Below are 69,752 nucleotides of genomic sequence, written 5' to 3'. Positions count from 1 at the left end.
AAAACCAAGTCACAATTACAAACATCATTAAATGTCTTCACTTGAAAGGTAGATCCATCAGTTGTAGAGGCATAAGCCACCCATTTATAGTATTCTTTTCCATGGCAAACAACTAGGATTTTGTCTTTGTCATTCTTTTTAAATCTCAAATGCTTATGTCTTCTTATTCTATATTCCTTGACAATTTTTTTAAACTTATCTGTTGTTGACAATAGCATTCCCATAGCAAATGATGGATCTGTTACATCAATTTCACTACTAAACTAAGATCATTAAATATGTCTTGACTTCCCATTCATACCATCTCCATCCAAATCAATGTCACAATCACTGTTAAGCTTATCATCATCAACACAGTCACTCTTCACATAGTTAGTGGCTTTTGCATGTTTGTTATCCACCTCAATACCAAGTTCATCGAAATCAACATATCAAAAAACAATCAATATCATTAAACTACTCATAATCTATTTTCTTAGAATCTTTATCATCATTGCTAATTCTCCTATCATTTTCAACTTCAGCTTCAAGCTATGCAGTTTCATGTGTGTTCAGGCTGTACAATTTAATGTTCAAGTTTTAAAGGTTGTTGGATTGCAGGTTGTGTATGCCATTGTGTTTGAGCCTGTACTTAAGGCTTTGTTTCAAGCTGTGCATTAGGTTGTATTTCAAAAGGAAATTCTTCAAGTCCAAAGGTGTAGCTATCCATACCTTAATCATCATCACTTAAAGCAGTATCCTGTGCTACACGCTCAACAATAGACCTAGACCTTGATACCTTCTTACCCCCTCATACCACCTCACCCTCCAAATTTCTTCTATTTGCAAGAAATTTGTAATAAATGCTTTTGCCCTAATATCTGTAGCTTAACAAATATCAATTCCATACAAAACAAAATAGTATATGAATTTTCAATTAGACGTACCTTTTCAATGCCAAGGCCTATGAAATGTTGATTATACACTTGATAATGGTGTATGTGACACTTATATGGTAATTAATAGCCAACTTTGGACCGAATCAAGCTTATGGAGCATTGTTGCCGAAAACCTATAAATTCATGATGTATGGATGATCAATGTTTAATTTAGAATCCAATTTGAAAATCCCCTACACTTCGGCAGAAGCCCCCTTTTATTATTTTATACTTGGTTCCTTTTCTTTGGTAATAGGGTATGAAGTCTCATTTTCTATAATAGAGTTATCAAATGCAATTTATATCTATTCATCCAAAAAAAAAAATTTGAGCCATTTATATCAAGGACACATAAATTTTTAGCTAGTTTTTTATATTGACTTAAATATATATTACATATCACATATGGTGGATATAACAAATTGCGAGTCATGTATTTATCATTATTTAACTAAAATAGTACAAGATTGTATTGAAAAAAGATATTCTTGTTTTTCTTTTTTTCAATTCCTAACCTTAATATAACTTAAATGATTAAAGAATTTAATAGCTTTGCTAGTAAAATTGCATACATGATAAATATTATAACTACCAAAATGTCATCAAATCATTATGAATAAACATAACCGGAAATTGAATAAACAAAGCACCAAGAAAAAAAAAAAAGTTCTAAGATAAATTAAAAAATTTGGTAAAACTAATCTAGACCCAAACAAATAACAAATCTATAAAATACAGAAAAATATAACAAATTATATAACCACAAATGAAATTTAAAAAAATATTTAAGGGCTAAAACAAAAAAAAAACAAAAAAACTTAAAATTTCTTCAAATAAATAATCAATAATAGCATAATATAGATAGAAAAATATTTAAAAGTTATATAAAAGAGAGAAACAACATATATTTAAAAATGATAAATAAATAATTTATAATTAGCCAGAAATTAAACTCGTTAGTATTTTTATAAACATATATTTTCTTTATTTTATTAACATCTAGGATTATAATATGGACCGTTAGATTTTACTAATGGCCAAGATCTAATTGGGTTTTAAAATATCATGTGAGTTTTTTTTTTTTTTCCTACCTTTCACTCCACCTTAGCCCTTTCCATCTTTTTTTTTTCCTCTTCCAGCGACCACGTAAAAAATTTTAAACACTCTAAACAGACTATTAGAAAAAGAAAAAAAAAAAAGATCAAAAATCAAATAAAATACGTATCTTAAATAGCGATGGGAAGATAGAGAAATTTATGTTCGTGCAAAATAGGAAAAACAGAAAATTCAGTTTTAGATTTTGTTTACAACCCAAATCTATGGAGTTTTAATTGAAGAAGGAAGCCATCTGATATTTTCATGCGGAAGCAAGAAGAGGAAAAAGAAAAGATGAGAAGGAGAAAGCCACATGATATTTTCATGCTGGTGCGAGAAGAGGAAAAAGAAAGATAGAAAGGGTTAAGGTGGAGTGAGAGGAAGGAAAAGAAAAAAACTCACGAGATATTTTAAAGTCCAATTAGATCTTGACCGTTGGTAAGATCTAATGGTCAATATTATAATTTTAGACGTTAGTGAAACCAGGAATCCTTGATAAAAGCCTCTCTATGTTGTTCTTAATTTTTTTTTTTTTTTAAAGATTGTAGAATATATAGGTTGATACAATTGAGGACCATATATATTTTAGTCTTTGTTTCAGATTTAATAAACTTTTCATGCACCTGTTTTAAAATTTCTAAAAATAGTCTTTACCTTTTAAAATACCCATAGATTTTTTATTATTAATTATTTATTTATAAGATTTTAAAAGTGCTTTTTTAGTTTTTAATTTCAGTTCTATATTTTTAATCGATAAATACAAATCTTTATGGAAAGCTTTAAATCCTCATCGACAAGACCATCACTCTGAGACAAAAGTTTTGAGAGAGAGAGTGAGAGACCCATCCTCCATTGATCAAATCTATGGCAGATGCCTTTGTGAGTAGGAGGGTAAGTAGGGTCAACTATCAACTGTCAAATAAGCGACCATTTAAAAATAGACCATGGTTAAACTCCATATGGTTTATGTTTTTACCTTTTTATTTTCTCTCCTAATAGTTTAGGGTTTTTTTTTTTTTGAAAGAAATTTAAATTGCAAGTTTCAAGCATTTAAAAGTTTTTTCTACCTAAATATGCTAAGCATATAGAGTAATTTTTTTATTGTCCATCTTCTTGTAATTTTTTTAATTTGATAATTTCATGAAAAGTAACCAAGAAAAATAATCAAATAACATATAAATAAAGATGAAAAGGATGGAGTTGAGGGATAATTGGACAAGACTGATTTCTCAAAAAATTGATAAGCCAAGGACATTTTGGCCATTAGTTACAGAAATAGGCCATTGGTACCATACAGAATATAAATCTTACCAACCGCTCACAATGACTCAAAAGAGATGAATGCAACGACAGCATGCAGCGGAAAGGAGACTAACAGAAGAAGCAATAGCTCATGAGAAAGCCATCGAAAAAGGTCTAGTGACAAAACTAACTTAGCCCAAAATTAAGAAAAAAGACAATATAATGAAGGAATTGAAGTCACATGTCTACACCACAGGAGGAAGACCAGAAAACTTGAAGAAGTTGGTCGAAACCACTAAAAAAAAGTGATCATCTCATCTGGAGCTAGCGCTTTTGAGGTGAAGAAATCTACAAAGAGATGAGTTAAAAAGCAAAATGTTAAAGTTTGATCGCACTTAAATGACATGGACAATAATTTGGTGGAGAAACACATGATTGTCTCTTTAAGCAGCAAGTCTTCAATGGTCAAATTTGGAACTATAGAGGAAGTAATGGTTAACATGGTTTTCGTACTGCCTTTATCATTTGGGTCCCCACCTGGTCAAGAGCACACGATAGAAAAAGATTGTCATTCAGTGGGGGTCACGACCTCAAAAGATGCTTAAAACTGTTGCGAAACTTCGGATCAGTTGTTGGAGCTAAGGGGCACAACCCTGCACATAAAACATCAACAAGTTAATAACATCAGGCCAAAATTTACACAATCATTCATTCAATATAATTTGAGCTGGCTAATTAGGCTATTTTTCAATGTCAAGTCTAAAGAATTCAGGCCTAGGTCGAAAGCAGGCTGATCTTTACAGCCTTTGTTAGATAAAAAGGTTGAACCCATCACCGTTTACATTATTTGTAGGATGCAGTTTGAGCCATTAACATAGTATAAAAAGCTAAAGTAAAAGATGAATCCCCATAAAAGAATTAGTATCAAGGAAGATTTTATTGGTAGATCCATGTTGTCAGAATAGGATAAAATACTCCAAGGAACTCATCGGGCACACCAAATACATTTACCACTTAAAATAAGTCGATCAATGATGTAACATCTAGAAATTCGTGGTGAGACTAGGAAGTGCAAGGCAACACCAAAGGTGTATCTGTGGTAATAATCTTGATTATGGAATAAAGTCCTTATCACCTACATCAAAGACGTAAAAAGTATACCTACAAAACTACAAAAATACAAGATGTTCTCGAATGGAAGTAGTTGATCTTTGTCTTAGATCTTCAAGAAATCTGGCAAGAGACTGTCATGACAAGATAAATCCCCAAATGTCTTCAAAGGCCATCCAAATAGTCCAACTATGAAATTTAATCCAAAAGTGCCATGCTGATGCCATGATGGTAAACTAACAAAGTCTCATTTTTTGGAAATTCGACCTAGGAAAATTTGTGTCATCCATGGTGGAGCTAAATACCTACATTAAACAAAAAAGAAACTGGAATTGTATTTTCAGATCGCTTCGAAGTGTCAATAAGGATCCATCCATGAACTTCAATCCGATGGCTTGAATGACCATGACTTGAAAGAAAAGTTGATGGCATGTGAGCAAACGATAAAGGGGTAGATGGCGAACTTTATTAGTCTCGTACTTTAACTTTGGCAAGCTTATTTGTGCATTATCAATTAGGAGGGAGATGTTACCATATAACCATTGCAAGTAATTAAATAAAGCTATTTTGATGCTTTGATGCCTTATATATATTAGTCTAAAAGCCAAGTAAGTGCTTTCATGCTTTGATGCTTTATATATATATATATGAAACCGAGAGCATGGTTGAGTGGTTGGATAAAAGACACGTGAGCTTCTTTGATGCTATATATATATATATAAGTATGAAACTGTAACACCCCGTCCCGAATCGCACCGGAATCCGTGCACGTTGACCGAGGTTGACCGTTGACCGTTGATCGAAGGGGTCAAAAGTTGACTTTTTGACTCGGTGAGAATTTTGCATTGACTAGGGTACCATGGTGAAGTGCATGACGCCCTGAGTTCGTAGACTAGTAGCACGTCAAAAACGGAGCTACGGTTTGAAAGTTATGGGCGAAACAAGTTGCAGTCCAAACTGTCCAGGGGTATCGGAGTTGACTTTTTGTTTATGGGGAATTGAGCTTTGACTCATGCATGGTTGTGAAGTGCTCGTCGATACGAGTTCACAGACTAGCGGCACGCTCAAAATGGACATCCGGTTAAAAAGTTATGGACGTTTGAAGTTTACCGGATACCGTATTATTTTAATGTTTTTGGGTCGGTGAACAGTGAAATGCCACGTGTCAGCTTCTGATTGGTCCACGTGGCATGAACAGTATCATGCAGGGTTTTTATTTGTTAAAACACTCGGGGAAGAGAGAGAAAGAGAGAGAAGAGAGAGAAAGAGAGAGAGGAGAGAGAAAGAGAGAGGAGAGAGAGAGAGAGTCACCGGCCGCCGGCCATTTTCACGTTTTCCGGCCTAGTTACTGTACACACGCTAGCCAGCCAGATTGCCCACCTCATTTCCGGCAAAACCTCCAAATTTCACGGCGAACGGCCGCCGGACGCGCCCGGATCGGACGTCCGAAGTTTGGCGGCGATTTTTCCCCCTCCACCGCCGGCCACCGCGAATCGGCACTGTTCCGGCCATTTTCCGGCCACACGCGCCTGACAGCCTTGATCCTCTCCTCAAGTCCGGCCTACCCACCAAAAATCACGGCCATCGGACCACCGACGCGCCGGGATCGGAGCGTTTTCCGGCGAGGGGTCGGAAATCTTCAAACGGTGATTTCTCCGCCGTCTGACCTCCGTTTTGCTCACCGTCGGTCCCGTTGGATTGCTCTCCTCACGATCTACAAGTCTGCAAAATTTCACAGCCAACGGCCACCGCACGCACGCGCCGCCGGCGACGGTTGCCGGTGACCGCGGCGGCCCACCGGAAAATACTGTTCCGGCGAGTACCCGAAATTTCGGCCAGCTCCAGTCCGCAGTGTTCGACCTCCTGAACCCAAATCCGACTTCCGTTTCCGCCAATTCGTGACGGTTTGGGAGAATTGCGGAGCCGAAACTCGAAAAGCTTTCCGGCGAGATTCCGACCCCGTCGGGTCCGATCACCGGAAAGTAAGACCGAATCCGTGATCCTCATCACGCGAGCTTCGATTCGGTATATAACTCATAAATTCTAGATAACGTTTGTGTTTTACCCCCGGGTACCGGGTATTATTTACCCGATTAAAATATTAATTTATTTGACTGTCTGTGAATTTTGTTCTAGGAGCACCGGTGAGTCGTAGAATTGATCTCGTAGTGGATCATGGGTTAATTGCGTGCTCCAGGTGAGTGACCCACCTTCAATTTTATTTTGGGGAATTTAATTGGTGAATATATTATGTGTGATTTAAATATTTGGAATTTAATTCTTATGTGCCAAATATTTATTGGATTTATTGTGGAATTATTTATGAATTTATTGGATTTAAGAAAATGGGCATTTTACAAAATTATGCCATGTGAAATTATTTCATGGTCTTGAGGATTTTGAAATTGGGCACGATTTGATTTTCAAATATTTCAAGGAAAATATTTGGTTATGTTGGTGATTTCAATTTTTATAAAATATGCCCATGAAATATTATGAGATTTGATTATGATATTTCGAGAATTATTTATGCTATTGGAAAAAATGTGGATATTTGAATTGATGGATTTGGGAGTTGGTGGATTTGAAAATCATGGAATTTATGGTATTGATTATAAAGAAATTGTGGAGAATTTCCCGGTTCAAGCGGATGGATTATGCCCGCTATGTTTATGAAAAATGTGAAATTTGTTTTATAATTTAAATTGTGGATTTTATGATTTTAGATGCACCGTGCACGTACTGGTGTTCTGATTATGTGATATGGTATATGTGATATGGTTAGTGTGCACACGGTTGTGATTAGCGCGCAGGTGGGTGTGATTAGCGCGCAGGTGATGTGATTAGCGCGCAGGTGGGTGTGAGTAGCGCGCGGTTGATATTATGAGGGTGTCCTGTGGATGCCATCGGAGAGGGCGGCCACCCCCCTTTGGCCGGGACACCAGGTTAGCAGCGGCGCAGTGGGACGCCACGCGACCGTATGCCGGTTTCTCTCTATAACCTCCTGTCTGGCGGTACCTCGGGACGCTGGGTACTGTTGGCGCCACTGGTATATAGTGGGTGCATCAAATGATTTTCAGAACTGTGTTTTAAAAATAAAATGTTTGGAAACTGTATTGGAAAAATAAAATTAATTATTACTGTTCGGATATTTATTTGATGTCTTGGTTTTCGGGGAATATGAATAAAGGGTTTTGTGAAAATGTTTTAAAAGGGGAACCTTTCCAACTGAGAGAATTGTAAGGGTTTTGAGAGAAATTATTATTTCCAAATAATTATTATTTATACTTATTACGGTGATATTATATGGTATAGTAGTAGGGTCGCTCACTGAGATGATTAGCATCTCACACTCTTAAATTCGGTGTTCATTCGGAGCGGACTTGATCTTCCTCGCTGTTTTACTTCGTGAAGTACCCTGTTCTTCTTTATTGCGGTTGTACTATTTCTTTCATTCTTGTTGTATTTATTTTGCACTGGATTACTGTATTTATATTGAAGTGCTGAAATTTGTGGAAACAATTTGTAGTCTGTGGGAGGAATAAGGGGATGTTGTTAGAAGTGTGTTTTCAGTGCAGGTAATTTGTGGTAAGTAAATCCCTTAGGGGAGGCTCTGCCGGATTTTCCGTTGGAGGGTTCGGTAGAGTTTCCCTGGGATCAGGGCTGTCTAGGGTTCCGGGGAAGGAATTCTGGACGGGTCCTGACAGAAACCATGAGCAAATATGCAAGTTATTAGAAGGTGTGGTGCATGGTTTGAGGTAAGAACAAGTACCCAGTTTTTTTTTTTTTAAATGGAAAAGAAATAAGTAAATAAAGGACCATGGATGTAAAGGAGAAAATTGTGGTCATTGAAACTGTGACAAGGAAGGAGAATTCATCAATGGAAGCTGTTGTCCTATGTGAAGGTGGAATTACCGATCAAGAAGCTGGTGTAGTTTTGTAAAACCTACAGAGAAATATGGGATTTCTTTTGCATGTTAGTGTTGGGGAATGAAAGGTTTATAGTTTAAATTAAGGAAGTAAATAATTTGGGATATTTTTTCCTACAACATGGGTGGCAGACTAAGGAGTTCTGGAAAATTGAAAGTTGAAAATTGGTAAAAGTCTTTAGTCAAAACCTAGAGACATTCTCTACCAAACTTTCATGTTTGGGTAGTTTTGTTTTGGCAATTTTAATTTGGAAATTTTGGCAATTCTTGATTGGCTAAACTAATTGGTAGAATGGAAGTTGACTTTCCAATTGAAAGTGTAATCATTTGAAAAATATCATGGTTGGACATCGGTGGAGTTTATATTTTGATTCTTCACTTGTTAGTAAAGGCATTTATTAGTAGACTTGGAAACTTTTGGAAAAAGTTGTATGGAATGGATTTTTCTTTTTGCATGATAAATGTGCAGTTTTGGTTAGTCATCATACAATAGATTTGGTTGTTGAAATTGGAGAGCATAGGTTTGACAATCTTGACATCAATAATAAAGGCAATGTAAAGCATTTTTATGAAACCTTTAGCATGATCATTTAGCACATGACATGGGCAAGGGAATTAGTATAGGATTGCCGCATGTAATATTTGTGCTAGAAAACATGGTCATGCAATTAATTAGCAAATAAAATGATATAGATAATTTTTGGCAAGTCAATGTGGTTGGTATGAAACTTGCACAAAGTTGCACAAACTTGCATATTGTTTTTCAATTTTTTCATTCTACTACATAATCACAAAGCAAAAAGGACAATGTTTGGATTATAATGTTAATTATCCAAATTAATATTTTAATTTATTGAAATATTATATTTTTAAAGATTAATTAATTGATAATAGTTCCATATTTATTGGAGAGGGTTATATGACTTGGACCTATGTAAATTAAAATTGTAAAATTGAAGTTTATAAAAGTCGCGTATCGGAAACATGTGAAGTATTTGAGCCAACTTTTTTTTTATATAAATTGAAGCTCTATTGGCTTTGAACAGATCTTTAGACACTTCTCTACATGCAACTACAACACTTTAAACTATTCAATATATTTTTATTAGAACTTACTTTCATTAGATTATTGTGTCTATTGTTTTAAGTTGAAATTTTATTTTTAAAGTTTTTTAATTATTAATGCAATTGAACTTTTTAATTATTTTGTTCCCCAATAATCAATACAATTGTACAAGTAGTGATTTTTAATAATCAATATAATTGTCTAAGTAGTTTGATTCAATTGGTAAAGTAGCATGTCCTCGTACACATTTTTTCTTTTTTTCTTTAAACTATTGCAGGTTTGATGTGACACACCTTGATGCATATTTTTCTTCCTATTGCATTTTTTTTGTTGCAAATTTGAAATGACACGTCTTAGCGCACATTTTTTTTTTCTTTTTTGTTGTAGGTTTAAAATGATATGTTCGCATATTCAACAGATAATAGATTGCTGAAGATTTTTCCAATATATTATACCAGGTCTTCTAAAGCCTTTCAAATTGCAGTTGAATAGAAGCCTGTTGGTGGGATGATGGAAGAGTAAAAAGAGCAAAACAAAGACTAGAGGAAGAACGTAGAAGTAGATACTGACCATATATTAGAAAATACAAAAGAAATATGGATAAGAGAAGGTTGAGTAATGGACTGGAAACAATGGTTAGAAGAAACACTATACGTTGCTTGGTTAAGAAAGTAGAGCAGTACAGAGACAGAAAGTAGAGAAAAGTGAAAAATATGTATTTTAACAAATATCTGCCCACGTGGCATTTTTCTGATTACGTAAGTTTTCAACCTTAGACACATTGATAACAGAGTAAAGACAGATTCTGACTGTCCCAAAAAATTAATGGTAAAAGCCAGCTCGCACATGAAATGGAACAGCTGTCAAGAAGCGGAATATAGTAATAAAGCCATAAAATACGCTAATGAAAGAGAGACTCAGAAACTGGCGTCCGCAGCACGGTTATAAGTATAGACTACTACGAATAGTTAGAAAAGTACAGTATCTGATGCAATTGCCTTAAATCCTAAACCATTTTCCCATCGTCGCTATTTGTTATGCATTAACTTTTGTCTAGACTCAATTAATTCATAGCTATTTGTCATTAACAATAATAATAGTAAGCAATATTGGTTAAAAATAAATTGTATCTAATTTGAGAATGATGTGGCTTAAATCTTCCTTATCTTATTTAATGCAGTAGCTATTTAATGTAAACATAAAATTGTTAAGATATTTATCAAATAATTGTAAAATTTTATTGAAAAATTTGTTATCTTTTTTGATAATCAAAATTTTAATAAACAAATAGTAGAATAAAATAATAATCATTTTATTGAAACTTACAGAACTGTAGAATAAAATATGAACAAATTTTTATTTTTTATTTTTTATTTTTAATGTTAGCTATAATAAATGCTTTTTCGAATTGAGAAATAAAAGAGAACTAAAAATAATTTTGAAATTTACCTAAACAAAATTTTTAGTATTATTACAAAAGTTTTATTAAATATTTTTGACAAAAAAAATTAATAAAAAAAACTCTACCGAATAATTTTGACCTGCTAAACTTCTTCCAATTAATAACTGCTCGAATGGTAAAGTTAAAGAAATAGGAATTTACCCCCAACCCCCCCATCCCCCCCAAACCAAAAAAAAAAAAAAAAAAAAAAAACTCGGTGTATAGGATGGGTATTCCGAGTTTTCGGTCTACCAAATAGGCAAATACTGAGTTTATATTTCCTTTTATTTCCCTGTAAAACAGATCATCCAAGAGAAATTCATTTTTATGTTTTAGTCGGCATGTCCGTAGATAAAAGACGATCAGAGAGCGACAGAAAGTGAGATTGTATACGATAGAGGAGAGAGTGAGATTGGGGGTTTAGGGTTTGGGGGAAGCCAGATGGCAACCTCGGCACAGTCTCTCCGCTATGGCGGAACCGTCTCAGCTGGACCTAGTGGTGGCAGCTCCGACGCTCTCAACCGCATCCTCGCCGACCTCTGCACCCGTGGCAATCCCAAGGTATGTGTTCGAGCAAAATTTCTCTTTTCGGAAAATGAAGAATTTTTTCTTGATTGATTTTGTTCGAAAGTGTAAATTTGTTTCTACTTCCCGAGTAGAAGATGCATTTGATGAAGGTGAAATGTGGTGAATTTTTCTTAAACTTTGTGTTTGTGTTTTTATTTTTTTAATTTTTTTAATTTTTTTGGTTGATTTGGTTTCCGGTTACGGTTGTTGAACGAAAGTGGGTTTTGTGTTTGGCCAAGTGCTCTTAAGGAACAGAGTAAGTCTTGTTCTTTGGCTTGGCTGAGTTTTGAAAACTCACTCCAAGGGGAGCTATATTGAATTTTTATCGAAAATTGGCTGGTTTATTAAGTTAGTCATGGAATTTCTTTAAGGAAAGCTACTACATCGTTCTGCAAAATAATATTCGTATGTCGACTCTCTGGTGGTGTTACTGTTTATTGGTGGCTTGGGTTTTTCGCAATGCTATGTCTTGATAATGTTCTTGGGAATCTTTTCAATTTTACCCTAATATTATATTTAGTTTAATAGAATACTCAGTTTGTTGGTTCTTAAAGTAAGAGGTTGTCCTTGCCCCAACAAAATTTCTTTTTATAAGTTGTGGCTACTTTTTCAGAGCAAAAATAAGTCGATAAATTTCTTTGAGTCAAGTGATGCATACGTACTTCTGAAAGGTTTTTATCCTGTCTATATGTATATTTTCAAAACAAAGCTGTTTCTCAAGTGCACTTAAATTGCTAGATAGAGATTTAATATATATAAGCTAGTTTTTTATGGTAACTCTTTATGCTGCTTCATGCAACTTTCTCTGATCTGCTTGTTTATTGGTCCCTTAGGCGTGTTTGGTTGCTTTATCTGGATTTAAACTTTATTATTTCAGGAGGGGGCTTCTCTAGCATTAAAGAAACATCTGGAGGAAGAAGCTCGTGATCTTGCTGGAGAAGCTTTTTCGCGATTCATGGATCAATTGTATGATCGGATTTCTGGTCTTTTAGATAGTAGTGATGTGGCAGAAAATTTAGGGGCTTTAAGAGCCATTGACGAGTTGATAGATGTTGCACTTGGAGAGAATGCCTCTAAGGTTTCAAAGTTTTCCAATTACATGAGGACTGTGTTTGAGTCAAAACGTGATCCTGAAATTTTGGTTCTAGCAAGTAGAGTTTTGGGTCATCTAGCCAGGGCTGGTGGTGCGATGACTGCGGATGAAGTGGAACGGCAGGTTTGTTGCATTTTCTGCTGATGGCAGCTTGGCTATGGACCAGCAAACATCTTACATGCCTTTTTTCCTTAGGTAAAAATTGCACTTGATTGGCTGCGTGGAGATAGAGTAGAGTATCGCCGTTTTGCTGCTGTCTTAATCTTGAAAGTAAGTGGTGTTCTTTTTATCACTTTACACTCTGGTTGATCAGCAGAACATTTATAGGTTACATGGATTTTTTTTTATTTGTTTTTTTTTTTTAATTTTTTCATCTCTATTCCTCTGTCTCTCAATAAGGAAGAGACATAAGTTTTTGGATTCATATTTTTCCATATGCATGTCAGAAGACTAGCTCAGTTGATCTCGTATTATGTCATATGGATTTCAATTTCCCATGGCAATCGTTTAGCATTTATTTTTCTTCTCTGATGTTACATTCGCATTTCAAATTTTTAGGAAATGGCAGAAAATGCGTCAACTGTATTCAATGTTCATGTACCTGAATTTGTTGATGCTATCTGGGTTGCTTTGAGGGATCCAAGATTGGATGTTCGAGAGCGAGCTGTGGAGGCATTGCGTGCTTGCCTTCGTGTTATTGAGAAGCGTGAGACGCGTTGGCGTGTGCAGTGGTTAGTATGTTCTACATAACTATTATTACTAACACACTATAAAGAACTTCAAAAGAAATCTAGAATTGAGCTACAGAATGGAAAACCTTTGCGTTGTGACTTAGTTTTTAGTTAATGTTGCATGTTAGTAATGCCTTTCCTATAGTAATCAATGGATTATGGTCTTCCAGCATTTCAGAATATCAAAGCTGGCTATGTTTGTTATAATATTGAATTTTTTGCTACAATCTTCCTGGTAATATCAAGATTTTCAGTTGTCAATTAATTTTCATAGGGAATACAAGTGTGTGTGTAACACAAATATGGGGATTTTGTATTTATCTAGACCAGCACAGACAGCAAGTGGACACTTTTACACAAGATTCTAAATGTGTACTCAAATATATATTTTTGTGTGTATTTTTTCCACAGACATCTTATTACACAGTTCTACCTATTGCAAGAGTAAAAAGTTTTAAGCTGTCAAAGTGCAGGTTTGCTGGTTTGATTCTTGAGAGTTCCAGTAAACTAAAGGAGAAAAATATTATTCTGAAAAAGGCGGCTACTTTTTTACGCAATATCAATTTTTAAGCATGTGCAGCATGTAGATTGATGCATTCATGTATGATACTTTCATTTATAAATTCTGAATATTATCTATCATGCATCTAGGACTATAGAGTTTTATTTGTTTCAAAAAATATACTTAGATGTAACTATAATGGGTCCAAGTTGGTTTTCACAAAATTTTATTTTGAGCTATCATAATTTAATTTTAGAGGTATTTTCTTTTCTTTTATTATTATTTTTTATTTTTTTATTTTTTTTGTGGACATTTAGAGGTACGGTCAACTTGATCATCCATATCTTAGAGAATATTTTCATTAACTGTTTCAAATGCTAATCATATAATATCTTTGGTTCTCATTCCAAAATCATTGAAGCCAAAATATAATTTAAATTGATATGGTTTCTATATTAGAAATTCAATAAATGTTTTTCAATTTAAAATATAAATACGTGGCATTTCTTTTGAAAAAAGACACCCCGATGTTAATTTGAAATTCATATTAGTGAGTGTGTTCTGCCTTTGCATATTTTCATAGAAATAAAAAATAATTGCAATTGTTGTTGTTATATGTATATATTTGCTTTTTATGCTTAGGTAGTCACAGGTTTGTTCATGCAACACGCTTGTTTATGGCATGTAGACTGCTTTAACGTATTCGACATATCTGAATTGCATTTCAATGGATCATTGAATCATGTACCTTAATGGCAATTAATCTTTTTAATAGCCAATTAGTAATTAAAATTGAGCAAGCATTCCCCTCAATCTGGATTCTCCAAAGTTCATCATGTTATGGGTTCTAGCTGGCATGAGATACTTGGGATTTTTCGATAAACTTTTATGCTTCCATAGTAAATTGAGCTGTACAACCTTCGTTTTTGTGATAGATGAACGCAAATGTTTGAATGGATGTCACAATGCATGGTTGGATCTTTAGGACTAAAATGAAGGCAGGAAGAGTCTGATCCCTTTCTCTAACCGTGCTTAGATTTTTATGAAGTATTTAGTTGAGACTGTCCCACCTAGTTGCCTTTAATGAAATGTACTTGTTAATGTTTTCAGTTTTTAGGTCTGGCCTTTTAGCATTTCTAGAAGTTTCAAAATTATGTTCTTTTATTATTTATGAATCTTATGCAATTAACTAATGAGCGCTCATAATAAAGCTTAGCTTTATGACTTCTGCCATATCAGTGTTAGCTCATAAAATGCTTCAAAAGCCATTAGTGTATGAATATATTGATTGTGTAATTGTCATTCTCTGTGTGTTTTATTTCTAATGATATCATTTTATAGTTTTTTGTTTGTGCCTTTGGATCTCCCTTTGCACAAATTTTGAGCTCCTTGCTGCGATAATTTCCACCAACTTGTGCTTAACATTTGAGTAGTTTGAAATAAAATCTCTGTTTGGCGTTTTTTTTTTTTTTTAATTATTATTATTGTTTTAACCAGGTGATATTTGGGTTGATTTACTTTTGTACTTGAGTACTCTGTTATCAATTATTTTGCCATTTGACATAGTTTGATATGCATGTGATAAATTGGATGCAACCTTTCAAAATTTGTGGTATGCTAGTAAGTAGTAACTTGGTTGAGTAGTCAAAAGCGCTGTTAAATGTTGTGTCCTGGAATAATAGCAGGATATGAAATGGAAATTGATGGTGAGGAAAATATTGACGCTGCCTTCCATGATATTTGGTGGTGGCTTACCTCTCTCTCTCTCTCTCTCTCATTTCCCTTGATAAAAAACATTTTTATTGATTGGACGTAATTATATAGTGTGAAGGGGATGAGAAATCCTCTAAAAGTGAAATGTCCTGTAAAAAAATGTTTAATCAGTCTACATAATATCCTCCAACATAAATTAAGCATGAGAAATGAATAGTTTTTAAAATCTTTAGAAATTCATAATTCTAGTTGTCTTACTTCTATTCCACTCTTTTTCTAAGCTGCTCATTAGTGATAGTAAGCTTTTTTTGAAAATTGTGTTGTTGGCAGGTATTATCGTATGTTCGAGGCTACACAAGATGGACTGGGTAAAAATGCTCCCGTACACAGCATACATGGGTCTTTACTTGCAGTGGGAGAGCTTTTGAGGTTTATAGAGACAGTGATAATAAAATTTTATTTTCTATATTTCATTATTAATATTCATTGTAGCTTCATCATGTTAAATTTGAAGTCAATGTCATTTTTGTAGTGAGTAGTGACAAATATAGTAGCAACTATGAAGTGAACTTTGTTGTTATTGTTATTGGAATTTAAGTATCTGCATAATTTGTATGTGAACGTTCTGTACTGGTGAATTGGAAAATTGTTGTATATGGTATTGAGAGGAAGCATTGTATGTTACTTTTAGGTTTTAGGAACTCCAACAATCGATTCATATATTTTCTTTCAGAACAACTTGGATGTTGCTAATATGTCCTCCCTGCTCCCCCTTTTCTAGAAACTTTATTTCTAAACTTTAAATTAAGCTGTTGAACAGCTTGATATTTTTTGGTTTTTCCCCATGCTCCTTTTGCCATCTAGTTGCCATCTAGTTCATGCTTCTAAAGAGCAAGGAAACTTTTAGCCCATTCAGTTAGACAAATGTTGTGTGGGACTTCAAAATTACAATCTCTTTAAGTGAAGCCATCAAATAAATCCTAGAAAGTCATTCTTCATGCTATTGCTTGGAGTTCATTCCTTCTCTCTTCTACATCTTTATGATTATTATAATTTATATGTAAAAAATGATATGAAGTTCGATCTGATGGTTTGCCTTCAAACTAATCTGAGTTGCCATTAGAATTGCTTTCTAAGAATATTTGCAGTCACAGCATCTGTCTTTGTGACTTGGAACTCTTTTTTCTGTAGAATATGTGGCGGTGGGAATTGAACACATGCTGAAAATGTATTATACATTTATATACGTATATTACATTCTATATCATCTTGTTCTATATGTAGTTCAATTGTATATGGGCAGGAATACGGGTGAATTCATGATGTCAAGGTACAGGGAAGTTGCTGAAATTGTTCTTCGCTATCTAGAGCATCGTGATCGGCTTGTCCGACTGAGCATAACTTCTCTGCTACCTCGGATTGCTCATTTTCTGCGTGATAGATTTGTTACAAACTATTTAACGGTTTGTGTTTGTGTTTGGTTCTTCTTTACTCTATTTTACTACTGTAACCAGTAGGCAAAATGGCCGAGTTTAAATGCTCTTTAGCTTATTTATTGTTTTAATGTTCCAAATATATAAATGGATTGCTTTTTATTGCAGATATGTATGAACCATATCATTGCAGTTCTACGAATACCAGCTGAACGTGCCAGTGGGTTTATTGCCCTTGGGGAGATGGCTGGTGCTCTGGATGGAGAACTGATCAACTATTTGCCGACAATTACAAATCACTTACGTGAAGCGGTTTGTCAAATTGATTTTTGACTGACATTAGTCTACAATAGCTCTTCTTATCATTGAATTGTAGTTTGGAGGTTTTATTGGTTTTTGCTATCAATTTTTTAGCCATTCTATTTCTGACAACAATCATATCTGTTTTTTTGTTCTGCAGATTGCTCCACGTAGGGGCAGACCCTCACTTGAAGCTTTGGCTTGTGTTGGAAACATTGCAAAAGCTATGGGCCCTGCTATGGAACCTCATGTTCGTGGTCTTTTGGATGTTATGTTCTCAGCGGGTCTATCCCCTACGCTTGTTGAGGCCCTTGATCAAATAACCATAAAGTTAGTGTTTGTCATAGATTTTCTTCTTCACCTTTATTCTCCAAGGGGATCTTCTCTGTAACATTGGTTGCTATTCCAGGATTCCATCTTTGCTCCCTACTATTCAAGATCGGCTGCTTGATTGCATTTCGATGGTTCTTTCTAAGTCCCACTATCCTCAAGGGAGACCAGCTGCAGGAGTGAGTAGAGCAAATTCGACGAATGTACCTCAGCAAGTTTCAGATCTTAGTGGTTCAGCCCTTGTGCAACTGGCATTGCAGACTTTAGCTCGTTTTAATTTCAAGGTTTGTATAATATATGTATCAGATGTGAATCCTAATTACATCTGAAATCTTACTCAGAAACTCCATGTTCTGTTAGGGCCATGACCTTCTTGAGTTTGCAAGAGAATCAGTAGTTTTATATTTGGATGATGATGATGGAGCTATACGGAAAGATGCTGCCCTATGCTGTTGCAGATTAGTTGCAAATTCTTTTTCTGGTTTAGCATGTTCTCAATTTGGTTCAAGTAGATCAAATAGAAGCGGGGGAAAACGTCGGCGCCTTATTGAGGAGGTTTGGCTTGCAACAATGACTTTTCATTAATCTATACTTGTTTCTTTTCAATTGTTCGCATTTGATCCCCTCTGACCCTCCATATTGCCATGTTTTCTTTTACTTGTATATCATATGCAACGGCCCACATCCTTGACTTTGTTGCCTGTTTCCAAGCATTATCTTATTTAGTCTGTTTATCGGTTACAAATTATGTAGATTTATGTTACTTAGGTTTTCTTGTGGGGCTGAGTCTCTCTTGTTAATCCTTATAATGCCATTAGGGTTTTGATGGTCCTGGTAGTGTTGTTTTGGGTCATTATTATGTAAACAGTACTCATAACTTTTGTTCACTAATTTCTGGCTTTCTGCAGCTTGTTGAAAAGCTTCTAATTGCAGCTGTTGCAGATGCTGACATGACTGTTCGCCATTCAATCTTTTCCTCTCTGCATGGAAATAGCGGTTTCGATGATTTTTTAGCACAGGCTGATAGTCTTAGTGCAGTTTTTGCTGCTTTAAATGATGAGGTCAGAAATCTAATAATTTCAGATTCATGCTTAGCATGGAGATTTCATATTGATTGTTTAACCTTCCTGGTTGCTGCGACTTGCAAATCATATGCTTCACTGAACTTAACTTGCAAATGATTGGTTTTCCTCTTGTTGGCATAAATGCATCGTAGGTTCCCTATCAATAGGCTAAAACATTTTTGAGCAATATTTTCTGTAAATTTCCTGTGGAGTAAATGTGAATCATTACAATACTGAGTGTAGTAGGCATGAGAGACTGAAGCCTCGAAATCTAGCCGGTTTCTTATTCTATGTAAACAGTTCAGAAAATTTTGGAATATTTTCAGAAAAATAAAAATGTTATTGAGCTTTCAATAGAGAAAAAGGAGGGATGGTACATCCTAATTCCCCATTTTACATTTTCTTTTTGCAAGGGACTGGAATGGTGCTTCAGTTCACTTTTGGTGATTGACCTTTTTAGTAATTTTGATATCAAGTTTGATTTCAGTCGACCTTGTGATGTTGACCATTGCATCACAGATTGTGTATTCGTTTTTGCATTCTTTGGTCACAAGTCTTGTAGAGGTTTTCCTTTTTCTCTTACACGATGATGATTTGCCATGGTACAATGCTGAAAAACAATATGTTGCTGAGTTATAATGTTTGAGCTCCACTTGTTTGTTTAAGTAAATAGTATGATATTTCCGCTACAGGATTTTGATGTTCGGGAATTTGCAATTTCTTTGGCTGGGAGATTATCGGAAAAAAATCCTGCATATGTTCTTCCTGCTCTTCGTCGCCATCTCATTCAGTTGCTCACACTCCTGGAGCAAAGGTGATGTAATATGGTTGCTAATTGCTGTTACATAATTTTGTTTGCTACTTGGGGGTTTAATGAGTAATGGATTGCTTTCCTTCATACTACATGAAGGCTGTCAAGAATGTTGACTTTACTTGCTATGTCAGCAGTGTAGATAGCAAATGCAGGGAAGAAAGTGCAAAGTTGCTGGGTTGTTTAATACGGAACTGTGAACGATTAATCCGTCCTTATATAGCTCCGATACAAAAGGTTTAAAGTTATATGACTTCAGTCCTTTTGATACTCTCTCTCTCTCTCTCTCTCTCTCTCTCTCTCTCTCACACTTTTCTATCTGGTCGAGCAGGCACTTGTGGCTAGACTTCTTGAGGGAAATGGCGTCAATGCTAATAATGCCATTATTAGTGGAGTTCTTGTGACAGTTGGAGATCTTGCTAGAGTGGTCTGTAAAGTTTTATGTTTTATTATTTATTTATATGTATAAATATATATATATATATATATGTTTTATTATTTACTTATATGTATAAATATATATATTTTTTTCTCCTCATTAGAATGTATGGCTTATAGATGATAGCATTTTGTATCTAGTTCGGGGAGACCATGGGAGGGGTTTCTTTACTACCTGTCCTTTGGTGTCTTACATGGACTGTAATAAAGACATGTGGTTTCCGATATTCTTTTGTTCATTTTGCTGAAAAAGGTATTTAGGATTTTTCGGCCTTGACATTTGGGCATTGTGAGAAAGTAGTTTCGTTTGGATTTTTTTAATTGGTGTATGACCTGGGAAAGAGGAAATGGAGAAGAGTGGACAGATAATGGGGAGGTGAGTGGGGGAGAAATTTCTGAATATTCAATATGAAGCTATCATCCTTTTGGGTTACAATGAAGCCTATTTGTAGATAAAAGAAAATCTAATCTAATGAGGAAACTAAATCAGCTCATAATTTTAATTGAAAATAGAAAAGGTTTCCAAATAAGTAAAACTCTAATTCCTAAAATATTTTACTTATCTTCTAATGTCCCACATCATTACTTTTAAGATGAGATTCTTTATGCTTTAATAATCTTTTTCTTAGTTTTAATGCTGGTCACTGGATCTTTCGAAGTGTTGTTAAATCTGAGAGATGATCAACAGTAGTTAGACTTAGATTTCTAGGGTGATTATTGTCCTTTTCTTGGTGGTTCATCATTGTTTCCTCTCCCTCTCTCCTTTTGAGGTATTGTTTATTTGACATCTTAAATCATCTTTTTTATTTTTTATTATTATTTTTTAAATTTAACTTCTTGTAAATATCTTATTTGTTGGGAATTCTTCAAATTGAAACTCATTGAGCAATTATGATGATGTGTATTTTAAGTAACTTCTCCATTATTTTTCTAAATATCTATTTAATTATGGTTGTGGTTTTTGTTTAGGGTGGTTTTGAGATGAGGCAATACATTCCTGAACTTATGCCTTTAATTGTTGAAGCTTTACTAGATGGAGCAGCTGTCACAAAACGTGAAGTGGCTGTTGCTACTCTTGGTCAAGTTGTACAGAGCACTGGGTATGCCATTTTGATTTTGGTTTATAATTTGTAATTTCTGTCAGTTTTATTCTGTTTAGTTATGAATTGGAACTTTACATTGATGGGTTATACATGTTATAATTGTTCTGTGATTAACCTCAGGTGAATTCTATATTAATGTGATTTTTATAATGCATAACACTTTATAGAGCGTTTGCTTGATAAATAGGTACATATAGTTAACACTTGCCCACTAAAATGTAAGGGATTTAAAGATACCCCATAACTAGTGGATCTTTTTGGTTTTGATATGTATTTGACTCGTAATATATATTCAGACTTAAAATTTTTGTCGGAACAAAAATTTAATGCGGCTTGGATTGGTAACTATTAGACTAAGTTTCTCAGAATATTATCTTTATTTCATTTTATTTATCCCAGCACTAAATCTTCTTTTTTAAAGTACTTTTAGGTAGTTGGCCATTATTTATGTTTATACTTGACACTCCCCTTTCATGCATGGGCCTCAGTGTGTGGAGTACCCTCTTTTATACTTCTACATTAGTCAAGTTAAATTATGTTTGATAGTTGAGATTCAATTTTTGATCCTTGTAAATTAAACTGATTAACTCTGGTGTTCACTGATTTAAATGTGAGAGCCATGTATTTTTAATAGAAGTGTTTTGATCCTTATAAATGAAATTGATTAAATTTGGTGTTTATTGATTTCTGATTGAAATGTGTGAGTCATGTATTTTCAATAGAAAGTTTTGTTTCCTTTAAAACAAAAGAATGTGAAACTTTCATCAATTTTTAGTTTTCTATATTTTTTTATGGGAAATTGTTTGTTGTGCAAATATGACAGATATGTCATAACTCCGTATAATGAGTATCCACAACTACTTGGCTTACTCTTGAAGTTGCTGAATGGTGAGTTAGCATGGTCTACTAGACGTGAAGTACTGAAGGTAGCTACTCTTGAGCTATATTTCGTAATGGAATGCAAATTTTTTATTTTGACCTAGTAAAATTATAAAACAAATAAATATTGCTTAGTTATAGTCTGATGAATTTTCTTATGCTAAAATTATTCTTGAGCTTTACCAGGTTCTTGGGATTATGGGTGCTTTGGATCCTCATTCACATAAAAGAAATCAGCTTAGCCTGCCTGGCCCACATGGAGATGTTGCTCGAGCTGCCAGTGATTCTGGTCAACACATTCAGTCTGTGGATGAGCTGCCTGTGGACCTGTGGCCATCTTTTGCAACATCTGAAGATTATTTTTCCACGGTAGTAATAGGACTTTGTTATGTTTGCTTGTAGAATGTTTGTCTGCCTATTCGAGTCAGTGCTATGTCAGTGTGATGTGTGATCTTTTACACCTTTGTTATACAATATATTTCTACTACAGGTTGCAATCAACTCTCTCATGCGAATACTTAGGGATCCTTCGCTTGCTAGTTACCACCTAAAGGTTGTTGGATCTCTTATGTTCATATTCAAGGTATGCTAAATAAGGGAACCATGTTTTGTCCATACGTTTTACGCATAAATCTTTTTGATTTTCTTGACGTCTGAATTTTACACCATTGTTCTTTTTGGTTGCGAGATTAGTCAATGGGTCTTGGTTGCGTCCCGTACTTGCCCAAGGTTGGTATATAAAATCATTTGCATCTCACTTTAGTGTGAAGGATTAAATGTTGTTCCTTCATCTTATTGATATAATGCTGTTTATTTCTTCTTTTTCTTTGGATTTTGTTCTAAATCTAATAGGTTTTTCTGTGTTAAATAGTATCCTGATGGGAGGGGACATAGTATTACTCTTCATTTTTAAGTTCATAATATCAAATTATGAAATATTGATTCTAAATTCTCATTATGTTGATTAAATATTTTTTCTTTTATGTTGGCCAAAGAGAAAACTACATGCCTAAGGAATGTCACAAGAGTAACGTGTGAATGTTGTCAATGTACAAGTCTGTCTTCTTTAAATTTATTAATGATTCAAAAGTGTCCTTTGAAGGGTTACTTGTTTAATGGGAGATTTTGTTTGTCTGTTCATTTCTTTAGTTCCAAATGTTGTGGTAAAGTTAAGACTGATATATTGTGGTCTTTGGATTTATTTTCCTTAATCAGCATTATGGACTTATTCAACCTAACGGCTTTCTACTGCTTCTTTTTTTAGGTTTTGCCTGATCTGTTTCATACAGTTCGCACGTGCGATGACGCCTTAAAGGATTTTATAACATGGAAGCTAGGAACTCTAGTGTCTATTGTTCGTCAGGTATATTATGATATTATATTGTTTCATGCATTTTTTTACCGTGGAGATATTTCTAGGGACCATATATGAGTTTAATGTCTTGTGTAGCACATTCGAAAATATCTGCAAGAGTTGCTGTCTCTTATTTCGGACTTATGGTCATCCTTCAGTTTCCCAGCTGCCAACCGTCCTGCACTTGGCTATCCTGTAAGATTGTTTGTTTAAGCAGACTCACCTCTTAGTCCTGTTGTAAAACATGTTTCCTTGAACATCTTTTCTATTGCAATTATTTTTCTTGTATACGTTTAATTTGACTCGTTTTCTGCAGGTTCTGCATCTAGTGGAACAGCTCTGCTTGGCTCTCAATGATGAGTTCAGAACATATCTTCCTGTTATTCTTCCCTGTTGTATTCAAGTTTTAAGTGATTCAGAACGCTATAACAACTATACCTATGTTCTTGACATCCTCCGCACTCTTGAAGTTTTTGGTGGTTAGTGCTCCTTGTTTCTTGATATTTTGTGTGTAATGTTACTGTCAACGTGAAAAGCTTGAACAGTCAGCCAGTGGGCTCAACTGTGCATATCAAATTAACACAAATGCATACTTAACAACTTCCTAACATGTAGTCCCATCAAATAACAGGATGAAAAGTGGGTCTTACATGTGCATAGCTATAAATTACCAAACATTAGGGAAGCTAGATTAACCATAAAACCATACAAACAACCATAACTTTGCGGTACTTTAAAGCACTAGTTTTCCTAAGGACTCAAGATTGTGGGAGATGAGTTGAGAATGATTTTTAGACTTCTGAAGCTCCATCTATATGTGTGAGCCTTGACAGCTTGTGGGTTGTAATTTTTGTTGTTACATATTGGATCCTAGCATATGGACTTTTGGATTATATCTCTTTTGGGCCACATATTTGGATCCCTTATGCAGATTAAAAAGGTCGCCCCAACATGAAAAATAATAAATTGAATCTTTGGAGAGTTTTGGAAGTAGGGATTTGAATTTAGGACATCTAGCTGGGATGCCATGTTAAGGTACTATCGACCTCAAAAGTTCAAGTACATTGTTAATTAGCATATATATATGAGGAGATCCTTTGAACCAATCTTAGATAATTTTATTAAAAACTTTACATCACTGGTTAGGTATTCCAGCAGTAAGTGGACCACAATTTGTCATTTATTTAAAATATAAGTCAAGATAAATAATTAAGCTCCCGTAGCATGTCTTGCCCAGGTGATTTTTCATGCTGAATAGCAATATTCACGAAGTGAGAATTTTTTCTAGTACATCCTATAGCTTCATATTACGGCTAAAAGTATATATGAATGTAGGACACATTATAAGTTTCCAAGGAAAATATATTAAAATTTGTTAGAAGCTCTGTTGATTAAAATCAGTTAAACTAGGGAAAGAAAAAGGACGAAAGTTGAAAAAATGACCATTGTATGTTTTCAAAACCTTGATTTGCTGTTTTTTAAATTCCAAATCTTTTTTTAAAAAAAAAAAAAAAATTGGGTTCCAGATATTGAAGCTTAAAATCCACCTTGACCTATGGTATCGGACATGAATCTTTTAATGTGAAATTTACTTATTGCTACCTTTAAAGAGTTAATCAGTTCTGTTGCAAAATTGCAGGGACATTGGACGAACATATGCATTTGCTTCTTCCAGCCCTTATTCGTCTGTTTAAGGTGGACGCTTCAGTGGAGATAAGACGTGCTGCTATTAAAACTTTGACAAGATTGATCCCTCGTGTGCAGGTTAGCTGTTTGATCTTTTTTCCTTAAATGTTTGCTCAGTTGAATTATGTACTTTCAGGCCATGTTTTGGAAGTGTCAAAAGTAGTGGGAATTTGAGATTCCTTGGGAAAATGAAATTTTCCAGGGTTTGGATGAATTGAGGAGGAGGAAATTGTGGGTTCCAGTGGAAACTAATTCTCACAATGTGGGAAAATAGAGTGGAAAATGAATCCTCCAAATAAAGTGTCATTTTAACATTCCCTGGGAAACTAGTTTTATCTATTTTATTAAAAGACAATTTTATTATCCTCAATTTTTAAAACACAAATTAAATAATAACTTGTAAGTCCTAAATATCCATGTACAAACCAAACACTTTGAAAATAATTCATAGGAAATTGAATCCTTGGAAACTGATTCCTGGTAAATAAATTCTTGGGAATTAGTTTCCTTCAAACTTTCGACACTTCCCAAACAGGGCATTATCTGAAATTTTTTCCCTATTAATACAATATTTGGTAGTAATGTCTTTTCCCCATTTTGTCAGGTTACTGGTCATATATCTTCTCTTGTGCATCACTTGAAGCTGGTCTTGGATGGGTATGTTTCCCCTTTCCTTGACTTTAACTCTATGTGTACCTCTGAAAATTGATTTAATAAGCTGCACGATTGCATTTTCAATTTTCCATTTCTATATGATGTTTTTAGGTCTCGTACATGTACTGCATCTGTGGTCATCAATTGTGGCCGTCAACATGATCTTTTTTAGTTTTTTTTTTTTTTTTTTTTTTTTTTTTCTTTGGCCACTTGGTTCTTATATTATATTTTCCATTATGTTCTTGCTCATCATATTGTGCTTTCCTTTTACCTATGTAGTCTTATCCTTCTTTGTGCCTTTTTGTTCTACCAAGTTGGTCAACTTCACTGATGTACAAATATAGCCAGGAAAGTTTCTCTGCCAAGGGGGCTTGGGTTAAAGTAATGATCGAGCTCAGCAGAGGCAGTTGAATCTAGTTTTTTGAACAATAATCCTTCTTTCTTATTTCCTTTTGATATCTTTCTCAAAAAACAATGCTTCTTTCTTCTTTCCTTTTCCTATCTTTCTCTAGAGATATTCATAGAGCTTGTGCTACAACTGACCTGCCTTGGCCAGAGTCCTTGAGGTTATTTATAGAGGCTCAGGTATTTCTGACCCATACTAAATCATGCCATGCTTACTTGGACTTAGGTCTTTCTGATACTGGGACTGTAAACTCTGCAAATATTTGTCTTGCATCAGGCTGCAGGCGGTCTTGATCTGGTGCTGACTTGTTTGTTGAGAAACATTCTTGGAGCATCCTACCCTTCCACAGATTAGAGTCAGCTCTTTTAGGGTATGTTGAGGTTAAACCTTGAGTCCAGTATTTCTTGGGTAGTAATACATGTAGGCCGGTCAGAACAACAGTAAATCAGGTCCTCCTTTGGGGATGACCATTGTTTAGTTTGTTCTCGTTGTGATGACCTCTAAAGAGCGTGCCCTTGGTGGGATGAACTTAAATCAATCATTCTTCGCATAATGACTGTGGATTAGGTAGGCTTAAGGAGTGGGTCGACCTTGGGTAGGCTAGTAAGCTCATGGAATGAGCTAAATTTGTTTGAGGTTGGATAGACTCAAATAAGCTTAAGGATGAACTCAGCTGGGATAAGCTTAAGTGTGATGATGTTAGGTTGATGTATTTAGGTTTATGTTTGTGGTCTTCCTTAGTCCAAGGATGCCTACAGAGTTGTGCACAACTTGTCAAGTTGGTGGGTGGACTCCTGAGCTCGGCACCTTGGTAAGGGTGCTCCTCAGCTTGAAACCTTGGTAGAGGTGCACCTCAGCTTGATCTTTATAGAGCTTGCCATGCTACTTAGCTTGAAACCTTAAATGTGCACCCGCATAGGTTAACTTCCTCTTGGAAGGAACTTACCATGAGTTGAACTACCCATGGCTTGAGGCTGCCATGTACTTGGCTACCCATGTACTAAGCTCGCCCATGACTATTTCATGGTGTACTCTAGATAAGATTGGGTTGAATTACCCATGGCTTGGGGCTGCCATGTACTGAGCTGCCCATGTACTAAGCTCGCCCATTACTATTTCATGGTGTACTCTTGATAGGGTTGGTAGCTACAAAAGTCGCTCCCAGCTAGCAAGGTTGGTATCGTAGTTGTCAAAATGTGTATTGTATAGTGTATCGTTTTGATTAAAAAGTGTATTGTGTATCGTAACGTATCGTGTATCGTAAGATACACACATAATTTTATCTAATGTATTAAATATATATGTGTGTATATATATATATGTCTTTAGTGTTCCACATAAATCTATCGTAAAGATGAAAAACAGAGTAAATATATGTCTTTAATGTTTCACAAAAATCTATCTATCATAAAGATGAGAAACAGAGTGAAAGAAAAGAAAAAATATTAGTTATAGAACTGCTAAAATAAATGTTAAGAGTAAATAATAATTGTAATTGGGGATGAAAAAGGATAAGTTAAGAGGAATACTATGTACGTAAATTAGTGTCTTTATTTGCTATTTGTGAAAATAGAAATACATGATATTACAGTGTCCCACTATAACAGACTTCTATTGTAACACGAACTGCAAACAGAAACATATATATCTCAGACTCCTATTGTAACACAAATTGTAGACAGAAAACATATATATCGACTGAATAAAAGAAAAAGACACAAATACGAAGTCGAAGTGTTGTTTCTTTTCCCTACGAGTTCTTTCTTTGTTCTTTATTTAGTTATATTTTTGGGCAAAGACAGCTTTTTTTTTTTTTTTTTTTTTTGTGGGGGTTGTTTGTACGCGTATCAGTGGTGTATCGGAAGTATTCGCTAACACATTTTTGTTTATCGGTCTGGTACAGTGAAATTTCTGATACATCTAATGGTACGTATTGAAATACTATCGATACATATCTTAGGATATGTATCTTGTATCGTACAACACTAACAACCATGGTTCGTATGCTGACAGCCTTAAATATACACTCTTGGCTACTATTCCTAGACCTAGTTATTCTTGACAACCATGGTTTGTTTGTCATTTTCCTCCAAACATAACTTGTCTATAGTTAATTGCGCATCTTTTACAAAATGAATCTCCCTATCTTGATACGCATAGACTTTATTTCCTAATAACTTATGCTTTTGGTATTTATGGTTACATAACAAATTTTTATTTGTTTTTCTTTTCTATGCATGAGCATGATGAAAATTTTATTTGTTCCCTGAGTTCATTATACCTCGGCTTTTTGAACGGTTATGCTGTCATAACCATTTAAACTTGCAATTTACAGGAAGAATGATGAGATCCGAAAGGATGCAGTCGATGCACTTTGTTGTCTGGCCCAAGCTCTTGGAGAGGACTTTACCATTTTTATCCCATCAATACGCAGGCTAATGTCGAAGTATCGGTTGCGGGTCGGCAATTTATTGATTCATTTTGGGTTTTATTTATTAGCATGTTCTACTATTTGTTATTTCAACTGCAGAATTATTAATTGATGTTATCATAATTATTTTTTGTAGCATAAGGATTTTGAGGAAATTGAAGTACGCTTAAAAAAACGTGAGCCACTAATTTTGGGAGGCACAGCTGCCCAACGATTAGGTCGAAGGCTTTCTACTGAGGTTGTTAGTGATCCTTTGAATGATGTGGAGAATGATCCTTATGACAACGATGGATCTGATATCCAAAAACAGCTGCAAGGCCATCAGGTAGCCATTCTCTGCAAGGATAAGCTCTGTAAAAGATGGGTATTGTTGTATTTTACACCTATTGTTGTCAGTTTTTTCTTGGCATGCCAAATAAATTCCCTAGAAAAGGTAATGAGGAATCAACTGTAAATATTGTGAGTAACATGTATTGCATAATTAATGTTATACAAGTCAAAACTGTTTTATTATGTCAGTGATATATTTTTCTTGTAAAATTATTTACATGCATCCAAATGCATCTAAATTTCTTTGTTATTTTGGTAAATTACACATAAAGTGCCTGTTAAACCTATCAACCCTACCTTTTTTTTTTTTTTCTTTATTAAACATAAGTATCTGTGGCTTCCAACCAATCAAATTATGACTTCATCTGTTTGTATTGTCACTAAGTAAATTGTCTTTGGTTTTGGGGAATATCACTGCGATGTTTTGTAATAGACCGAACATGCAATTTTTATAGTTGTCATTGTGAGTTGATATGGTAATTGTATGTTTACCTGATATGCTGATCTATTTAGATCTGTTTTTCTTTGATCTCTTATCTCATATTTTTAACATTCTGAGATTCTTTGATTTTTTTCTTTTCCTTTTTGTTTGTTTCAAGTTACAGGTCAATGATGGTCGGTTACGTACTGCTGGGGAGGCTTCTCAGCGCAGTACCAAAGAAGATTGGGCAGAATGGATGAGGCATTTTAGTATTGAACTTCTAAGGGAATCTCCTTCTCCTGCTTTGCGTACCTGTGCAAGGCTTGCACAGTTGCAGGTATTGCTATGGTGCTTAATTGTATGACTTTTAGTTTGGGGTTCTATTTTAATCCATAGCTTTTTGCAGCCATCTGTTGGGCGTGGGTTGTTTGCAGCTGGTTTTGTTAGCTGTTGGGCACAACTTTCGGAGACCAGTCAGACACAGTTAGTTCGGAGTATGGAGATGGCATTTTCATCTCCAAATATCCCTCCTGAGATTTTGGCTACACTTCTTAATTTGGTACGTCTTCTCAGTATATAAATTTTCGTAATAGTTGTAAGATATAGGAGTTAATAATGAGATGATATTGGTACTCAGGCAGCTTATTGTCTTCATTTCTTGTACTTTAAAGAACTCATATTTTGTCTGGAGGAGAGGAAATGAGCCTCTTTCATTTATTTTGTCTCATTTGCAAGACTGTTAGTCTATTTATTTGTTATGTTTTGGGATTTAATTGGCTGATTTTTCAGGCGGAGTTCATGGAACATGATGAGAAACCTCTTCCTATTGATATCCGCCTTCTTGGTGCTCTTGCAGAAAAGGTACCTTTTCTTTTGAAATCAAAAACTTCCTTCCTCCGGTTATTTTTGTTGCATGTTAAGCAATTCTCTTACACCCTTATTTTAATTTAATTGTTAATATTATATTTCAGTGTCGTGCATTTGCAAAGGCTCTTCATTACAAAGAAATGGAATTTGAGGGAGCACGCTCCAAGAAGATGGATGCAAACCCTGTGGCTGTGGTTGAAGCACTCATACATATAAACAATCAGTTGCATCAGCATGAGGTTTAGAATTTTGTTTTGTTTTACTACATTATCTATGTTTCTCATGTTGTTATGTTGCTCTAAATTTGTTTCTTGGACTTATTTCATCCATTTTTACTGATGGTGGTTTATATACCTAGGCTGCTGTTGGAATTTTGACGTATGCTCAACAAAACTTGGATGTTCAACTGAAAGAGTCATGGTAGTGCTGATTTGTATTTCCTGAAAATGCTTTAGAATGGACAGTTACATAATTCATTTGTGATCTATATGTGTATATATATATATATTATTTAGGAACAAAACTGCGAATCTCGGGATTTTTGTTTACAATTCTACTAGTTAAACTCAAGTTGTGATATTTGCTTTTCAGTTATAGAATAGAGTTCCTTTTTCTTTTCGTTTTTTTAGGATTTCTCATCCCCTAGAGGCTTTTATAATTTAATTAACATGAAATATTATTTTCTTATAGATATAAATATTATTTCAAAAATATTTTAGAAGAGCAGATTATCACATTAAGTAGCACCTGTTTAGGTATGAGAAATTGCAGCGATGGGATGATGCTCTCAAGGCCTACACTGCAAAAGCCACTCAAGCGACCAGTCCCCATCTTGTTTTGGATGCTACTTTAGGTCTGTATTGAATATTGGCTTTTATTTGTTCTTGTTGCTCTCTTGCTCTCTCTCTCTCTCTCTCGTTTCTATTATGTTATTTACATTCTTGGCTGCCACAATGCTAGTAGAAGAAATCTTTTATATATGGAATTGTTGATCTGTCCTTTTACTCCCTCTGCATGATAAACTTGAAATGAGTGCATTAAGATGACATGGGTGCATTCAGCCTTATATGCATCTTGTTTGTGTCTTTTCTTCTACTGTCTATCATAAGTTTGACATGGATGTTGGGTATAATAATGATTCAAGTGGATAGCTATTCGAAATAAACTGGCTTTTAGTGTCATAACTATGCATTTACTTACATGTAAATCATTTGATGCTGAGTTGCGAATTTCTTGTTCAACGCCAGAATAAATGGTCATCTCAGTAATGAAAGCTATTAAAAATAAAGATTTTAAGCTTTTGATTTCCAATTGCTTATTTTTCCTTGATTGTAAATACTGGTGATCGTTGTTGCCAAGTCTAGCATCACTAGCCGGATATTATATTTACTAGCACACAGAGCTTTATTAAGGTGGTGCAGCACTTTTTTCTTTTGTTGGGCTTTGTATTTTGCATGTTAAGTAGTGCCTTTGAATAATCAATATGAGTCACCAACTTTCTTTACCAATTTTTGGATTTTAATTGATGTGATATCATTTATTTGTTAAACCTAGTTTACATGCTAGTTCTCGGGAGTTGAATTTGTAAGATAAATATTTGATGGCAATTACTGCATTTTTTTGCATTGTAGTTCCAGTTTTAGTGTATTTATATTGTTTTGGTTAACCTGGTGAAAGTTCCTGACATGTTTCATCTCTTTCCAGTTTCTCAAACTTGTGTTACCAGCATTCAATTTTTGTATTGTTGAAATTCCTGCATATCTTTAAGATGCCAGGTGTCGTTTCCTAGATATCGTGTTTTCATTCTCACCCTTGTGTTGTTTTCATATATATATTGTAACTATTTAGCATCAATAATTTCTGGATTTACTGATCTTAATTTTGTTTAGAACATCAACCTCTTAAACCATTTTTTTGATTCTAGTTTCTGAAAAATCCTTCGTATTGTGTCTTCTGTAGGTCGGATGCGGTCCCTTGCTGCATTGGCTCGATGGGAAGAGCTGAACAATCTGTGCAAGGAATATTGGACCCCTGCTGAACCGGCTGCTCGACTTGAAATGGCACCAATGGTTAGTTTATTATTTAATGTGGTTGCTATCAATGTCAATTTCTTCCCTCCCATTAATAATAGATATGGTTTTCCAAGGCTGCAAGTGCTGCTTGGAATATGGGAGAGTGGGACCAAATGGCAGAATATGTGTCTAGACTAGATGATGGCGATGAAACTAAACTTCGGGGTTTGGGTAACACAGCTACTAGTGGTGATGGCAGTAGTAGTGGGACATTCTTCAGAGCTGTTCTCCTTGTTCGTAGAGGAAAGGTACCATATGTTCTAGCCCTAGCTTGACTTCCTGACTTTTAGTAATGCTTGCACGAGTGTATGTACCAATCCTTCACCTTAAGTTGAGTTTCTGAGAAACTTTTAATGTTAATCACTACCTTAGTTTATAAAGAAATTACCTATTCCTTGTCTCTAATATCTTTACTGAATACAGCTTTATTTTTTATGCAATATCTGCAGAATACCGATTATTTTATTTTATTTTTCTCTGTTTCTTGTGTGTGGTTCCTGTAAATGAAACAAGCCTGGTAATGATATCTCATATATGAAAAGTTGTCATTGGCATCTTTTCTTATTGTAGAAAAATATTAAGCAACCCATCCAGTTAATATGATGAAACTGCTTCATTTCATTTTCAAAGTCTTCATTTTATTATTTGTTTAGTAAATGAAAGTGAGTCAAAAAAAGTTTTTTATTTATTTATTTTTATTTTTATTTTTTTACCATGCTAATGAATCTTGATATCTTTATCCTTTGTATAATGCTTTTGAATATCTCTTGTTGTTATCTTTATGCCAAATTTTATTACAAGGTCAATTAATGAAGCACATAAATTTTCTGCCTGACACCAACAAGTTAACGTAGATGATTTCATATCAAGGATAATCTTTAAGTCACTTCTGTAGGAAAGTATTGGAATATTTTTTAATACTTTTTTGGCCCTCTCACTCCAGTAGAATATGTGAAGATTTGTTTGGTTCGTTTTAAAGAGTAGGAACAGTTCATACTGTATCTGATGCTTATTGCATTTCATGTTCTTCATTTTGTTCTCTTTTGTTTTTACACCAGTATGATGAAGCACGTGAGTACCTGGAGAGAGCTAGGAAGTGCTTGGCAACAGAGCTTGCAGCGTTAGTGAGTTTCTTTAATTTATTCCTTGTGAATTTTTGCATTTACTCAATATTTATAGGTCTGCTTAAGTTCATGGAACCAAAGTTTACATGTTGATGCAGGCTATATAAGACTTATGGATAAATTGGAATAGGAGGCTTATATAGAAGCTTTTTTTTGTGTGTATGTATATATGTATATTATTTTTTCCTTCCACTGACCTGTTTATCCATGAAGTTGCTTGTTTGTGATTAGACTGTCTCTTTATACTTATTATAATTGTCAAATCAATTGATGTTATCCAGTAATCGTGTTGCTTAACTCATGTCAACAAAATTATAATTTTATGCAATTGTATCAAATGTTAAAGAAGTGTCTTGGATATAATGATGCTAATGCATTTGTTATTTGAAGGTTCTTGAGAGCTATGAACGTGCTTATATCAATATGGTTCGTGTGCAGCAGCTGTCAGAACTTGAGGAGGTTTGTCCTGACCTTTTCTTTTCTAGAAATTACTTCGTATTTTACATCCATATAATATGGGAATTTTATTAGGTTGTTGATTACTGCACACTTCCTATTGGGAATCCTGTCGCTGAAGGACGGCGTGCCCTTATTCGTAATATGTGGACTGACCGTATACAAGGAGCAAAACGAAACGTTGAGGTATAATTAACTTACAGTTCCTGTATGACTTTTCTGGGAAAAAAATGAAAAAAAAAAAAGAATGTCAAATTGTATTGCAGAAATTATAAGGGATCTATGCTAAAGTTGTTTGGTTGATTATTGCTTGCTTCCTTTGCAGTGGAAGTGAGCAATTTTTACCACTATAAAGTTAGATTTTATGAATATTATTGCTAACCCAGCTGGAAGGTGCCATTTTCCGTAATATTCGTAATCTTGTACTGTTGTACATGTCAAAAAAATTGTTGTTGTTTTCTAAGTGGTATGGTGTGGCCAATTATACGGATTAAATACTTGCAAATTTGGAATTTTCAGTATTGATGTGACATCACATGCATAGTCTTTTAAGTCTTGATATGCAATATTTTGGATGATTGTGGTTTTTTCTGTTGCTAGCTTAGATTATTCTTTGTTAATGCTTGCTTGATTGGCTGAGATCAAGAAGGTTTACTTGACAAAATGAGTTTCAAGGTTTCTTTAAAATTTGTGATAAAATGGGTACAGACTGAAATTAAGTTTATCCAAAAGGTAAACCATTTGTGGTTTCTGTTTTTGGTTGTCAAGTTTAGGCACCTTGGACTTTGAATTTAATTGATTAATGTTCATGTTTTATCTTTAAGTGCTTGTTCATGTAGCTGTATGCTATAACCAGTATAAGCTTTTGATTGCTTAGCAAGCCAAATGCATGATTAATTCTGATGAAAAGACTAGAAATAATGTGAAACAAATACTTTGTTATACGTTATTCTTTTCATATTTTTTCGGTTTTATTCAAACATTGGCACTAGCATGTTTTACTTGTAATGACCAAATCTGACATGAGAATGAAAATGTGCAAAAATGGATTATAGGGAAAGGCTGATTCTTTTAGGCTTTTTGATGCGTTAAGTTCTCGTTTTTTATCTCTCTCTAATCTTGGTCATGCTTGGATGTATAGGTTTGGCAAGCGATTTTGGCTGTTAGAGCACTTGTTCTACCTCCTACAGAAGACCTTGAAACCTGGCTCAAGTTTGCTTCCCTTTGCCGGAAAAGTGGGCGGATTAGTCAGGCTAAGTCAACTTTAATCAAACTCCTACAGGTTAGTGATTCATGCTTATCCCAATGAAGGATGCTGACAAAGGGATGGCTTTTCTTATATATATATGTGTGTGTGTGTGCATGCACACTCTTGTTTATATTATAATATTCAATATTGCAGATTATGTTGTGTTTTTCATATGCTCAGTTAGGGCAACTTCTTAATAGCTTAAGCATTTTAGAATAATATTAATATAACATGGTAAGATTCTCAATTTGGTCATCCTGGAATGTTGGTAACCCCATTTATGTTATTACTGTGCTGCTCGTGTAAGGTCTAAATTCAATTTTAATATTGTGGGCTTACACTTAAGGTGGGGTATAAAATGTGCATTGTGCAGGCCTCTGCATGAGGAGTATCAAGTTTTTGTTATATTTGGCTTGATATATATAGTTGGATCCACTTCCTAATAACTTAAGATTTTGGGACTGATAGTAGCTTGGCAAATATTTTGTTGGTTGTATGCAGTATGACCCTGAAACATCTCACGAATGCGTGCGGTACCATGGGCCTCCACAAGTAATGCTTGCATACTTAAAGTATCAGTGGTGCCTTGGGGAGGATCTCAAGCGCAAAGAAGCATTTGCTAGGCTGCAGGTATAATTTGATTCTTTTTTATTTTATTTTTTATTTTATTTTTTGTGTGTGTTGAAAGAATGAGCACGAGCTTAAGACTAGTATTATCAAGTTTTCAGACCTTCTCACCACATATTTGTGTGGCTGCTAAATCACTGTTCCAGAATTTGACTATAGAGCTTGAAAATTCACCAAGTAGTCAACAAATGGCACCAACTGGCTTAATGAGTGGTAGCAGTTCAAGTGTTCCTCTTCTTGCTCGTGTCTATCTAAGACTTGGAACTTGGCAGTGGGCTCTGTTTCCTGGATTGGATGATGATTCTATAAAAGGTAGGTCGTAATTAGTACTCAATTTTCAGATTATCTTTGAATCTCTTTATTTTTCATCTAAACTTCTCTTTGTGCAGAGATCGTCACTGCATTTGGGAAAGCTACTCAGTGTGCAAATAAATGGGCAAAGGCATGGCATACATGGGCATTGTTCAACACAGCAGTGATGTCTCATTATACTGTAAGAGGCTATCCTGATGTGGCAGCACAATATGTTGTTGCAGCAGTCTCTGGATATTTTCATTCAATAGCATGCGCAGCAAATGCTAAAGGTGTCGATGATAGTTTACAGGTAAACAGCATTGGATATTACAGATTGCCTCCTAGCATTCCTATTCTAGCTTGCATCAAATTTTGGTCGATAGGGGGACTTACTAGACTCAAGTTTAACTCTTAATTCCTTTGCTTTGTAAAATTACTTGCTCTATGCTCATGAAATGTTGGTTTTGAAACTACTGTTCTTGTTTTTCAGTTTCATTGAGAGAATAGATGACATAAAATTTACTTTTCTAGATGTCAATCTGATGCATGCATTTTGAATCTTGAGTCCAATTTATTTTTATTGCAAATATTTCTTTGATCTATTCTGCACTTTCAACATCATTCCTTTATTTCTACTCTGTGGATTGTGCTTCAGGATATTCTTCGTCTGCTCACATTGTGGTTTAATCACGGAGCAACTGTAGAAGTCCAAATAGCACTACAGAGAGGATTTGCACTTGTCAATATCAACACATGGCTGGTTGTTTTACCTCAAATAATTGCTAGGATACACTCTAATAATCGTGCTGTGAGGGAACTCATACAGTCACTTTTGGTGCGGATTGGACAAAGTCATCCCCAGGTTTGAGTTTGTTGGTTTTTTCTCTTGTTTGGTTTTTAAGATATAATATCTGTGGGTCATTAGTGGATTATTATTGATCATTGGAAATTTAGGCTATGTTTGGTTTTTAGAAAGAGGTGAGGAGAGTGGTAAATAGAATATTGAAACGAAATAATATAAATTTATATCTGGTTTGGTTCTTAAAAGGAAATGTAAGAGGAAAGTAAATTGGATCCTTCAAATTAAGGCAATAGTTGTGAATGATAGGCAGTGAAAAATTTTCATTCTGATTGCTTAACCATGGAGTATTGGAGCGAAGTATTGGAGAGGAAATGATACAGCAAGGGACTAAAGAGAAGGTCCTAGTGTAGAGGAGGAGAATGAGCTAGCAGAGGAAGGCTAGTAGTAGGAGATGAGAAAAGGAAAGGTAGGGGTGGGTGACTGCACGTGAGACCAGAGAGATGAAGAGATTTTCATTTTTCTCACTTATTTCTATGGGAAACTGAAATTTTTTTTTTCCTTATTTTTATTATTTTTTTATTTTTGTAATAAAATGAAATGCTTCCACTTTTTTCCCTTTCATCTAGCAAAATCTCACATCCAAACAAAGGCTTAGGATTCTTGAAAATTATTGGTTCTTTTTTTTTTTTTTTTGGGGTGCTTAATGTATAAAGCTTACGCCATTTGTTGCTTATTTGTTTGTTAGACAAAGCATGCTACATTTCATGATTTCCCCTTTTTGTTTTTTTTTTTTTTTTTTTTTTGGCTGGCTTATTAGAAACTCCGTTTTTTATTATCAGTTGAAACTCTTTAACTATCTAGGGTACCAAATTAAGTAGTATGTAAAACTGTATATATATATATATATATAGAGTTCTATTCTCCTGTGTGATGGAGCTCAAGATTTCTTGAGTGAAACATGCAAATCTAGAGAAGGATATGCGTGTGTCACTTAGGATAACCTGAGCTCTATTTGCCTAGTAGAAAATTTCCCTATATATATATATATATATATATATATCATTTTTCTATGGTGTGGACATCTGCACGTTAAAATACGTATGAGGTAACATGTTGCTTGACACTTCTTTTCAGGCGGCATGTTGCCTAATGTGTATCCGCGTTAAAAACTTGCAGATATCCGCACCATAAAAAGACTATATGTAATCGCTTATGCGTTTTCTTTTCAAAAATTAATTTTGAGATCTTATACTATTATGTTTAGGAGAGACACTTTATTTGAAAAAGAACTCGATTTCTTGATGACAGCCTGTGGTATTGGAGAGTTAAAGTTTGATCCTCATTGATTATGATGACTCCTTCGGCTGGCCAATTTCTTGTATTTTAATGGAGGATTTTGCATAAAAATATTTCCTTGCATTGTTTATAATTCTTTTTTTTTTTTTTTCCCCTCCCTTTTTCTTAACTGAAGAATTCACCATGGAAATCTTGATGGGTTTTTCTAATTTTGCTATGTTTTTGGTGTGAGGGTTTCATAAATGTTTGTTTTTGTTTTTGTTGTTCATGGTCTGTTCCTGAGTTTAAACCTGTCTTGTGTTTATCTGCTGTGTGATCGCAGTTTTTGCTAGTGTTATTAATTTCAGTCTTAAGAAAGCACTTTTGAGTTAGTTTTTAACACTTGTTACTGATCATGGTGTAAAGATTCCAATACATTATCTTTCTTTAAACTTCCGCATCTACTAAAACACTTTCTTTTCACAGGCTCTTATGTACCCTCTCCTTGTTGCTTGTAAATCAATTAGTAATTTGAGAAAGGCTGCAGCTGAAGAAGTGGTTAATAAAGTACGGCAACATAGTGGTGTACTTGTTGACCAGGTGAAATAAAGTTGTAAATTTAGTGTCAATCATGTATTTTTTTTCTATATTCTAATCTTATATTTATGTTCCTTTTCTGGACAGGCACAACTTGTATCCCAGGAACTAATCAGGGTTGCAATACTTTGGCATGAAATGTGGCATGAAGGGCTAGAAGAAGCAAGTCGTTTATATTTTGGTGAACATAACATTGAAGGGATGCTTAAGGTGTTAGAGCCATTGCATGATATGCTTGAAGAAGGGGCTATGAGGACCAATACCACAATAAAGGAGAGAGCATTCATTGAGGTTTTATAACCAATTCATGTTGCATTTTTTCTATGTAATTATAGCACTTATTTTGTGTTCAATCTGGGAATTTTTTGGAGTATTCTTGCAAAATTGTTATTCACGATCTTGTCAAGCTTCTGAGATTTTTTTCCTTGATGTGTGTCTCAGGCATATCAACGTGAATTGCTTGAGGCCTATGAATGTTGTATGAAATATAAGAGAACTGGGAAGGATGCTGAACTTACTCAGGTATAGAAACTGTCAAGAGCAATCTGTGTGGTTTTGTTAACCTATAAGTAGTGGTGATAGACATGTCTGAGGTGCGTGAAGTCAAGTCTCACACATATCTGAATCCCGTACTGTGTACTCAGAAGTTCAATGCTGAGTCCTCGTAACACGTACATAGATCATGATGAAGTTGATTGATTTATTCTTGCCTATAGATTCATATAAGACCATGAGAAGAGCTTGCAATTTTCGGTCCTTAGTTATTATGTTAAATGCTTGGCTTGCTATTTCATAATTAAGATTTGAAGAACCTTTAATGCAACTTCTAGAATCGCTGCTTAATTAAGATTTGATCATTTCTTGACCGGTGCGCTATTTTAGCTACACAACCACCTTTAGGAATAATAATCGAGTTCTCAAATCCTCTCTCTCTCTCTCTCTCTCTCTCTCTCTCTCTACCCCCCCCTCCCCCCCCCCCCCCCCCAAAAAAAAAATATATATATATATATATATATGTATATGTATCTCTTTTTTGTGTGTCAAAGAATATATCATCCATGTGATCGAACATTATAATCATGAAACTGTACACCATGCATATCGATAATTATATCTTGCTCCTGTTTTCTTGTCTTAAGGATTCAAGTTGTTATATTATTAAGATTAATGACAATATATATGAATTTTAACCTATTAAATTCTGTTTCGTGGTAAAAGACATGTTTATCATAATGTTGTTGCTCCGTGCACAGAATACGACAACGGCTTAAGTAGCTTGCTTTTCACCCAGCTCTAACTGCTTATGTTGTAAATGACTTTACTCCAGTTAATTGCACTTTCTCAAAATTTCACTTTGTATGGTTTGGCATATGTGAATTCACTGGATTTATACCATTTTCTCTGCCTCTCTGCCCAGCTATGAGATCTAATTTTTGCTTTTTTGTTGTTATGCCTCTTCGTGGTAATCGTTTGAATTCTACTTTGATCAGGCATGGGATCTTTATTACCATGTATTTAGACGTATTGATAAGCAGCTTCAAAGTCTTACTACCTTGGACCTGGAGGTAAGGAGATATTTTTTTTTATCTTATTCGTTCTTTTATTTAACTCTTACCATCATGTTACTGTGGGATTGAATTTTATCCATGTATGCAAACTAGTCTGTCTCTCCAGAGTTGTTAGAATGTCAGAATTTGGAGCTCGCTGTTCCTGGGACATATCGTGCAGGTAAACTTTAAGCATATAGTTTAGTGATGTTGCTCTGGTATTACATATGAATGGCCACACTAAAATATGTAATGAATTCATATTTCAGAATCACCAGTGGTGACCATTGCATCGTTTGCACGCCAGCTTGTTGTCATAACATCTAAACAACGACCCAGGAAATTGACAATTCTTGGAAGCGATGGTGAGGATTATGCCTTTTTACTGAAGGGCCATGAAGATCTGCGCCAGGATGAACGTGTCATGCAGGTAGTTTCTTCTGTCTACTCAAAAAGTTTTAATGTACAGATTTTATACTGTATGTTGAATTGCTAGGTGCAACTTGTTTCTGTAATAACTACTTCTTTTTCAAATTACAAATATATACATATATGTATATTTACTTTCTCGTTTCATTGTATTCTGACTTATTTTCAAAATGTCCTTCTAGCTTTTTGGCTTGGTCAATACTCTACTGGAAAATTCTAGAAAAACTGCAGAAAAGGATTTGTCCATTGAGCGATATGATGTTATTCCGCTGTCTCCAAACAGTGGATTAATTGGTTGGGTCCCAAACTGCGACACCCTCCACTACCTAATTCGGGAGTACAGGGATGCGAGAAAGGTTTTGTTCATTTCTACTGGATGCTTACGTTTTGTTTTCTCTCTCTTTTTTGTGTTTCTGTGAGTGGGTTGGACGGCTGAGTAGCTGCAATTATAGCTTACAGAAAAGTGCTTTATGGTTGCAGATTACTCTGAATCAAGAAAACAAATTAATGCTTGGTTTTGCTCCAGATTATGACCATTTACCACTCATAGCAAAAGTGGAAGTTTTTGAATATGCTCTTCATAATACGGAAGGAAATGACCTTGCCAAGGTATCTATTGCTACCAAATGCATGTTGTTTTTCCAATTCTTTTTGTCATCTTTCTTGAATATGTTATCCCAAGGTTGCTAAAGCTGGTTTCTATAGGTTCTTTGGTTGAAAAGTCGCACTTCTGAAGTATGGCTGGAGAGGAGGACGAATTATACTAGAAGTTTAGCTGTCATGAGCATGGTACATGTTTTCTTGTCTCATATATTTATTTTTTCTTCTCTGAATATTTAGGTCCTGCTGTATCCGTTTCGCCTCTTTGCTAAAGAATTAAAATCTATAGCTCATTTTATGCACATTTAATTTTTAGAATAAGACACGTTGCAAAGGATTTTCCAATATCAAGATAAATCATCTTTTTGAAATTGAAACCATATATATATATATATATATATGTTTGTACTTTGTCCCCCCCCCCCCCCCTTCTTCTTTTAAAATTTATATTCTTTTTGATAATATTATCCATATCAGTACAGTAGGCACTTGTGCCACATTCTGACATTCATGTCAACACTTGCAAAATGTCAACTGAACCTTAAGTGTGGGTGTTGTTTTATTTATTTTTTAATTGTTAATTGTCTTTTTTGAATATCTAAGGCTGAAGATGATTTTCTGTATGTTCAGGTTGGTTACCTTCTTGGCTTAGGTGATCGGCACCCAAGCAATCTAATGCTGCATCGGTCTAGGTATGTCAGATGGAAGGAAGCAGGGGTAAAAATATCACATCTTTACAGCATTTCTTATTTTTAATTTGTTTTGCAGTGGGAAGATCTTGCACATTGATTTTGGAGACTGCTTTGAGGCTTCTATGAATCGTGAGAAGTTCCCTGAGAAGGTAGATAGAGGGCAAATGCTACATGAGTTATGTTTACTTTCCAAATTGTTCCCTTATTCTATAATTCATAATGCAGGTTCCATTCCGCTTGACTAGGATGCTTGTGAAAGCTATGGAAGTTAGTGGCATTGAAGGCAATTTCCGTTCAACTTGTGAAAATGTGATGCAAGTTCTTCGATCAAATAAAGATAGTGTTATGGCCATGATGGAGGTATGGATTCAAATTGGTTTGTTTATTTTCTGTCGTAGTAAGATTTGTGAACATGACTTAGGTTGTGTTTATTTTTTTCATCTTAATCTAATTAGACATAAGTAAACCTTAACTTCTAATTTGACTAAATAACTAAGTCTAAGCATTTTGTTTGATTTTACATTTGAATATGCAGTGATAAGCCCTAAATTTGTGTTGTTATCTTATTAACCCATTTTAAAAATATATATAAAAAAATAAAAAAGAAAAAATAAGAAAGAAAAAAGAATCACCCTCATTGTTTACACTAGAACCCACTATAGCACGTGTGCCTTCCCCCTCCTCTTTCATCCTCTCTTGTCTAATCTTTGGCTCCCATGGATGATGGTCCGTACACTCACTTTGAGAGCTCTCTCTCCTCTATGGCTTAGGTCGTTCACTCTCTCCCTTTGCATTTCACCTTTTTGCTTGTCTATCTGTTTTTGGTTGCTTGTGTGGCTGCCTGTGCTAGCTATGGATGCAAGCTCCAATGATCTGCCACTGTCCGGTCCCACTGGCAATCATGACTCATCTGGACTATAGATGAAAAGAGATCAAAGAGGAAAAGGAGGGAGGGGAGAGGAAGGGAGTGGGGAGGGAAGGGGGGACGGAGAGCACACAAACAGGAAACTGGAACTGGGGAGGGACAATTTAAAAAGAAAAAAATTTCAAAACTTGCTCAGAGATTTTATTTCAAATTTGAGTTTAAAATTGACCTTTACCATTCAGATGAAAATATCTTAAACATTGTTGGATGTTGAAGCATATTACACTATGGATGTTGTGCAATACTGCTGGAGATATACGAGTCTCAATGGATACTCTTATATGAGTAAAATTTGGTCATGATTTAAAAGGTATTCTGCCGGATAGAACTGAAAGGCTAGGATCTTCCTTTAATGGCTTGTTACACATGCCATATCAAAAATTGTTTGTATATATTCATCCTTATATTTTTATGGTTTGAGATTTTTGCAAGTTTTATCATTTTCTTCTTCTTTTTTTTTTTTTTTTTGTCTGTATTTATATTTTTGATTATTTGTATTTATATTTATATCTTCTGTCTTGATTTCCTATGTATATATATGTACAATATATACATGCTTAAGTGCATTCCATGTGGACACTTTTTTGAGTGTGCCGTAGCTCATAAACTTGGAAGTTAGAAGTTAAGATAGCCACATGAATGCAATGATATTTTTTAAACTAGGATGGATAATGGCTGGATTCAATTTATTTTACTCTTAGCTCCAACTTCTTTTCTCAGGCTTTTGTTCATGATCCTCTCATAAATTGGCGTCTTTTCAACTTTAATGAAGTTCCACAAATGTCTATGCTATCAAGCACTCATGTTGCTGCTGTTGTAAATGCTGAAGAGCCTGCTGCCAATAGAGAACTTCCACATCCTCAACGGGGTGCCCGTGAAAGGGAACTTCTTCAGGTCAGACTTTATCATTTTGGACTTTGATTTGATGATGCCATTTAGTGAAAATGTTTACATTATCTTCTTGGATCTGTATAGGCTGTTAATCAACTTGGTGATGCTAATGAGGTCTTGAATGAGCGAGCTGTTGTTGTCATGGCTCGGATGAGCAATAAACTTACTGGTCGTGATTTTTCCACTGGCTCCTCTGTGTCGACGAGTTCTATTCAACCCGCCATAGATCACAACACCTTAATCTCTGGTGATACTCGTGAAGTTGATCATGGTTTATCTGTTAAGCTGCAAGTTCAAAAGTTGATCAACCAAGCTATGTCATCTGAAAATTTGTGCCAAAATTATGTTGGGTATGATGCAACTAATCCACTCATTTTTATGCAAGTCTTCATGTTCTACTTTAGCATGGATGCAACTGACAAGCATGATCAATATGTGCATTTATAATAGTTATCCATACACAGCCAGCTAGTTTGTTTAATTTTTTTTTTTATCATTTTTTGCTTTCAGGTGGTGTCCATTTTGGTAAAAAGCCGAGGACTTCTGTACAGTGTATATAATTTGTATATAGCTGCGAGCCATCACGGAAACTCTGTAGTTTGTTCGTGTTTCATTGTAATTATTATTGTACATATTTATCCATAGCCAATCATTATATGATGTTGTTTGATGTCACATAATTTATGCTCTCGATTCATATTTTCCCATGTACAACCTGGCTGAAAGATGTGGAGGATTCATCTCTCGTTTCACACCCAAATTAAAAGTATAGTGTTTTTCCTTTTTGCTCAAGGATTTCGTGTTTTATTAGTCATATGTTAATGCAATAAATCACTTTAAAAGTGAATTAAATAACATTTGGTTGATTAACAGCTAAAAAGGAGACTGTTTCATCTTATTTGTAAATAGTTTTTCTTCTGCACGATTTATAAATAATTGAAAAATAAAATTTGCTTGTACAGACTGTTTAAAGTAATCAACAAATAGATAAATAGACTTTTTCAATTTAATTTTCATTCAGCTATACTTGTATTTCTTAGTTCTTAAATGTGCCTGAACAACATATTAAAATCTGCTTAACATTACGGATATTTATTTATTTACAGTTTCAAATGCGGCTACGAGTGAGAAAAACATTACGGGCTCAAAAGTAACTGCCAAGCGACAAAATAGTGTATTTTATAGAATTTTGTTAAACATTAGAAAAACACAATGTATTTTATAGAATTTTGTTAAACATGCTTTAAGCTATACCTCCAACGTCCATTAAAGTTATGAAAGTAAAAAAATTCAGGGAATAAAAAAAAAAAATATATATATATATATATATACAGTAGAAAAGGATTTAAAATATATATATATATATATACATATAAGAAAAGAGCAAATCGCAAAATATAACCGGTTAGATAATGTAGCTATTTTTTTCATTTTTTTTACCTAATTGTTTGTAATTTGTTTAATGGTTATGATAATTTGTTAAACATTTTAAACTTTCATTAAAAAAAATTAAAAAAAAAAACATTTTAAACAACTATAAACTTAAAGAAAATATGTATATATATATATATATAAACAAAAAATTAACACAACTTAGAATTGTATTCAATTTAGTGTATAAATTTTATGTATTTAATTTGATGTTTAGTTATCTAACAAACTTTACCTACTAACTACAGATAATGTAAATACATATATTTAGATAAAAAATAAAAACACAACTCCAACCACCTAGACACTAGTGTTTTGTTGTTGTTGTTGTTGTCGCGAATGCAAAATATAGCTTCTCCTCGTCATCGATAATTGAATATCATATTATTAGTTTTCTTACTTTTGAATATAATATGTATACTTTATCACCTTGTGGCCCCACAAATCATATAACTTTGCTAAAATTACATGATAGTTACCCAAACATATTACAACTCAGATCACAATTAATATATTTTGGTAATAAATTCCATAATTATAAAACATTCAATTATCTTTTTTACCCACAAATAACTTTAACAAAATTATCATTAAAATGTATTTGTTTTTCTCCTAACAGCTAATAACAATAATTATTATTACCAAAACAAACCAGTAATTATAAAAAGCATTCATATTTATAGTAAGCAAAGAAATGATAAAATAAATAATGAAATAAATCAAAAAGTATTAACCAATCTCTATTATTCTTTTCCATGTTAGTTATTAATTATAAATACATTGCTCTTTTACCATTTATTATTAAAGAAAAACTTAATATAGTATTACTTAAACAAAAAAAAAAAGAAAAAGAAAAAAAGAAAGAAAAATGAGGAGTTATCAATATTTCAATCTACATTGTATAGCTATTACAAAATAGACATATCTATAGAACACAAATTTAATTTCTATGTTTTATTATTTATTTGTTTATTTTTGTGATAATTAGAACTTCACTAATCTTATAAGAGTATGGATTTCTACCATTTTAAAAATTGGAAATATATAGTTTTCACGTATATAAAAATAAAATATCAAGGTAGGCTTTGATAATTGGTTAATTTTTCTTTTTACAGTCAATTATATGTGTCTCCAAATCCGATGCTATTACTTTCATAAGTTGGCCTCCCTGGAAAAAATTTCTAATTCCGCTCATGCAATTGACAGTCCTTTACAAGAGGAGAGATAACCACTCCAATGCTTCGTGTGATGGTTTTTTTTACAGACAAATGCCCTTTTACCCCTACACACATCACAGAAGAACTGAAAATAAAATAAATTGACTTTGGACTGTAAACCGGACGGCCCTTTCTTGTACCCTTCCCTACCCGTTAATTTTTTATTTTTTCATCCCTACTCCATACCATGTTTATTGTGTTATTGTGTGTGTGGAGGGGATGTGAAACCCCGTCTCCCCATTTTTTTAAATTTTATTTAATAAACTTTTTTAAAAAATATATATTATTTGCTGCAAAAATATATTTTTACTATATATATATATATATATATATATATATATATATTTATTAATAAATTTATTATTTTACCAATAAAGTACTGATTGAGTTGATAGCATAAATTTTTATTTGGTTAAAAGTTAAAAGTTTGAAAATTGAAGTTTAAATCAAAAGTTCAAGTTGGGAGTAATTCTTATTGAAAATTAAAATAGCTATTAATGCTCTAATCCGATAAAAACAAATAAATTTATTATTATTATTATTATTATTTTTTTATGAACAACAATATCATATATCAATATAAATATTATTTAAATTAAAAATATATATAAATATTATTTAAATAAAAAATATATATAAATGTATAAAAATGTAAATTAATATGTAATACTGGGAGCGCATTCCCTATACTCACCCAAGGATAAAGCATCTTTGCCTGCCTCCGCCGTGATTCCCGTTTAATGGTGAATCGCCACCCATTAGAAGTGGGTTCCATAGGCACACCATATGATTGCCACTCTTATGGATAGGCACACCATTATGATTGCCACTCTTAGGCACACCATAACTAGTTTTATTAATTCAGTACCCCACCAAACACAATGTTTCAACTAACTTGAAAAATATTAAATAATACTTGAAACAACTCTTTTTTCTTAACGAGAATTCCAACAGTACATGGTAACTTCTTTGGTAGACTTTCCATTTGATAAGTTTGGGACATTAAAACGCTGGCAAGCAAAAATTATATTAAGAGCTATGCATGTGCTTCGTAGTTGATTCCAGAAGTCTCAAAACTACATTTCCAGATATCTCCATTAACAAATTTTCATAGGACTCGTGGTATTTTAAAGAGAGTACGCTTAACACCCTCCTCAATGAGGAAAAATAAAAAAAAAGAGGGAAAAAAAACATTATTTCTGCAGAGAAAAGAGAACAATTTTGGAAACCTAAACGCAAGGCCGAGTTTTTCCTTTGGAAATGAACGAGGAACAGCTTTAAACAAAGGTTTGAGCAGTTTGACACTCCATTCTCTCAAAGGAGTAGTGCCAGAAGTTTGCCAACAGTTGGAGAGGAAAAGATGCTTCAGCGTATTTCATCTGTGACTAACAAATGCATGTTTGCTAGGCATCAACCAGTTACATATCTACTTCATTGGAACATCGATCAATCTACTCTTTAATGATTTATAGCTTGCAAATTCAAATTGTATTCAACCAAGAGTCGAAATCATCTAGTACTTTAGATTTGCTTCCAGAATTAGAAGAAGATTCAATGGAACGAACAGCTACTTCCCCTTCAGGGTGAGTTAAACGACTTTGGTTCATCAAACTGGATGTCTCCTCGAGTAAATCATCAAGGGCATCATCCAGGTTGCCAGTACTGGATGGCAATGAATTTGGACCTCTTCTTGGAGCTTCAAACAGAGACATTTCAGCTGCTTCTTGTGCAGGAAGAGTTTCAGTAGATCTAGAGACTGAGGAATCAAGAACAAGAGTCTTGCTAAACGAGTTAAGAAGCATATCTAGTTCTGCCTCTGCGGTTGCTGCCTCAAATCTTGAAAGTTGATTGTCTGGGTCTACAAAGGAGTTAGCGCCGGATTGTGCAATGGAATTTGAAAATCTACTTTGATGATCAGACTCGCCAACTTGCCTCGAATCAATATCAACATGATCCACTGAAATAGACTCCTGGATTGACGAGGGGTGGTCTGGAAGATCAATGATGGTGGCAGATGATGAAACCTCGGTAGTTTGGTCTGTAATCTCAACCTTATCGGAAATGTTACCAAAGCTTAGTTCTTCAGATGTTACTCTGACAGCTTCATCATCACGATTTGCCTGCAAATGGACATATTTCTGATTACTGCTCGCTTCTGTCTATAGCATGCATAGAACTTTAAAATCAACAGACATTGACTTGTAGACATGTAAGTGAAGTGATATTTTGTGGGTGCTGAGGTGCTCATATATGTAGTAAAGTTCATCAATTATGTTCTTACTGGACTTGGCAGGAGATGCATGACAAAAGGCAAGCCTGGTAGGAGTAATCCAAACAACGTATAATTATTTTCTATTTGTTAATTACACTTGAGGATTTTGTACCACTTCAGTGTTATAGAAAAACTAAGCAAAGAATGGAAAGTAAGAAACTAAGAACCAGCAAAAACTAGTCTTCCCTCAAGTGGCAAAAGCCACATAATCTCGCCTTGAGTTTGGTCACTTCAAGAAACTCAAGGCTGGCTTAAAGATTTGGTCAAATTGTTGTGGATGGGGAACAAAATGGAAATACTCCTAAATCAGTTCTGATTCCGAACCGCTAATAACCACTAAACACAGGACTTCAAGTGGACTCAGCCATTTTTTCCCAAATCACATCCAAATTTAATTTGCCAAAGCATCACTAACCTTGTTGCATTCCTAAACTGAGTACGTAAGAACAACCTTCCAACTATTAGAAAGCAACCAAGCTCCTGCAATGCTCTCCTACATGTAAACAGGATGATCGATGATGATGGGGGAATTCCATACTCCACCCTAACAGAACTCCATTAGAATTCATTTCAACCACAGATTTTTATAACCTTAAAACCAAGCCAAGACAACCCATGATAAAACCCCCAAATCCCTGTACCACTGGACGTGCCTAAATTAACAGCTAAACCCACTAGCCACACTTATAGCTACATTGAAAAGCCAAATAAAAGCTATCAAGAGTATTTAAAACAGACAAAATTCAACATATATACGTGCACTGCACCATAAATTCTGCAATATATTCTAACACTTATTACTTGAGTTATGAAAAATTATAACATGGCAAAACAAATGTGAAACCAAAACATTATACATACCAGATCTGTTGGCAATAATTCTGCTTCTATGAAAAGTCTCTGTGATAAGTCTATCTCTGCAAGTTGATCTGCAATAGCATGCAAATTCAAGGAGAGGAATGGTGCCTGAATAGAAATTCATCCCAGTAGAAGGATACGAAGGTGCAGGAAAAAACCAAAGAACAATTAGAAGACAAAATTAAAGTGGTTCTAACAGTAACAAATCTACAATAAAGCAGTGAATGGAAGAAATGCATAGTTTATTGAAATAGTGCATACAAAAAGTATCACTTTTCTTTTCTACAACTTGCTACTAAACCCAGGCAATTTTGGAGCACTTATTATACTCCAATGGAATCATAAGTTTCCTTACTCCCAATAATACATCAGAAGAAATATTTTACTAAATTTTTTTAACCAAGTATAATCAATTTACAATAATTTGTTGCATATACATTCTCAGGTTCAAAAAAGTTACTTTCTAAGCTAGGTTGCTTAATGAAGACAGTGCCCTTAGATAGGCAATCCACCTGCAACGTTATTTAGTGCATGATTATGTCAAAAACTCAAAATATAATTGAAACTTGAACTACAAAGGGAATGTTAACTATAATATGCTCTGCATTGGCATGATGTATGTAATTTAACAAGGCATCTAGACACATTAGGTATGTGAATTCAACTGGACTGATTATGTATCTGCTGGTTCATGTACCTTTTAGCTTATGAACAAAAACGAGAGAGATGAGAATTTTTCAGCAAAGAAAGAAAAATAACTTTGCCTTCAGCTCAGAAAAATAGCTTTGCCTTCAGCTCAGTATGCCCCATGTGTGATACCTATGGTCCCTTGTAGTAATACCTAGAACTCTACTAGAGGTACTGGTACTCTAACCTTAAACTTTTATCATTATAACTTATAGTGAACATGTCAAACCCACAATCACAATATCATAGTAGAAGTGCAGAGCACATGTACAAATAGAAAAAGTACAAAAATTCTTAGATGTAATTAGATGGGAATTGCAGAGCTCCACAAAAGAAAACAAGGTAAAATTTTTTCATATGTATAATGATTTCATGCCTTGAATCTACAGAATTCTATAACAGCAGCAACTTTGAGTAAATAATAGACCAGGTACAATATAGTACCTCATGATATGCAGCTTTCTTATCCTCCAAAAGAAAATTATCATCTCCAATCCACGATAAAATACCCTCTGCCTTCACCGAAAGCAGAGAGCCAACTGCCTGGTTGAAATCCTCTGTGGAATAGTGAATGAAAAATTAACAGCAAGACCTCCAAATTTAAACAAGCAGCATTTATAACATAAATCAAAATCAATGGTAAAGTTCCAGAAAACAGGCAAAATAATCTTGAGTATCAATTATCTGCCACTAACATAAACAAAAAAACATTATCCACCATTGTCGTTAAAAAAAAAAAAAAAAAAAAAAAAAAAAAGAATTAGCCACCATTAATATAAGCAATAACCTTGACCATGAATTACCCACCATCGTTTGTTAAAAAATAAAATAAAATAAAATAAAATTACCAACCATTGATATAAACATAAAGTACAATTTGTCACTGTGTATCATCACCTGTGGGACTGGCAATATGAGGCAACTTTAATTATCAAAATACAATGAATTTACCCTTTTTCTATGTGAACTAAATAAATTAATAATCCCCACAATATAATAATAGATAACAAAAACTGATAATCACAATGAAAGCAACAATATACCAGGCAAAAGATCCCCTAGAGAAGGATAGGTATCCAAACAAAGATCTGACTGGGCATGAGACTGTGCCTCAATAATCAAGTGACGATAATCTCCGCCTTTACTCTTTGGCAGAACAATATCGTAGTGGGGTTGATTCACACTACTTGCCGAAGGATCTTCTGAAGCAGAATCGTTTTCATCTCCATAGCGATCCCAATTTGAAGGCAGTGCTGAAATATGAGACTGAGATTGAAGAGGTTGTTTCTCTTTAACTTGTTTGCCAAAACCCAAAGGTTTCTTTCCATTTTCATTAGCAGCACCTGATGGGGCTTTGGATTTTTGATTGAGATGATGCTTTTTACTATGTTGCTGAAGATGGGCTCTCTTTGATTTTGCAAAAGCCTTCTCATCCATCATAATCAGACAAAAAGCCACACTCCTCCACTTCACATTCCAATCAAGCACAGTTACTTCTGGATTTTTCTTGTCTGCAACCCTTCACAAGGACTAGAAAACGAAAAACAATTAGGGCCGTCCTTTTAGTACTAAATTTTTTTATTTTTTATTTTTTAAACTAACAAACTGCCAGCCTAAAGTAGCCGGAAAGGAACAAAATGCTTTATGGCCAAACAAATTTTTTAATACCATAAAAGAGAAGAAAATCATTTCAACCAGATTAAGATTTTACAGATAGATATTAATTTTTTAATCTTTCTAATGCCCCTTTTGATGATACCAAGAACTTCTTTGCAAAATCAGGAAGCGTAACAGGAAGAAGGAAGGAAGGTCAAACCAAGACTTGCTTCTATTTCTAGTATCATCCTGGAATAATGCGAAAACAGAAAAAGACCAACTGTAACCCTGGACCTAGTCATGTGGTCAACAGACAAGGTGGAGTTGGATCTTAGGATCAATTCTCATCTACATTGTGCAAACTAAGATGCAGTTTTTAGGTGTGGAAATGTGTCCAAGTATTGGATTTGTTCGTTTTTGTCAAGTTTTTCCATGTAATTGGAGTGTCAGGCAATCATACCCTTAACAGCATTCAGATGTAGAATTGGGAGGAATATATGAGTATCCAACTTTTTGAAGATAATAATAACAGCAAATTAATAATAATGTTTCATGCATTTTTTGACAGACAAACACATATATGTGAAGGGTGAGATGGAAAAGAATAAGAGAGGACAAAAATACTTTAGCCATGGCAAAATTACATGCAATGCACTAAATGCCAGCTCCATGATCAAAATAAACGTGTATCTGTGAAGAGTTTGATTGACTGAGTAAACCAGCAGAAACATCCCTTCTCAAAATGCAGATACTTTAATAAATTTTCAAAGGACACAAATTACAAATAGTATAATCAAAATTCATTTTTATATTATTTTGACATATTTCCTTCTAGCAGCATTCTTGTTAAAGTATATTATCATTATAATCTGTACGACTAGAACATCCTATAAGCAAAGTCAGACTAATGCATATAACAGTGGGAAAAGAACAAACAAACGAAGAAAAGAAGCACTGCCTCCCAAATAAACCATCTAAATTCGACTAAGATAATCATAACCTATTAGAATCAGTAAAGGAAAACTAAAAAGATTCTTTGCGATTACAGTCTCACCAACAATTAAATAGGTCTAAATAAGTTATCATAGATTGCAGAAAGAAAAATTCTCACTTGTCATATTCTTGGGGCACAGATTTCAAGTATCTGACCAAAATTTATGGTGAGGAAGCAAGAAATCTGAAAATTATTTCAGACAAAATAGTTTTATGGATTACGAGATTTGACGTTGCACCAATTACTGCCACTTTATACTAAACTTCTAGTGTTACTACAAATAGCAGTTCACCGCACACCATAACTAGTATGGCAACTAAATGCAGCATCACATTTCTGAAATGCAACATAAAATAGGAAATACATGTGTCATGGAGTAGGAAAGGACAAACCTCAAAAATATCCCACCATTCCTTTCCCAATAACTGCAAGAAATAAAAGGATTGCCAGAAACACTCAACAAATATACACCATCCGTTTACACTTTCAGTGAATGTCAGAAGAAATTATTAACCTTTTGTCACCAAATCAACAGAATAACAGCATAGAAAGCCAAAAAGAAAAAACAATGAAAGTTCTCCAGACAAAAGAAACTCAGGCGATCTCACAGGTTCCAAAAATTAAACACCAACCTTGAACAAGAAAATGTCAAAGGGACCTTGATCTGCCAGTGGCCTATTTACATCAATTGTAACAAAGAACATAGTACTCTTGTACATGACATAAAAATAATTAATTACTCATTCTTCTAGAGGTACTGATAACTTTGGTACTCAAAAAATAAAAAAGCTTTTCTATAGATAGTTCTTAGGAATTTCAAAATAATAAAGACAATTATTGGCACTTGTTCAGGATTTAAAACCATCTGCCACCTGTGTAGGCACTGACATCTGTTCTGTAATCTATCTTTGAAAAATTTCCACTGCAAATGGGAAAAAGGGCAATCAATAAATTTCTTACTGAGAAACAGCAAGGGAAACCGCTCCACAATCTAAAACTTCAAGTCATTGTACACTACATCTTAGTGTCCTACTGAACAAAGAAAGAAACTCATAACAAGTAAACATCATGAATGATTTTTGATCCTACAATATATATATATATATATATATATAATATCCACATCATATTGAAATCTAAATCCCAAATTATATCAAAGGCTGTGATTAATTATTTAATTGCAAGTTACCAACCAAAAACTATATTCGATAACATATCCAACATATCTTCAAAAACCGGAGACCAAATTGGACTTTTTCCCAAACTAGCAGCGGACAAATTCACTGAAAACAAAACAAGTCCAATTTTCTGGATTAATTAGCTAATAACCAAGTGAATGATACATCACTGGATTAATTAGCTAATAGCCAAGTGATTGATACATCAAAACTCTCAAGCTAATAGCACAGAAATGCTTAAACCAAGCAACACCTACATAGCACAAGAAGTTTTGAGCAACCCAGAAACCAGATTATCAAAGCAATTAATTGTAAAGTTACTTAACCCACTTTTTTGGGTTAATTAACCCAGAAACCAATTCTTACTTGTAGAGTTAATTAACAAGAAACCAAAATATCAAAGCAAATTGGAAGCAAAACAATTTAAGCCCTTACATGGCCTTCGATTCCAAAACCTCACGGCTGCAGAGTGAATCAGAGACGTTAAAGAGCTTTTGAATCGGAGAGAAAGAGGCAGAGCGAGAGCGAGAAGTGTAAGAGAAACAGAGAATCAGCTGAATGTCGCAGGTGAAGAGGGTGTGGCCGTGAAACATGAAGCTTGGTCTGCCCGGCGAAGGTTGGCTTGAATGTTCGTAGTGGAAAAATAAAAATCAGGTAGTCCAACCTCTACGTAATCCCTTTTTTTTTTTTTTTTTAATTATTATTATTGTTAAAAAGTGGTAAAAAATAGTTTATGTGGATTTTTGAACAGTCAAATCAATTTTTCCTAACTTAATGGGTTATTTTTTTTCTCTGCCACTTAAAAATTTTTTTCCCGCTTAAATATTTGGATTTTTTTAGTTAATCGGTGACGTTTTTTTTTTTTTTTAAATTTTGAAAAACTAATTAATATATGACATATTAATAATTACATATAAAATTATCCAAAATATATACTTTTGAATAATTATATCTTATATTTTACATTTTAAAATAAAAAAAACAAATCCATAATTGCCATAATTTTTAACCGTAAAAAAATTACATATATATTGAAATGGTATTTTATACATATAATATAATTATAATAATTATTTTATATATCTTAATTAATAAATATTTTTTATCAAATATGTAATTTTTGTTTTTCTATATTTTTTATTGATAATAATATATTTATGATTATTAATTTTTACTGTGCATTATTAACTAAGAAAAATATAAAATTTATTCATTATTTTTATAATTTTATAGTCAATTATAAAATTAATTAATTAATTTAATCTTAAAATTCAATTAAAATTTTTATTTTTTAAAATTAAATTTCAACAATTTTTATTATTTTTTATAAAATTTTTATTAATATTTAATACTTTTCTATATTTTTATATTTTAAATTCTTGATATTTTTATCAATATTGATTTTTTAAATTTTATCCACGAAATACTATTTGATGACATTTCAGAAACAATTCATCAGCACATTCAACTACATTTGTAAATAATATATTTCTTGCACATATTTATAATATTTATAATTTATTTGACATGCATATTTATATTTATATTTATATTGTAATTTATATCTTCTTTTAAGTTTTATGAAAATATTAAATTTATCATAATAAAAAATAATGAACAGGTAAACATTTATATATCAATAATATTTATTAATTTTTAATTAAAAAATTTTAAAAATAAATTTAGCAGAAATTTTGATATAAATTTGAAAATTTAATAAAAATTACAGAAATTTCAATGTAAATTATAAATGTTTTTGGTAAAATTGTGAAGAAATTAAAAATATAAATTTGTAGTGGAAGAGATCATCATTCCATTTAAGAGAGGCTACCTGTACTTAGCTAAGTAAAAAATTAGTTGAGTTCAAAGGAGAAAGATTGCATTTGTATTTTACAATATACATATAATATAAAATTAGTTGAGTTCAAAGGAGAAAGATTGCATTTGTATTTTACAATATACATATAATATATGCATATAGGTAATATATATATATATATATATATATATATATGAGATGAGGCTAACTGGTTTTGACAAAATTGGCTTCTTCTTTTTTTTTATTTTTTTTATTTTTTATTTTAAATTGGCTAGTTGCACCGACTGAATTATCCTGTACGTATTACACAAAATGAAAATTCAATGTATTGGTAAAGTGATAGTACAAAAAATAAATAAATAAATATGCATATAATTAAATTTTTTTCATACTTGATTTTGATTGTAAGTGCAAGGTGCATCCCAGACTGTTGAATGGGATAAAAAGAACCTGATACATTTGGTGGCTGAGGGAATGATTGAGGTTCAAGCGTTCCATAATTTTCTGTCCTCTTTTTCCTATGTAAGAACAGAAAAATATATAAAGGATATATTCCATCGCGTTCTTAAAATAACTTCAACGACACAAATATATAATCCATAAAAAAAAATAATAATAATAATAATAATACAAATATGTAAAACTTGAAAGAAATAAAAACTTAACCCGACACCAATTTTCTTTTTTGCTGCCTTTAGTTTTTAGTATTTTTTTTTTTTTTTAACCTTTTCAAATGATTCTTTAATCTGGCGTTTGTTAAACCTTTCCTTCTGATACATGGAGATCCAATATTGGTTAAACAGTGATAACCTTAACTAAACCAATTTATGATGACTCATGACTTAATTTGTCAAGATCACCAATCACATTCAATTGTCAAGATCATCATTCACATGCAACTTTGTCATTTCTCTTTCAACCAACATCAATGCTTCTCCTAATCTTCCCTTAATAATTTTTGTATATTCTGGGGTCATGGAACTTTTATCAAAAAGGTGATTATATGATTTAACCCACTTAAATGTACAATTTGAGTAGACTTATCTTCTGTATCAGATATCCTAACACGATCATATATCATTCCTTCTTTTACATTTTTAGTGCACCTTTTCAATATATATTGGTTTGGTATTTCATTGATGTTTTTACAACAAAAACCCCTCGAGCATGACTACACAACAAACCTAGAGTTTCAAATAATTGACAACTGCGTGAAGCATCATTATTAAAAGGATTAAAGTTTACAACATATGTCCTTCTATTTTCATTCTCAACAATTTCAAAAGTGCAGCCAAATTAACCTTAGGTTTCATCAATACAGTTTAATCCCATAGATATGACAAGAGCATATGCCTTCGATACATGCTTCAAAATTTCATGATTTTTCACATTTGCATGTACATTATTGTTGCATAGTTCACTAAACAAGTCAACAAATTTAGGGGAAAATCAATGAAACCAACTCAGTGCTACCTCTTTAAGACCTAAAGGAAACAATTTACATATCATGTTCTCTCATTTCCCTGTAGGGATTCCGCATGGGAATATCACTTATTCACATACATAAAGTAAAACATGATCCACTGGATCGGAAGTTCCATCAAATGAGTCGAATTTTGGCATGGTAAAACGAGAGGGAGAATTTATATTAGTTATCCATTTGGTAAATGGATTCCTGATCAAGCTGCTAACTCATTCTTCCTCTAAAAGGTTATCTTTTCCTTTCTTATGCTTTTCAATTTTTTAGGCTATCGATTATCGAAGACCCAAAGATTGATTGTCGCATGTTGTACTCATTTTTTGCTAAGATGATTCTCTCCTGTTGCATATTGATCTCTCCTGTCATTCTTTCTTTTGTGGGGGTGAAGTCTCCTTTCTGTATTTGAAATATATTCTTAGGAAAGATTGGCCACTATTTTGCTTTGCATTGTTTTGGGCCTATCATATTGCAAATTATCACCCTCGTTCCTTTCATTATGTTATATTCTCTCATGGTCATACTCTTGAGATAACTTATTGTTTTGTAGTTGATCATTGTCATGTTGTATGTTTCCATCCAGCCTATCTTCATCGTTTTGAATTTGAACATCCAAACTCCTGTTATTTTGATTTCAAACATCAAGATCTTGTTTGACTTGCATCGATTCTTCTAGATTCTTTCATTTAAGGCCATCCTAATTGTTGAAAGAAAGGGTCCCACTTGCCCTATCAACCAAAAATTAATTGCTCACTGTTCTTCATTGGTTACAACGGAAGTTGCCAACTGTTATTTGACTGCAGTTAATTTGGCTTCCAAGAATGCTATATGATCTGCTGATTTAATTGGTTAAATTTTTCAACCAATTGTTAGTTATATCATAACATAAACAATTGAACATGAATCAATTACAGCATTGTATTCTCAATATCTACACACATAATTACAAAATTGCGATTAATTAGATTACTAACCTTTCAAACGTATTTAGTGAACCAACATAAAATTTTTTAATCTACAAAATAGATAACAAAGTGACAAAAGCAGTGCCTAATTACTTAGATTGCATAATCATCACAAACAACAATAAAATCACTTACTACAAAATTTTCCAAATCAAAATACCATAAGCATAAAGCATGGTGATAGGATACGACAATATACTAAACTAGACAGTAGAGATTCTCTCAGTAAATTTCCCAAAACTATATGCTATTTCAACTTAGCACTTTACATACCATAATGTCAGGACCCGTCCAAAATTCCTTCCCCGGAACCCTAGACAGCCCTGATTCCAGGGAAACCCTACCGAACTCTCCAACGGAAAATCCGGCAGAGCCTCCCCTAAGGGATTTACTTACCACAAACTACCTGCACTGAAAACACACTTCTAAAAATATCCCCTTATTCCTCCCACAATACTACAAATTGATTCCACAAATTGCAGCACTTCAAAATAAATACAGTAATCCAGTGCATAATAAATACAACAAGAATGAAAGAAATATTACAACTGCAATAAAAGAAAAACAGGGTACAGCACGAACTAAAACAGCGAGAAAGATCAAGTCCGCTCCGAGTGAACGCCGACAACCTGGTACCTAGAGGAACGGAATTTAAGAGTGTGAGATGCTAATCATCTCAGTGAGCGACCCTACTACTATACCATATAATATCACAGTAATAAGTATAAATAATAATTATTTGGAAATAATATTTTCTCTCAAAACCCTTACAATTCTCTCAGTTGGAAAGGTTCCCCTTTTAAAACATTTTCATAAAACCCTTTATCCATAATCCCCGAAAACCAAGACATCAATTAAATACCAGAAGCGGTAACAATTATATTTTTAATTCCAATTCAGTTTCCAAACATTTTATTTTTAAAACACAGTTCTGAAAATCATTTGATGCACCCACTATATACCAGTGGCGCCAACAGTACCCAGCGTCCCAAGGTACCGCCAGACAGGAGGTTATAGAAAGAAACCGGCATACGGTCGCGTGGCGTCCCACTGCGCCGCTGCTAACCTGGTGTCCCGGCCAAAGGGGGGTGGCCGCCCTCTCCGATGGCATCCACAGGACACCCTCATAATATCAACCGCGCGCTACTCACACCCACCTGCGCGCTAATCACATCACCTGCGCGCTAATCACACCCACCTGCGCGCTAATCATATCCGTGTGCACAATATCCATATCACATATACCATATCACATAATTAGAACACCAGTACGTGCACGGTGCATCTAAAAATCATAAAATCCATAAATTTAAATTATAAAACAAATTTCACATTTTTCATAAACATAGCGGGCATAATCCATCCGCTTGAACCGGGAATTTTCCCACAATTTCTTTGTAATCAATGCCATAAATTCCATGATTTTCAAATCCACCAACTTTCAAATCCATCAATTCAAATATCCACATTTTTTCCAAGCATAAATAATTTCTCGAAATATCATAATCAAATCCCATAATATTTTATGGGCATATTTCATAAAAATTGAAATCACCAACATAACCAAATATTTTCCTTGAAATATTTGAAAATCAAATCGTACCCAATTTACCATTAAAACCACACCAATTTCAAAATCCTCAAATCCATAAAATAATTTCACATGGCATACTTTTATAAAATGCACATTTTCTTAAATCCAATAAATTCATAAATAATTCTACAATAAATCCAATAAATATTTGGCACATAGAAATTAAATTCCAAATATTTAATTCACACATAATATATTCATCAATTAAATTCCCCAAATTAATTTGAAGGTGGGTCACTCACCTGGAGCACGCAATTAACCCATGATCCACTACGGGATCAATTCTACGATTCACCGGTGCTCCTAGAACAAAATTCACAGACAGTCAAATAAATTAATATTTTAATCGGGTAAATAATACCCGGTACCCGGGGGGTCAAAACACAAACGATATCTAGAATTTACGAGTTATATACCGAATCGAAGCTCGAGTGATGCTAATCACAGATCCGGTCTTAATTTTCGATGATCGTACCCGACGGGGTCGGAATTTTATCGGGAAGCTTTTCGGGTTTCGGCTCCGCAATTCTCCCAAACCGTCGCGAATTGGTGGAAACGGAAGTAGGATTTGGGTTCAGGAGGTCGAACACTGCGGACTGGAGCTGGCCGGAATTTTCGGGGTACTCGCCGGAACAGTGATTTCCGGCGGCCGCCACGTCACCGGCAACCGTCGCCGGAACAGTAATTTCCGACGGTGGCCGTTTGCTGTGAAATTTTGCAGATTTGTAGATCGTGAGGAGAGCAATCCAACGGGACCGACGGTGAGCAAAACGGAGGTCGGACGGCGGAGAAATCACCGTTTGAAGATTTTCGACCCCTCGCCGAAAAACGCTCCGATCCCGGCGCGTCGGTGGTCCGATGGCCGTGATTTTTGGTGGGTAGGCCGGACTTGAGGACAGGATGCTGGGTGTATGGCGCGTGTACTGTATATCGGCCGGAATAGTGCCGATTCGCGGTGGCCGGCGGTGGAGGGGAAAAATCGCCGCCAAACTTCGGACGTCCGATCCGGGCGCGTCCGGCGGCCGTTCGCCGTGAAATTTGGAGGTTTTGCCGGAAATGAGGTGGGCAAGCTTTCTGTCCGGCGCGTGTACAGTAACTCGGCCGGAACAGTGACAAAATCCGGTGGCCGGCGGTGGCTCTTTCTCTCTCCTCTCTCTCTTCTCTCTCTTTCTCTCTCTTCCCCGAGTGTTTTAACAAATAAAACTCCTGCATGACACTGTTCATGCCACGTGGACCAATCAGAAACTGACACGTGGCGTTTCACTGTTCACCGACCCAAAAAAAATATTAAAATAATACGGTATCCGGTAAACTTCAAACGTCCATAACTTTTTAACCGGATGTCCGTTTTGAGCGTGCCGCTAGTCTGTGAACTCGTATCGACGAGTACTTTACAACCATACAAGAGTCAACTCACAATTACATCACAAGAAAAAGTCAACTCCCGGCACCTTTTAGACAGTTTACACTTCAACTTGTTTTGCCCATAACTTTCAAACCGTAGCTCCGTTTTCGACGTGCTACTAGTCTACGAACTCAGGGCGTCATGCACTTCGCCACGGTACCCTGGTCAACTCGAAATTCCCACCGAGTCAAAAAGTCAACTTTTGACCCCTTCGGTCAACGGTCAACCTCGGTCAACGTGCACGGATTCCGGTGCGATTCGGGACGGGGTGTTACAACCTTCCCCCCTTACAAAAATTTCGTCCTCGAAATTTCTGCACGTCACTGGAACAAATGAGGATTCTGATCACGCACCTGCGCTTCGGGCTCCCACGTCGCTTCCTCGACTTAGTGGTTCCTTGCCAACCAATCCATGCCCAAAACTTACTTCGAGTCCGGATAGATCCAACAGGATCAGGTCTGCTTCCATCCCTTGATCTGTGAAATCGTCGGGCGTAGTCCTGGCTCCCTGCTGCGTCATAGCAAACACCCGGCCTTGACTTGTCTGCTGGGGTCTCCTTCCTCTACCTCGACTCGATCCTGCAGACGGCTGGACTGATCCCGAAGAAACTCCCACTGGCTGGCTCCCCTGGGAACTCTGTCCTGGAAATATCCCCGTATGCTGTGTCCGTCGACCTGCTTCTAGCACACTGCTGCTACCATAAGGGCAATCCCTCCTTATGTGGCCTAGCTGCCCACACCGAAGGCATAAACCATCCATCTGACACTGCCCAGAATGATTCCCCCTACAAAGTGGACAAATCCGCGGAGAACTAATGCGTGACTGCTGATACAAGCTTGCATCCACACTGATCGAATGGCGAGCTGGCTGGGGCATGCGATAACTATCTCTCCTCTGGAATCTGCCTCGTGGGCTTAACCCATCACTGTCTGAGCCTGAGCTATGGCTCTTCTTAGCTGCCCCTTGTCGAGGTACTCCGCTATACGATCCTTCGAATGATCTGCGCCTCGAGGGTCTGTGTATCTCCTCCTGTCTCTCTAGCTCGAGCGCTGCATCCCTGGCGGACTGATAGGTGGGATGTACTGATCCAGAAAGGGTGTAACCGATGCTCTCTTTCAATCCGTCTATGAACCTCACCTTCTTCGTGTGATCATCGGGAATCAGGTGCATGCAGAATCCTGATAGTTCTCGGAATCTCCTCTCGTACTCGGTCACTGTCATGTTCCCCTGTCGCAGTTCCTCGAACTCTCTCCTTCTCGCCTCACGGTACGCAGGAGGACAAAACTCTATCAATGGCAGTTGTTCATCCCAGCTACCACGAAACTGCATAATGCAAGACCTTAGCAGGTCTTCTAATGTCTGAATTGTGCACTCTGCTTGTCCATCAGATTGCGGGTGAAAAGCGGTGCTGTAGTTAAGTCTTGCTCCTAGTGCATCAGCCAATTTCCGCCATAGTCGTGAAGTAAAGCGCGGATCTCGATCGGAGACGATGGCTAACGGTACTCCATGAAGACTTACAATGCGTTGCACGAACAACTAAGCTAACTTCTCGGGTGAAAAATGTTCTCGTACCGGTAGGAAGTGTGCCGACTTGGTGAGACGATCAATGATTACCCAAATGCCGTCGTACCTTCTAGGTGTGGAAGGAAGCTTGAATACGAAGTCCATATTGAGTTCTTCCCACTTCCACACGGGAATCGGTAAAGGTTGGAGTAGTCCCGAAGGCTTCTGTCTTTCTGCTTTCACTTGTTGACAAATCAAACACTTTAATACGAAGTCTGCCACTTCTCTCTTCATACCAATCCACCAATAATACTTAACAAGCGTCCGGTACATCTTGGTACTCCCAGGATGCATCGCATACATCGAGCTGTGCGCCTCCTCTAAAATCTCCTTCTTGAGTCCTGGAATATCCGGAACACAAAGTCGTCCTTTATACACGAGGGCTCCATCCCTCCTTATGGTAAATTCCGGATCAAGACCTTCTTGTACCTTGCCCTTAATTGTCCTCAACTTAGGATCTTCCATTTGGGTCTCTACTATACGATCCACCAACACCGGTCGTACCTGGAAGCTAGCCATGAGAACTCCTGAAGGATGCATATGCATTAACACCCCCATCTTCTTCAACTCCACCATGAGAGGTAGTTGGATGACTTGGATGTGAGCAAGGGATCCAGTAGCCTTCCTACTCAAAGCATCTGCCACTACATTCGCCTAATAGTGGCTTTAACTTCCCTCTTGTGCAACTTTCCTTCTCATGCCCACTAATTAAGGATAGTCAAATTGGTCCACGAGAACACGATCTACAAGTCTTGGTCATAGTCGAACGCTAACCATAAGGTGCTTCTAAAGCATGCATCCTTAAACCAACAACCAACTCTCGTGACTCGATCAGCACTTTAAAAGGTTAGATTAGAACTTAAGTCTAATTTCCTCAAATACTGGTATCACCAAGTTAAGGTTGAGATTAATTCACTTATCTTCGATTACCCTCCTAGTACTTACAATTATAAAGCCCCTGCTCCTCATTGATTAACCAATAGTCTTAACCTCGACAAACATCAATCTTTCTTTTAACTAAATTCATCAAGGTCATGAATAAAATTCTCAACATCCAAATATCATTCTTGAAAACCCTAAGTTTCCCTTATTTCAAATAAATTCCATGAATCCACACCTCAAGCAATAAGAAATTTAAATCCTAATTCTAGCATCACCACCAAGACTATGAACAAATCACTAGATCCTTAACCCAATAAAGTATTCCACACTTCTTAAATTCTAACTCCGTCCCAAAAATCATACTCCTTATCATTGTAAATTATCACCAACAATATCAACCACCTTGAATCGATAAAGCACCACCAATACGAACCTTAAATCTCCAAGGAAATAAGATATCAAGATCTTAGCTTCTAGAATGAAAATAACCATGCTTAAACATCCAACCATGCCTAAGGAATCATCCTCATCTCATTAACCTCATCAACCACCAAGTAGAACTTTAGTCGCTATCCGGATCTTGCTTGATTCTCTAAACGCTGTCGTACCTTCTCTTTGTGAATGATAGTTTAAGCACGAAATCCATATTTACATCTCCCTACTTTTACTTATCGATGACCTAAGTACCTTTATTCGGATCTTGCAACTTCCTTTATCGTGCCAAACCACCATGTCATCCAGTGAGCATTCCATACGTCTTGGTACCCTTGGGGTGTATCGCATACATTGAATCACGTGCTTCCTTTAGGATCTCCTTTTTGAACTCAACGATACCCTGCTTTGGATTCTCGACTGGCAATACTTAACCCTTAAGTCGCTCTTGGAAAAACCATAACATAAAACAAATAATAAAATATATTTTTCAAATATACCTAACTTGCATAGGCAATTGTTAAAACTCCACATTGAAAATCATATCTTAAAATCCATTGCATAAAATAAAATATGCACGCTTGTAATGGAGGTACGTACGATACCTTCTACATGTTACGTAATCCATGATTCCAACTGTCGCCGACACTCTGCTACCAATACAAACCAGGGTGGTTGCCTATATTGGCCGTCCAATTCCCCGGGCTCATAGGCAACATGATCATGGGGCTAGCTCTACATGGACCACATTGGTTCGCCGCCTCCATATGGTGCAGTATAATATCAAACGATATAACATACAAATACATGTACGAACACAAACCAAAAATACTTGAATAAAACACCTTTAATTTCCAATACCACGTTGAAAAGCATTTAATTTTGATAATCGATTGGAAAAATATTTTGACGCCTTGAAATCGATCGACACACATCCTTAGGCAATCATCATTCTTCTCCATGAACGAAACGGATACCATTCACGATGATAAGCTTGACCTTCAAAAAGAAAAGGCATCCTCGACCATCGACTAGGCCATAGGAATTTCCCGTGAGGCTAGATGATCCTAATTGACACCCTCGAAGATTAGAGTTATTCAAACTCGGGCAACGAATTTACTTCGAGACAAACAGAAAGAACGCTTTCACACGGGTAAAACGAGAGATTAGACACGGATGGGACACACAACAATGCACAGTCCCTTAGGATTACAAGAACCTATGCTCTGATACCAACTGTCAGGACCCGTCCAAAATTCCTTCCCCGGAACCCTAGACAGCCCTGATCCCAGGGAAACCCTACCGAACTCTCCAACGGAAAATCCGGCAGAGCCTCCCCTAAGGGATTTACTTACCACAAACTACCTGCACTGAAAACACACTTCTAAAAATATCCCCTTATTCCTCCCACAATACTACAAATTGATTCCACAAATTGCAGCACTTCAAAATAAATACAGTAATCCAGTGCATAATAAATACAACAAGAATGAAAGAAATATTACAACTGCAATAAAAGAAAAACAGGGTACAGCACGAACTAAAACAGCGAGGAAGATCAAGTCCGCTCCGAGTGAACGCCGACAACCTGGTACCTAGAGGAACGGAATTTAAGAGTGTGAGATGCTAATCATCTCAGTGAGCGACCCTACTACTATACCATATAATATCACAGTAATAAGTATAAATAATAATTATTTGGAAATAATATTTTCTCTCAAAACCCTTACAATTCTCTCAGTTGGAAAGGTTCCCCTTTTAAAACATTTTCATAAAACCCTTTATCCATAATCCCCGAAAACCAAGACATCAATTAATTACCAGAAGCGGTAACAATTATATTTTTAATTCCAATTCAGTTTCCAAACATTTTATTTTTAAAACACAGTTCTGAAAATCATTTGATGCACCCACTATATACCAGTGGCGCCAACAGTACCCAGCGTCCCAAGGTACCGCCAGACAGGAGGTTATAGAAAGAAACCGGCATACGGTCGCGTGGCGTCCCACTGCGCCGCTGCTAACCTGGTGTCCCGGCCAAAGGGGGGTGGCCGCCCTCTCCGATGGCATCCACAGGACACCCTCATAATATCAACCGCGCGCTACTCACACCCACCTGCGCGCTAATCACATCACCTGCGCGCTAATCACACCCACCTGCGCGCTAATCATATCCGTGTGCACAATATCCATATCACATATACCATATCACATAATTAGAACACCAGTACGTGCACGGTGCATCTAAAAATCATAAAATCCATAAATTTAAATTATAAAACAAATTTCACATTTTTCATAAACATAGCGGGCATAATCCATCCGCTTGAACCGGGAATTTTCCCACAATTTCTTTGTAATCAATGCCATAAATTCCATGATTTTCAAATCCACCAACTTTCAAATCCATCAATTCAAATATCCACATTTTTTCCAAGCATAAATAATTTCTCGAAATATCATAATCAAATCCCATAATATTTTATGGGCATATTTCATAAAAATTGAAATCACCAACATAACCAAATATTTTCCTTGAAATATTTGAAAATCAAATCGTACCCAATTTACCATTAAAACCACACCAATTTCAAAATCCTCAAATCCATAAAATAATTTCACATGGCATACTTTTATAAAATGCACATTTTCTTAAATCCAATAAATTCATAAATAATTCTACAATAAATCCAATAAATATTTGGCACATAGAAATTAAATTCCAAATATTTAATTCACACATAATATATTCATCAATTAAATTCCCCAAATTAATTTGAAGGTGGGTCACTCACCTGGAGCACGCAATTAACCCATGATCCACTACGGGATCAATTCTACGACTCACCGGTGCTCCTAGAACAAAATTCACAGACAGTCAAATAAATTAATATTTTAATCGGGTAAATAATACCCGGTACCCGGGGGGTCAAAACACAAACGATATCTAGAATTTACGAGTTATATACCGAATCGAAGCTCGAGTGATGCTAATCACAGATCCGGTCTTAATTTTCGATGATCGTACCCGACGGGGTCGGAATTTTATCGGGAAGCTTTTCGGGTTTCGGCTCCGCAATTCTCCCAAACCGTCGCGAATTGGTGGAAACGGAAGTAGGATTTGGGTTCAGGAGGTCGAACACTGCGGACTGGAGCTGGCCGGAATTTTCGGGGTACTCGCCGGAACAGTGATTTCCGGCGGCCGCCACGTCACCGGCAACCGTCGCCGGAACAGTAATTTCCGACGGTGGCCGTTTGCTGTGAAATTTTGCAGATTTGTAGATCGTGAGGAGAGCAATCCAACGGGACCGACGGTGAGCAAAACGGAGGTCGGACGGCGGAGAAATCACCGTTTGAAGATTTTCGACCCCTCGCCGAAAAACGCTCCGATCCCGGCGCGTCGGTGGTCCGATGGCCGTGATTTTTGGTGGGTAGGCCGGACTTGAGGACAGGATGCTGGGTGTATGGCGCGTGTACTGTATATCGGCCGGAATAGTGCCGATTCGCGGTGGCCGGCGGTGGAGGGGAAAAATCGCCGCCAAACTTCGGACGTCCGATCCGGGCGCGTCCGGCGGCCGTTCGCCGTGAAATTTGGAGGTTTTGCCGGAAATGAGGTGGGCAAGCTTTCTGTCCGGCGCGTGTACAGTAACTCGGCCGGAACAGTGACAAAATCCGGTGGCCGGCGGTGGCTCTTTCTCTCTCCTCTCTCTCTTCTCTCTCTTTCTCTCTCTTCCCCGAGTGTTTTAACAAATAAAACTCCTGCATGACACTGTTCATGCCACGTGGACCAATCAGAAACTGACACGTGGCGTTTCACTGTTCACCGACCCAAAAAAAATATTAAAATAATACGGTATCCGGTAAACTTCAAACGTCCATAACTTTTTAACCGGATGTCCGTTTTGAGCGTGCCGCTAGTCTGTGAACTCGTATCGACGAGTACTTTACAACCATACAAGAGTCAACTCACAATTACATCACAAGAAAAAGTCAACTCCCGGCACCTTTTAGACAGTTTACACTTCAACTTGTTTTGCCCATAACTTTCAAACCGTAGCTCCGTTTTCGACGTGCTACTAGTCTACGAACTCAGGGCGTCATGCACTTCGCCACGGTACCCTGGTCAACTCGAAATTCCCACCGAGTCAAAAAGTCAACTTTTGACCCCTTCGGTCAACGGTCAACGGTCAACCTCGGTCAACGTGCACGGATTCCGGTGCGATTCGGGACGGGGTGTTACAATAAACTCAGTCTAGGTAATAGATATTTACATTACTACGTGTAATCCCCCAATATAAGATATCATTTCATTCAATCATGTTATGTACTGATAGGATACAACAACATACTTAAACTAGGTAGTATGGATTCACCATGGTACCTATGGTTCAACATACACATATACATCCATGTATTGCTCACAAGGTAATATTCAATCATATACAACATACAACATGGATATTATGCAGATTGTAGAACTCCCACTAAGGTATAGCAGTCTCAACTGCTTTACAATCTCATACAGGGATACGTGCTCCTCAAACAAGTTTATAAGCTAGCCTTTGTTAATGGATCTACCACCATATTGTAACAAATATGCACACAAAAAAATGAGACTCTCAACAAAATGATACAGCTGCTAAATTATAACAAAACAACATTATAGATCATATAACAAATGTGCACCTAAAAGCATGTATCATAATCTCAAAACACACCATATATTCTGCCTTTACAATCAATAAAGCTATAAATGTTTGTCTAACACTAACTCATAAAATAGCTTATACTGTTATGATAAATAACATTTCCAATGTTAGACTTTTAAATTATCTATATACATAGTCATTATAATCAGCTTACAAAACCCCACTGTATTAAAGTTGTGGTGCATTGATCTCAAAACAAAAATGGTTGTTTCATAGTACACATAACCATGAGTATTTAAGCATTTACCATAACATACCCACAATATAAATAATATTTGATGGTTTGCAATCTTAATTGAACAACAGACTACTAAATATAAAAGAATATTGGACTATTATCATTTATCGCTTTTATAACTCTTTCATTCTTGGGACATAGATCCCTAAAAAGCTTATCATTGATACCACCGATACCATATGAGGAGAATATTGTTCATATTAAAACTCAATACAATTTTATGAACATAGGCTTTAACTAAGACAATTATAATACATATTTACTTTTATCTCGAAGAATTTTGTTTTTAGTACCAATGAAACCTTTTTAAGATCCTTCATATCAAAATGGCTACAAAACAACAGTTTTGTCTTAGTTAATAAGTCAGTATCAATAGAAGCTAACAATTTGTTTTCAATATACAATACTATAAATATTAAGTAACAATATGTTTTGAATATACAATACTATAAATATTAAGTTGCTCCCATTGACCCTCAAACATATCCACAAATGAACAACATTTTCTCCTTAAAACTATTCTAGGTGACAACTCCATTGAATTGAGATATCACTGCCACAAAGCTTACTTAGGACCATAAATAAATATCTTAAACTTATTAAACAAAATTCTCATTCCCCACTACTTGGAAGCCAACTGGATAGACAAATATATATATATATATATATAAATGCGAATACAAAATTCCATTTAAGAAAGCAATTCTAACATCCATAAAATACAACTCCAAGTCAAGGTGAACCATAATTGCCACAATATTTTAAAAGAATACTTTTTAGATACATAAGAGAACATCTTTTTAAGTCTAACTTTATACGTGTTGACCATTAGAGTTTTTCTTGGTCTTATAGACCCATTTGTACCTAATAGGTATGCTAAATTTAGGTAACTAAACCAAAAAAAAGATACTAAACTATTTATTGGCTTCCTTATAAGTGATT

General features: G+C 35.1%; 2 protein-coding genes across 10 annotated transcripts; one reads left to right on the top strand and one right to left on the bottom strand.

The window, feature by feature from the left end:
* The first annotated feature begins 11,071 nt into the window (after positions 1–11,071).
* Positions 11,072–44,285, top strand: LOC107427093 (serine/threonine-protein kinase TOR). Of its 5 annotated transcripts, none has more exons than XM_025077731.3 (57): positions 11,078–11,361; positions 12,245–12,583; positions 12,656–12,730; positions 13,019–13,191; positions 15,737–15,835; positions 16,710–16,869; positions 17,008–17,151; positions 17,300–17,469; positions 17,549–17,753; positions 17,830–18,024; positions 18,378–18,530; positions 19,226–19,347; positions 19,482–19,581; positions 19,676–19,771; positions 20,752–20,882; positions 21,709–21,811; positions 21,951–22,133; positions 22,255–22,347; positions 22,458–22,493; positions 23,029–23,127; positions 23,215–23,313; positions 23,435–23,597; positions 24,758–24,882; positions 25,409–25,461; positions 28,200–28,323; positions 28,432–28,620; positions 29,231–29,383; positions 29,453–29,605; positions 29,836–29,907; positions 30,018–30,152; positions 30,272–30,333; positions 30,669–30,766; positions 31,873–31,982; positions 32,060–32,233; positions 33,044–33,109; positions 33,500–33,568; positions 33,641–33,751; positions 34,707–34,847; positions 35,316–35,444; positions 35,543–35,753; positions 35,831–36,045; positions 36,391–36,597; positions 38,299–38,412; positions 38,497–38,700; positions 38,851–38,931; positions 39,900–39,974; positions 40,071–40,137; positions 40,226–40,386; positions 40,568–40,741; positions 40,866–40,994; positions 41,091–41,174; positions 41,616–41,677; positions 41,754–41,826; positions 41,903–42,037; positions 43,323–43,496; positions 43,578–43,843; positions 44,004–44,285. In XM_025077731.3, the coding sequence occupies exons 1-57, from the start codon at positions 11,242–11,244 to the stop codon at positions 44,020–44,022; spliced, it is 7,473 nt and encodes a 2,490-aa protein (XP_024933499.1). In that variant the 5' UTR covers positions 11,078–11,241; the 3' UTR covers positions 44,023–44,285. The 5 variants fall into 5 exon arrangements, 4 of the variants coding, with proteins under 4 accessions (XP_024933499.1, XP_024933497.1, XP_015892924.1 ...); XM_025077729.3 differs by having other exon boundaries at positions 29,225–29,383; XM_016037438.4 differs by having other exon boundaries at positions 11,079–11,361; positions 35,588–35,753.
* Positions 44,286–47,209: 2,924 nt separating this feature from the next.
* LOC107427087 (protein ECERIFERUM 16) lies at positions 47,210–54,403 on the bottom strand. 5 transcript variants are annotated; one of them, XM_060820517.1, is made up of 6 exons: positions 54,162–54,403; positions 53,421–53,470; positions 51,002–51,488; positions 50,403–50,515; positions 49,275–49,379; positions 47,210–48,261 (listed from the first exon to the last, which is right to left on the bottom strand). In XM_060820517.1, the coding sequence occupies exons 3-6, from the start codon at positions 51,396–51,398 to the stop codon at positions 47,623–47,625; spliced, it is 1,254 nt and encodes a 417-aa protein (XP_060676500.1). In that variant the 5' UTR covers positions 51,399–51,488; positions 53,421–53,470; positions 54,162–54,403; the 3' UTR covers positions 47,210–47,622. The 5 variants fall into 5 exon arrangements, with proteins under 5 accessions (XP_060676500.1, XP_060676499.1, XP_015892917.2 ...); XM_060820516.1 differs by lacking the exon at positions 53,421–53,470 and adding an exon at positions 52,941–52,973; XM_016037431.4 differs by lacking the exon at positions 53,421–53,470 and adding an exon at positions 48,275–48,300 and having other exon boundaries at positions 47,210–48,226.
* Positions 54,404–69,752: the final 15,349 nt, after the last annotated feature.

This window comes from Ziziphus jujuba, chromosome 9, assembly GCF_031755915.1.
Source record: "Ziziphus jujuba cultivar Dongzao chromosome 9, ASM3175591v1".
In the NCBI taxonomy this organism is placed as follows: domain Eukaryota; kingdom Viridiplantae; phylum Streptophyta; class Magnoliopsida; order Rosales; family Rhamnaceae; genus Ziziphus; species Ziziphus jujuba.
This window is presented reverse-complemented; position numbering and strand designations above follow the sequence as displayed.

Coding starts and splice junctions, on each gene's coding strand:
- LOC107427093 (XM_025077729.3), top strand. CDS start 11,242: ATGGCAACCTCGGCACAGTCTCTCCGCTATGGCGGAACCGTCTCAGCT. Junction 11,362..12,244: donor GCACCCGTGGCAATCCCAAG/GTATGTGTTCGA, acceptor TTATTATTTCAG/GAGGGGGCTTCTCTAGCATT. Junction 12,584..12,655: donor CGGATGAAGTGGAACGGCAG/GTTTGTTGCATT, acceptor TTTTTTCCTTAG/GTAAAAATTGCACTTGATTG.
- LOC107427087 (XM_060820517.1), bottom strand. CDS start 51,398: ATGATGGATGAGAAGGCTTTTGCAAAATCAAAGAGAGCCCATCTTCAG. Junction 49,380..50,402: donor AGAAAGCTGCATATCATGAG/GTACTATATTGT, acceptor ATTTCTATTCAG/GCACCATTCCTCTCCTTGAA. Junction 48,262..49,274: donor AATTATTGCCAACAGATCTG/GTATGTATAATG, acceptor GTCCATTTGCAG/GCAAATCGTGATGATGAAGC.